Source organism: Ovis aries, chromosome 21 (genome assembly GCF_016772045.2).
Source record: "Ovis aries strain OAR_USU_Benz2616 breed Rambouillet chromosome 21, ARS-UI_Ramb_v3.0, whole genome shotgun sequence".
NCBI lineage: Eukaryota > Metazoa > Chordata > Mammalia > Artiodactyla > Bovidae > Ovis > Ovis aries.
The window spans coordinates 4,874,883-4,946,971 of NC_056074.1; the positions used below are offsets into that span (position 1 = coordinate 4,874,883).

Genomic DNA, 72,089 nt, shown 5'->3' on the forward strand with positions numbered 1-72,089 from the left:
ATATAGCCCACCAGGTTCCTCTGTCCATGGAATTCTCCAGGAAAGAATATTGGAGTGGGTTGCCATTCACTTCTCCAGGGGATCGTCCCAACTCAGGGACTGAATCCAGGTCTCCCACACTGCAGGCAGATTCTTTACCATCTGAGGGACAGTAGGGGAACCCCCAACACTAGCAGTGTAACCTTTTAAAGAAGAGTGTTCTTTCCCAGCTCTGTATCGGGGTGTCATGATGACTTGGTACTAATTTTGCATGTTGTTACCTAGACTATGAGCATCCCTGGTGGCTCAGTATCCACGTGCAATGTGGGAGACCTGGGTTTCAATCCCTGGATTGGGAAGATCCCTGGAGAAGGGAAAGACTACATACTCCAGTGTTCTTGCCTAGAGAATTCCATGGACAGAGGAGCCTGGTGGGCTACAGTCTATGGGATCCTAAAGAGTCGGACATGACTGGGGGACTAACACTTTCAAGAAGTTACATTGCTAGCATTAGAAAAGAGGGAAAAGGAATTTCTTTATGGTTGAGTGGACACCCGCATCTTTGAGGAGATCTGGTTAGAGTGGAATGCAGATGGACACTGCACACTAGGGAAGAAGGAAGGAGGCCTGAATGAACACGAAAGAGAACTTCATGTTTAAATTTTCTCATCATAACTAAAAATACAAATTTTATCATGAGCAATGTCTCATTTGTTTTTTACACTGCAGTGGTTTCAATTGGGGGTGATTTTTCCTTCCAGAGGACAATTGTTGATATGACTTATCCAACTAAAAAAACAAATTTTATCATGAGCAATGTCTCATTTGTTTTTTACACTGCAGTGGTTTCAATTGGGGGTGATTTTTTCTTCCAGAGGACAATTGTTGATATGATTTATCCAAAATTGTTGACAACTGACAATTGTTGATATGATTTATCCAAAATGTTAAGTTGTCACAACTGGATGTTACTATTATTTCATGAGTAGACACCATGGATTCTGTTAAGCAGCCTACAAGGCAGAGGAGAGTGCAACAAGAAAGAAATAATCAGTTCCAAAGGTCAGTTGTTCTGATTTTGGAAAATCCCTGAGCTAGAGAATCTTAACATGGATTAGTAATAAGATTTTTAATTAGCTAGTTCCTGAAGAGAACAGGCAATCAGCGAAGAGTCCTGAATAAATGGAAAGCTAAGACTTTAAAGATAATGTTTTTTTTTTTTTTTGCCCAAGATTTATGTGGAATTCCTTGAAATCACTCTGGATTATTAAATTCACATCTACTAGCTACAGTATTTTGACTTGAGATTTTGTCACTGTGATTTGAGACTGTCTTTCAGTCTGTAAATATATTTTCAATACTGTGAATACTGCATCTGAGTGCATTCTTGAGTTATTCTGTTGCTTACATATTAACATTTGTTTTAAGTACCAAGGGGTAGTTATGAACAACACAGACATCCTTCCTACCCTTATGAAGGTTATAGTCAGGGAGCAAGGAATTGAATAAAAGCTATAAGAATTGTAGTTACAATTTGGATCAGTGTAAGAAGGGGGAAAAAGGAGTGTACTAAAGGAATACATGATGAAGTCTAAAGTAAGGCAGTGGCATAAGGGAGTGGCATCTGGAGACAGACTTGAAGGATAAATAGGGTGGGGTGGGTGGATATCCTGAGGTGGGAAAGAGCTTTGATGCTTTTTAGTACATGGCTAAAAAGCCACTGAATCAAACAGAGCAAGAAAACAAAAGTATAATGAAGTAAATAGGGCTGAACTGGCTTCCTTGGTGGCTCAGTGGTAAAGAATCTGCCTGCCAATGAAGGAGACCTGGGTTTGATCTCCATGTCGGGAAAATACCTCGGAGAAGGAAATGGCAGCCCACTCCAGTATTCTTGCCTGGGAAATCCCAAGGACACAGGAGTCACAGCTACAGTCCACGGAGTTGCAAAAGAGTTGAACATGATAAAATATCACCAACAAAGGCCTAAATATTCAGAGTTTTGTTAGACTCAAAAAGTATTTTAATCTTGAATATGTATTCCTACTTCTTTGCTACTTTTGAAAAATAGGCTATTGGTATAACAGTTTTTCATTCTTATAAGATCCCCTACAGATATCATCTTACACACAATTTTCTTTTCAATACTATAATTTTGTTTCCTTCTCTTTCCCACTGCCATATTTATAGATTACGTCAGCTTGGACCTCCCAAGAGAATTGCATGGACGCAGTGATAGTAGCTGTGAGTAAGTGAAAATGCTGTGCTGTGTCTGACTCTTCGTGAACACCATGGACTGTAGCCTGGCAGGCTCCTCTGTCCATGGAATTCTCCAGGCAAGAATACTGGAGTGGGTTGCCATTTTCCCCTCCAGAGGATGTTCTTGACCTAGGGATCGAACTGACATCTCTTGCATCTCTTGGATTGGCAGGGGTATTTGATTCTTTACCACTAGTGCCACCTGGGGAGCTCAAACTCCTGAAAATGACAAGTTACTTCACTATCTCCATATTTTCTAGAATGTCTTACAGCTGGACTCATGAAATACATATTCTTTTCAGATTAGCTTCTTTTACTCAGTGATGTGTATTCAAGTATACTCCATGTCTCTTTCTAGCTTGATCTCTCATTTCTTTTTAGCACTGAATAATGTTCCATTATCTGTAGGTAGTGTAGTTCCTTTAAACAGTCACCTGTCTAAGACATGTTGGTTGCGTTCAAGTTTTGACAGCTATGAACAAAGCTGCTAAAACATCCCTGTGCAGGTTTTTTTTTTTTTTTTAATGAGGTTTTCAGGTTTTTAGCCAATTTGGTTAAATACAAAGAAACATGATTATGGAATAATATTAAGAGGATATTTAGTTTCATAAGAAAGTTCCCTATTATTGTTCAGAATACCTGCATCATTGTGCATTCCCATTAACAATGAATCAAAGTTTCTGTTTTTCCAAATTCTCTCCAGGATTTGGTAATGTCACTGTGTGGGATTTTGGACATTCCAGTACATGTATCATGGTATCGGTGGAGGTGATGGAATTCCAGTTGAGCTATTTCAAATCCTGGAAGATGATGCTGTGAAAGTGCTGCATTCAATATGCCAGGAAATTTGGAAAACTCAGCAGTGGCCACAGGACTGGAAAAGGTCAGTTTTCATTCCAATTCCAAAGAAAGGCAATGCCAAAGAATGCTCAAACTACCACACAATTGCACTCATCTCACATGCTAGTGAAGTAATGCTCAAAACTCTCCAAGCCAGGCTTCAGCAATACGTGAACCGTGAACTTCAGATGTTCAAGCTGGTTTTAGAAAAGGCAGAGGAACCAGAGATCAAATTGCCAACATCTGCTGGATCATGGAAAAAGCAAGAGAGTTCCAGAAAAACATCTCTTTCTGCTTTATTGATTATGCCAAAGCCTTTGACTGTGTGGATCACAAAAAAACTGTGGAAAATTCTGAAAGAGATGGGAATACAGACCACCTGACCTGCCTCTTGAGAAACCTATATGCAGGTCAGGAAGCAACAGTTAGAACTGGGCATGGAACAACAGACTGGTTCCAAATAGAAAAAGGAGTACGTCAAGGCTGTATATTGTCACCCTGCTTATTTAACTTGTATGCAGAGTACATCATGAGAAACGCTGGGCTCGAAGAAACACAAGCTGGAATCAAGATTGCCGGGAGAAATATCAATAACCTCAGATATGCAGATGACATCACCCTTATGGCAGAAAGCAAAGAGGAACTAAAAAGCCTCTTGATGAAAGTGAAAGAGGAGGGTGAAAAAGCTGGCTCAACATTCAGAAAGCAAAGATCATGGCATCCGGTCCCATCACTTCATGGGAAATAGATGGGGAAACAGTGGAAACAGTGTCAGACTTTATTTTGGGGGGCTCCAAAATCCCTGCAGATGGTGATTGCAGCCATGAAATTAAAAGACGCTTACTCCTTGGAAGGAAAGTTATGACCAACCTAGATAGCATATTCAAAAGCAGAGACATTACTTTGAAAACAAAGGTCCATCTAGTCAAGGCTGTGATTTTTCCAGTGGTCATGTATGGATGTGAGAGACAGACTGTAAAGAGAGCTGAGTGCAGAAGAATTGATGCTTTTGAACTGTCGTGTTGGATAAGACTCTTGAGAGTCCCTTGGACTGCAAGAAGATCCAACCAGTCCATTCTAAAGGAGATTGGTCCTGAGTGTTCATTGGAAGGACTGATGCTAAAGCTAAAACTCCAATACTTTGGCCACCTGATGCAAAGCGTTGACTCACTGGAAAAGACTACGATGCTGGGAGGGATTGGGGGCAGGAGAAGGGGACAACAGAGGATGAGACGGCTGGATGGCATCACCGACTCAATGGACATGAGTTTGAGTGAACTCCAGGAGTTGGTGATGGACAGGGAGGCCTGGTGTGCTGCGATTCATGGGGTTGCAAAGAGTTGGACATGACTGAGCAACTGAACTGACTGACTGACTGACCATGGTATCTCATTGGTATTTTAAAGTCCTTTCCTTTTCAGGAATTTTAATTTTTTAAATTTTGTTTCATTTTCACTTATTATTTGCCCCCTGAGGGGGCAACCAGTCTTTTGTTTTGTTTTGTTCATTTGTATGTAAAACACCCTGTGGTAAGACTGATTGGAATGCATGTTGGGAAAGCGCCTGAGCATTTTTAATTACACAAAAGAAGCTTCATAATGTTCAATAAGTGTCTCAACTCAGAGGTTGGGCCAGTTTTCATTTACATTCTTAAGGGTAAATGAAATGATAGAAAGGACATATCTCAAGTAGGGTATGCTTCTCTCATGTATCACATAGAAGAACTTTCCTTTTCTTTCTCCACAGAAACATGGAGTTGCACACTGCAAGACTTCAGAATTAACTCATCTGCTGAATCTTGAGAGTGACGAAGCTGAAGATTCTGCTGAAGTGTCTGAACTGCTGGGACCATTTAAGTGTCCCCAAAACCTAGAAATGGCAATGCCTAAAAGTCAAGATGACTGGTCCAAGGAAGACATTGTGCAGTTACTGGAAAGTATGGAGAAAAATATTCCATCCAATGAGAGGTACACGTTCAAAGCAACCCAGTCAGTGATGGACTGGGGCAAAGTAGCTTTTAAAGACTTTTCTGGGGAAATGTGCAAACTCAAATGGTTAGAGATTTCCTATAACTTGAGAAAGTTTCGCACTTTGAAAGAATTAGTCCTGGAAGCTAAGGAAAACGTTAATAATTTCAAAAGCAAAATACACAAGAAACATCCTGATTTACCCAAGAAGCCCCTGACAGCTTATCTCCGCTTTTTTAAAGAGATGAGACCTCAGTACCTCCAAAAACATCCCAAGATGAGCAACAAGGAGCTGACCAAAGTTCTGTCTGAGGAATACAGGAAGCTGCCAGAACAGCTCAGGCTGAAATACAGTCAAGATTTCCAGAAAGAGAAACAGGAGTTTCAGGAGAAAATGGCTCTGTTCAGAGAACAACACCCTGATCTAGTCCAGAACTCCAAGAAACCTGGTGTCCCCAAACGAAGTCAAAGCAAAGTGCCAAAGAAGTTTCAGGAAAATGTCCAAAAAGTGAAGTCTCCCCCAGAAAACCATTTACCCATGAAATCGAAATTCCACGGAGAGCCCGAGAAGCCCCCGATGAATGCCTATCACAAGTTCCACCAGGATCTCTGGTCGAGCAGGGAGCTGAAAGTGGTGCCCCCGAGGGAGCGCATGGTGGAGATCAGTAGACGCTGGCAGCGGGTCCCCCAGGACCAGAAGGAGCTTTATAAGAAGCAGGCGGAGGAACTGCAGACACAGTACAGGGTGGACCTTGATCTCTGGCTCAGGACTCTGTCTCCTGAAGAATATGCTGCCTACAGAGAGGCGACCTGTGCTAAGCGTAAGAACATGAGCATGACGGGGGGCCCGAACCCCAAGATTAGAAGGATGAGTCTGCAGTCCCCATCATCAGGGAATCTGCAAGGAAGGCTTAGGGAGGACCAGGGGCTTCAGGCTTCAGAGTCAGAATCATCAGACATGATTGGAGAACATTCTCTTCCCTCAGGGAGATCAGAAGAAAATGAGGAAGATGCAGAGGATGCCACTAACTCCTCAGGCCAGTGCAGAGAAGATGAAGACTGTGGATCTGAGCAGTGGGGATGAAGGTGAAGATTGTGATGTTGAGAGCACTGTCTGTAACTCACCTTCCTAAGGGGACTCCTCTGACTCAGACTCCAAATTAATTTTTTATTCCTTAAATGGTGGAACAGAGGACTTTCCAGCAAAACTCTAGGGAATCTGTGTCAAAGGGAGTGGAGTCTCACCGTTGCCAGTTTCCCTCCCTCTTTTCTTCTTTCTTGCTTTCCTTTCCCTTCCTCCTCCATATAAAGTAGGATAGGTTAGGAAGAAGGTAACTTGAGAAGTATGCACTGCATCAGGCCCATATACATGAGAGGGAGGGACCCTGCTAGGAGAATAACTGTAAATACGAACTAGTGTTGCTCCAACCTCCAATACCACCCATCCCTCCTCCTGAGAACCAGGATATATTTGAAAATCTGTTTAATGCCCTCTCATTATACTTTCTTTTTTTCCCCTAAGAGTTCCTGGCTTCTTTCATTTTTTTTTCATGAAAACTTGCATTTACTAAGTAGTTGCATCTTTTATATATGTAAAAATAGGTTTGAGTGTTAATTTTGTTGCTAGAAATCTTTTTTTAATTAAAAAAATTTTTTTTGTTGCTAGAAATCTTAGAGGTTTATTTTATTGTTCCTAACTGTATTTCTCAGTAAACAATTATAATACCAGAAATAATGATAATATTTATATTTGTTATACATGAAATTTATTTCACACAATGTCTTGCCATATGTCTAAAACGATGTTAAAAGTAAAGATACGTTATTGTCCTGATTGTGACTTTGAAGCTGATGCTTCAAAGCATTAAGGCAGGGTTTCCCCTGATGATGCCTGGAGGAAGTGTCATGGTACCTGGTACTCTTGGACTTCCAGGAGCACTTCCAGCCCTGTGCACGCACTGTTTGAAGGCCATGTTCTCCTTCAAGCTACCGCAACCCACTGAAGCCCTAACGCACCTGCAGCTCGGCTCCCTGCTGTGTCTTCACTCTGAGAACAGAGGGCAGGCAGGTAGCCACCTGGAGAGGGCAGGCTGACATCACAGCAAAACCCATTGTTTCAAAGATGCTAAATCGCAAGCGGCAAGGCTTTTGTCTGAATTTTGCTGTTAAGAGACTTCCATTGATTCAGGAAAGTAGCTGCTGTGAGAAGCAATCTAGATCTCAGAGCAGACGCTGTCCTGGCACTGCCGCTTCGTCTTCCAGCTTACACGACTGCGCACACTTGGGAAGGACTCCATGTTAGCCTGCAGCCTCCTGCGTGCGGGGCCGTGTTCACCTGGGTGGTGGGATCTGAGTACACATGGGTGCTGTTCCCACTCAGCAAGGGATGCGGCTGCTGTTGCAAGAAGTCCACCCACTGTTGACCCTCCATGGACGGATAGTAGAGGACCCGCAAGGGAACCCCACTCAGAAAGTCTCTGTGTATCTTCTTCCTGGTGCTCCAGGTAGGTGCTCCTGATGCCAGGCAGGTAAAGAGCATGAAGCAGCAACAGCAGTGCATCTAGACCATCTCCACACTGCGCTGGAGAGATCCTGCCGATCCTGCTGAGCCAGCAAACCCACTGACCTCTTCCACCCGTTACCCAAGGAGCACGCGTGCATACTTGTCAGATGGAAACTGTGATGCATTCCACACGAGCCAGCTACCGAGAGAAGGCACAGAAGCACACAGACTTGTCCTCATGGCTGGAGACGGTTAAAATGCTCAATTGCAGCCCATCCTGTCGTCCTTCCAAATAATCCTGCATGACTACACCAGCACGTGCAGGCTGGGCAGAAGATATGGGCCACTGGGCTGCAGGAGATCTCCCAAGTCTGTTGGCTGTGCCGGCAACGTGACCCCTGCCTTCCGACCCTCCTAGCCACTCAGCTCAGCTGTGTACCCTGCCGGGCCTGGCCTGTGTCTCTGCCAACGTCATGGACAGCGCTGAAGTCCAGTTCACCACAGCTTTGAGGCTCACCAATGACTGGGAACTGTGGGCCTTCATCGTCACCAACCTGGTGAGCGGGTATTTAAAGGAGGGAAACAGACACCCAGAAGGAACTGAACAGTTCGCTGGACAGGGTCCGTCCAGACAACAGCCTCGCTCTCAGCTCCTACTACCTCTGAGTGTGTGGCTTTTTTACCTGTGTGTGCTCTTCTCCTTCTTCCAGAGCCAGTACAAGGAGGTCAGACACGCTCCACATCATGTTTATCTCTCTATGTTTTAAGCCTTTCTTTGCTTCTAGGGCATTTTGTATGTAGAGCAGTTTAAATAAGAACCTCAACATTTAACATCTGTCTTGATATTAAAGTGCTTGTAGTGACCATTCTGTTATCTGTAGACATGTAAATTTAGGGATAAGCTCTTAAGTTTACAGTTAGAAATTCAGTGTGTTCCTATGTGCTCAGCCACCCAGTTGTGTCCAACTCTTTGTGACCCTCTGGACTGTAGCCTGCAAGGGTCCTTTGGAATTTTTCAGGAAGAATACTGGAGTGGGTTGCTATTTCCTCCTCCAGGTGATCTTCTTGATCCAGGGATTGAACCCATGTCTCCTGCATTGGGAAGTGGATTCTTTACCACTGAGCCACCTGGGACGCGCCCCCCCCCCCCCCCGCCGCCCCGAATTCAGTACTTGATATTTAATATTCCACTCTAGCTTCATGGAGGCCAACCCAAGTGTACATGCACGCGTGCATTTGTGTGAACTTTGAGCCTCCCCTTCACCTTTCAGTTATGTAAAGCTGTTGTAAATACCATCCCAATTCAGTGCCTTGCAGTTTTTTAATAATAAGAATTTAAAACAGACAGCAAGCAAGCCCCCAGGGAGCTATTACAGCTAGTCTCATACAGCTAGAGTGAAGGTGAAAAGTGCTCAGTCATGTCCGACTCTGCGATTGCATGAACTGTAGCCCACCAGGCTCCTTTACCCATTGAATTCTCCAGGCCAGGATACTGGAGTGGGTAGCCTTTCCCTTCACTAAGTGTTTAGGGAAAACAGATAATAAAACTCCAAAACTTTACAGGAATGTGAGGAAGCGGCATAAGGATTCCTGTGGGGAGGTGAATCATTGAAAGCTAGTTGGACCCTTTGTGTGCGCGTCCCACTTCTCCCCACTGGTTTGGGTGGCCCTCAGGGCCTGTGGTTCTTGGGGTGCTGGTCCAGGAGGTGTCACGCTCCATCACAGACCCAGAGCTGCCTCCCCCCCTTGTTGGGTCCTGACAGTCACCATGAATGAGGCCAAGGTCCCCCCCCTCTGGGGTCCGCACTCCTTGTCCAACTTACTGGGAATACAGGCAGGGAAATTGGAAAGGGCTGCCTGGCACAGTGGGTAAGTCTGTTCGCTGCACGGTTTTTGTCTCCTTAGAGGGTTTTTTAAAATAAGTATTGGGTTGACCAAAAAGTTCATCTGGGTTTTTCCACGACAGCTTATGGAAAAGCCTGAACAAATATTTTGGCCAACCCGATATGTTTGGCATTGTTGCTGTTCACTCACTGTGGTGTCTGACTCTTTGCGACCCTGCGGACTGCAGCACGCCAGGCTTCCCCGTCCTTCATTATCTCCTGGAGTCTGCTCAAACTCATGTCCATTGAGTCGTGTTTGGCAAGCTGTCTTTGAATGGGTTTGTAATGTCTCATGTTTTTAGCAGCCTGTATCTGCAGCTGGTGCTTTTTATTAGGAAAAAAAAAATTGTAAATACAAAACATTTTTTAAAAGACATAACCATAGAACACAACTTTTCACTTGTGGATTTTTTCCTGTGTATTCCAAGTAAGATAACTTCAAGCAGCCAAAAAATAAAGTGAAGTACTTTTTTCCCCCCCATCTAGATTCTTGTAGGTGCTTTTGGTATTGTGGTAAATATAAAAACACACTTTCATTCTCATGACTATGAGGAAATATCTGTACTTAAATGAATTCTAAATGGTTGAAATGCTGAATGTATTTGGAAAACCATGCTGCAAATTATATAATTTGCTTCTCTGCTCAATACGAAATTGTAAAATTAGCACCAAAGACAATGATTCTTTTTATTTCAAATAGCAGGTAATATAGGAGACTCTTGCTACTAAGATGTAGTAAGATTTATTGAAGTTGAAAAGTTAAAATTTTACCAGACCTCCCTCTCCTTCTGCCTCTGTAACTCAGCTTGCCCCTTGCAAAGTCTAGATCACATAGGTCACATGGTCTCAGAAAGTGGGGACTTCAATACTAGGAACTGGAGTTTATCCCACTCACCCTTGTCCTGCTCTTTGCAGTCTCCCAGCCCCTGCGATCCTGCTTAATCATGGCTGTCCAGGTCAGACATCCCCCTCGCCATGTTGACCATTGTTCCCGCGTGTGAAACCCCTTGTTTAAACCAGCCTATTAGCAGCTAGTGTTGCCCACTACAGTCTGTCTATAAAAACTCTGTAATCCCTTTGTTCAGGGCTCAGAGCTTGGAGTGTTAACTCCTCTGGGCCCACTGGCATAATAAACTTCCAATTAAAATAAATAAATTTATATAAAAAAAATCTGAGTTCTCCAGCTCTCTGAGTGTGGTGCTTGGTTTCTTGAGTGCTAGTTTTGGCAACATTTCAACATGAACTAGAGAGTAAGTTTAATGAACCAGTATTGAAAAACTTATCAATATATATTTAGAAAGTTTCTTTAGTGTTAGAAGTACAATGGTGAATATGTAATTCAGTATGGGGCAAAAATATTTAAATTAAAAGAAATGCTCTATTGTATGTTTGGAAAATGTGAAGAGACATGCTCCCTGCCATACCATCCCATCCTTCATGCCCAGGTGATAATCCTAAATTAAAATAATATAAAAGAGTAACATACCACCAGTGTGACTGCAATGCCCACAATCACCCCCACACTTATAATATATCGACGGTTAACCAAGCCTCCAACATACAAATACACTTAAGCTCAATGTGTGTAATCTAATTAGTTTTTGACATCCACTTTCAAATCTTGAAAACTTAAACTTTTAGACTCTAGTCCCTAACTTTTACTGCAAACCTCCTTTCCAACAAGGAGTATTTATTTATTAATTTCTTCAGGCAAAGATTTGTCCAGTGCCCCTCATGAAGCACTTTCTTTGTATTATTGTAGAAAAAAAGGACCTGCTAATTCTGGATTCTCTGAAAGAAATGCTTATCCCAGTCTCCAGGGTCAGTGGAGATTTCCCTGCAAATCGGTTTTCGCCCGGAGGGTGAATAGATGTGTAGGACAGAGTAGTTTTTGAGGGAGGAGGAGAAGGTTGGGGGCTGACCTGGATCTGGTTAGAGACCAGGTCTCTCCATGCTGTTTAAGCCCTGGGGGGCAGGAAATGGGAAGCACATGGTCATATTTTGTTGAGTCCAGCAAGCTCACAGCGCAGGTGAATAACCATTTCATATACTCCAGACAAACGGCTATAAGGGAAGATTTCACTGTCAAGATGATAGTAGAAACCAACAAAGGTTGGCAGTTGACACCTGCTTTATAATATAAAAAGGAGAGTCCATTAGAGTAGAATGAGCCTAAAGACAATGAAGTATTCTTTTGCAGCACTGGACAAGGGCCCCGCCAGAGAAGGAGTCCTGAGTATCCCATCTGGGCCGTGACTCAGATCCTCACCTGTGGCCCGTGCAGATGAAGGGCCTGACAGGGAAAGTGCACACGCCATCATCGTACTCCAAAGGAGGGAGTGCTTGGCAACATCCACAAAACTTACACTCCCACGGTCACAATCAAGGAACACCCCAGCCCTGCCCAGAGGTCTCTCTCTGTACAGAGGCGTGGCAGGGGTGGTGGTCCAGAGCTGGTAATGTTCATCCTGCTTCACACATACAAGGAGAAAGTTGTCCCTGTTGGACTCGTCCAGTATGCCATTGTCCTTCCTTATCCAGGAATCCTTACAGATGCCTACAGCCCAGTCCCAAGAGCTGTCCACGAGCATCTCCCAGTACTGTGTGCTGGAGGTGAAGCTCTGGGCTCCCCAAGCAGCAAAATACTTTGCTGTTCCACCATCCGAAGACGCAAGGAGGCTGTCGTGTTCATACTTCAGATTTCTTAGATCATCGAACAGCCTGATGTGCTGACTGCTTACTTCATTATTGAGTGAAAAAGTTACTGTGGAGAGATGAGAGAATATGCCAGTCAAAATTAGTATTAAAATAAAATGATCTATGAGAGAAGAGGGTTTATCTAGAGTCTCACTGGGTGAAAAGTCTTAAGGTTATTAGAAACATAGTTTTAACTGGAAAACATTGGATTGAAATGTTGCCAGGATATCTGCCAAGGAAATAGATTATTAGTCACCATGGAAAACCTGCTTAAAAACTCAGAGATTATAAACAATAGGGAGGTCATGTCTACTGGCTGGGTACTTTTTATTCCATCTAAAAGACTGGACAATAGGCATTGATCATCTCCAAGGCCATGGCAATATATCTTACCTCCACCTCCATTACTCTTGCTAAAGGGAAAAAAAAAAAAATACATAGTAGAATAGAGAATTGGTGATCATTCTTCCATTTCAGTTAGCAAATGGACATTGAAGAAACAAAACCTAAGGGTGGCTTCTTATAAGTGATTTCCTTGTAGGCTTTTTTCTGCTTTTGATCTGCGGTTCCAGCCTAAGGTCTAGTCTTCCACTTCCTGACAAGTCACCCTCTAGGCTGAGGTTTATCATGGAGCTCTGTGGGGTCCGTCCACCAACCATTTGCTTCCTTGTGGTTTCCATACTCTTTTTTGAGGCTTATATTCAGATTTATCAATGGGAAAACATATCATACATTCAATTGCTAAGAAACTTTCTCTATGTAACGGCACTTAAACTCTGAAACTGGAATACCCTGAATTAATAACCAGCTTTCAGTGAACAACCGACATGGTAGGTGATGATATTTTTAGGGATCCAGGATCTGTTTTGGAGTATGTCCTTTTCTTCATTATACAGATTATTCAAATTTATAAGCAATTGATGAGGCATGAATTGCATCAGTCCCTGCACCAGCCTGTGTGTATTCTGTAGAGGATTTTAGTGACTCTGTGACCGCACATGTCTGTATGTGCCTATTTGCAGGCTGTTCTGCACAAGCTGAGAGATGAAAAGGGAAAGACTGTCTACAGAAACCAACACTGAGGGACCCTGTAGGGCAGATACACTGGTGGGGTGACACTCACCCCAGAAGAGGCTGAGCCAGTCCATCAGCCCGGCCATGGGTCGTGCAGGGACTTCTGGGAGCAGAGGCTGAGGCACGTGCAGCTGTGCTGACTCACTCCTGTAAGAGGAAGATGCGGTTCATCCTTCTGCTGCCCAGGGCTTCTTAAACAAAGCCTTTAGGATAAGACAGCATCCTTCAGCTCAACATTCTTCATCTAAATACTTTTCCCACAAGCATGGAATAGGATCAGGCTATTCTTGGGAAATTTTTTTCTCATTTTTCTCGTGGTCTGTTTTCACCCCCATTTCCCAGGGGTACTTACCTTTCTCACCTAAAGCCTGGAAATACTAGTCCTTGAGCTTCAGCATGTTTATGATCTTGAAATTTAAATCAGTAAAAACTGGCCTTTTGGAAAAGTCTGCATTGGGCATGGCAACACATACCTCCCTCAGCCACAGGAGCGAAATATGCTATTAATTACTTCAATTCAAGTGTAACGGGAAATCCTATTCAACAAAACAGACACAGATATGTACGTGTTAAGTGAAGTGAAGTGAAATCACTCAGTCATGTTCGACTCTTTGTGACCCCGTGCGCATGTTAAGTTGCGTCCAATTCTGTGTGACCCTATGGACTGCAGCCTGCCAGGCTTGTCTGTCCATGGGAGTCTCCAGGCAAGAATACTGGAGTGGGTTGCCATGCCCTCTTCCAGGGGATCTCCCCAACTCAGGGTTTGAACCTGCATCTCTTGTGTCTTCTGCATTGGCAGGAGGGTTCTTTACCACTAGCAGCACCTGGGAAGCCCCATAGATCCATATACACACAAGCAATGCAGTATTGTCTGGCACATTACGTGTTCCCTTTGTTAAATGCAGCTTGATCTCTTATACAGCCCTCACAGTGCCATCAGCATTGCAAGATCAGACTTCCCATTTCAGTTTGTCTCCCAATTCCTGTCAAAAATAAAATAAGGAAACATAAGACTAGACTTCTTCATAAATAGCCAACCATTTGGGTTGGGGAAAACTTCAGAAAAATTCTTATCACCACCATGAGAAAACAGTCAGGACACCCATTGTTTACTTTCTCCCCAAAGGAAATTGGCACAACATGTTGAGAGAATCCAAGTTATTGATAAATTAAGAAATTTGGAGCGAGAAGAAGAGAGAGAAGTACAAGGGTAGTGATTGGACAACCCTCAGCTCTCTGTAAATTGATGTTTCCTAGGGCTTGTCCTAAAAGTTTAATATGCCCCAAACTAAAGGCAACTCAAACCTGGGATATTCCAACATGAGGTGAAAACTTATGACTGTGTCTAAAATTTCTCCCATTGCCCAACTGGAGATCAAAACATTGAATGGCAGTACAAAAGTTGTTCCTTTCTGGTTTTTACAGAATCAAATTACAAAAGGAGATTTTGAGAAGGGAGTATTCCCTGAAGAGTCTCCATCTTCACAATTCTGCAAAGCTTGCTCAATCATGATTTGCATGAGTTGTGCTTTCTCTATAGTATTTCCCACTAGGAGAGACTCCCACCTTATAATGCAAGAGATGAAAAAATAGACCCCTGGTACCATCTAATGGGCATCAAAGGTGTGAGCCTCAGTGCTGGGTCTTTACCTGGAGCAGCTCCACATTTGGTTTATAGGACATTTTCTTGAATTCTTTGTATATTATTTTGAGATCTATCTTCTTTCCACTCAGTTCCTTTTGTTTCTTTCTGATTGACTTACAAATCTTTTAGCCTTCTTTTGTAATAAACCGTTTGTAGCAATTTTCTCCCTCCTGAAGAATTGGAGTTACCAACTGGTAAGTTTTCCTAATCATGTCTCCGTATCCATTCATGTAAAACTGTTGGGAGAGGGATTTCAATAGCATTTAGTTTGCTCATTCTGTCTCCCAAGAAGCTACACCCATCTTAAATTCATATCTTCCTTCTTCTCAGAAGTCAAACATTTCTCTTTTCTTCACTTATTTTTCATGGTTTTTGACTAGGTCTAGAGTCAAACCCATCCTTTTCTCAAATAACTTCCATCAATTTCATACATGTTTCTGAAACATCTGGAGAATATCTTTTCATGGGCCATTTCTTTCATATGCCTCCTATCAAATCTTTAAGACCCATGTAAGCAATTGAAATCTATGGGTAATTCATGCATCATGTGCAGGATCCTGATTTCAATGTTAAGAAGTAAACTGATGCCTCATCTCAAACCTCCCAAACTCCATAGCCTGACTTCTCTCTGAGCAGCTATGTTCCATTTTATCCTCAGGGTGGGTATCCTAAAGACCGATCTTCAGATTTTCATCTACTGCCCTCAAACAGATGATCATCCTCCCAGTCATTTCTTTCATTCCTTTTCTCTACAAACAGGTTCTGTAAGGTCACAGGCTCCTACCCGCAATGTTTAGAAGGTCATTCATCCTCATTCCACTTCATATTCCTTCCGAGTATTGATGAATTCACTCTCTCACTCTGTTTCTCTTTATTCCTTTCCCTCCTGAGGATTTTCTTTAACATGTCACATTTTCTGCTTACTCTCTTGATAGTGAACTGTCACTCTTCACCACGAAACTCACACCCCTTAAATTGCTGTTCAATTTCCTCTGTATACACCTGAGCTCAGGTACTAATCAGATTGAAAACACCTGTGTTTCTCAATAATATGTCCCTTACTTTCTAGAATGTATGACTTATACAGACATCTGTGCCTGAAATAACCCCTGAATTTTTAAATGCCCCCTTGATCTTCAGAATGAGAACTGGTCTTAAACCTGGGAAGTTTCCCCTGAGATCCTGAATCCCTGGTGCGGAGTCATCCTCGTCCCATCCTGTGCCTCCATCACTCTTCTCGTGGATCTTCTGCTGTAGTTCCTGATCCATTAGATTCCAAAAAGCCCAGGAGGCTTGGAAATGTAGGTTGAAATGGTACATAGAATATTATTCTAAATAGTGTTCCACCCATTCTCTGAAATTTTTAGCACATGATTATTTCACCTCAAACTATTAAGGGACAATTTTCTAGCATGTCTGCCTTGATCTTTTTCAAACAGAAATGCATTCTCCTATTTACCATCCAAGCATCAGTTCTTTCGCCATATTTTTTGAGGTTTCTTTCAACATCGTGTATCTTTTCCCATGAAGATCTCATTTGGTTTGCCAGCTTCTCCTGTAAAATAATTGAATTTTAGCGCCAGAAAAGATTGAGGTTTCAGATCCCAAATGAGGGAGTGTGCTAGGGAATGTCAGATACAGGAACTGGAGGAAGACCAGCAAGGCCATAACAGATCACCTCATTTCCCTGTTCTTCCTCACTAATGATCAATTTCAAGAAATTCCACATGACAGAACCACACCCAGGGAATCATCCTTTTAGGGAAAGGAACAAGGTTTTGTTGAAGATAGCTAATTTTCAGATACTGTGGCATCTTGTATCAGAGTTTGATTCTAGTGATGCTTGTCCCCTGTTAATTTCAACGTGCTGTATCTTCCTTCTTTGCCCAGGGTTAGGAGACCAGGATCCAATGGCAAAGACTTTTTACACTTGTAGATTTTGGAGTCAAAGACTTTTCTCAAAATGAAGGCTTTACAGAGTGTTGAGCATAATAATGTGTCATCCAAATAATCACGGGGGCTTCCTGGTTTCTCAGCAGTAAGGAATCCAAATGCCAATGCAGGAGATGTGGGTTCACCCCTGGGTCAGGAAGATCCCCTGGAGAAGGAAATGGCAACCCACTCCAGTGTTCTTGCCTGGGAAATGCCATGGACTGACTCTGATGCTGGGAGGGATTGGGGGCAGGAAGAGAAGGGGACGACCGAGGATGAGATGGCTGGATGGCATCACAGACTCGACGGACATGAGTCTGAGTGAACTCCGGGAGGTGGTGATGGACAGGGAGGCCTGGCATGCTGTGATTCATGGGGTTGCAAAGAGTCGGACACGACTGAGCGACTGAACTGAACTGAACTGAGGAACCTGGTGGGCTACAGTCCATGAGGTCACAAAGAGTCAGACATGACTTTACAACAAATTGACTTCATAAGCAAGCCAGTGGATACAAGTTCCTTAAAGGCAGGTGTGCTATGGCATTTTCTCCACAACTGTATCACTGCTAACTAGATTTGTCCTGGCACTCAGTAAAGAGAAGTTTCAGTCAGCATCAGATCATCATATCCTTTTAGTCTCTTAGGTGTACCATCCCCAAGCTTCCTAAGTGCTCTCAGGGGCATCGCTCACTCAGGATTCCTCAGCAGCCTCTTCAGCAGGACAATGTCTGTGAGTCTTGTGCTCCCGACCTTGAGAGCAAACCAAACAGAGCAAGCTCTTGTTGGCTTCACAGAAGATCATCTTTGTCTGCTTCTGGGTCCCACACAGATGTTCCTCATACTTCAGGAATTGCCTGAGATTGGCTCTTCTGACAGTGGACACCAGAGTCTTCAGAAGAACACTGGTTTTGAGGTTTGTCTGTTCTGATCGTTGTCCACACCGGGACAGTTGGCAGGGACTTCGGCTTGTTCCCAGAAAAGACAAAGACAGGACCTACAGAAGCTGTGCCCACAGCCTGTGGTGAATTGGTCTAGAAGGAAATTCAGGCAGATGAGGCAGGTGAGCTCCTTCTGGAAGGCTTCTGGGGTTTCTGAGTCCATTTTCCTGAGGGAAGAACATCAGGAGTTTATTCCTCTTTCCCCAAGACACAAAGGAACAAGCAAATTAGACTTGGGGGATGACTCAACTGTGGAATGTATTGGGAACAGAAGAGACTGGTTTGCTTTGACACAAATGGAAAACTGAGACACAAAGAGAGCTCTCAAGAGCTGCAGGAAATTTTCTCGACTGCCAAACAAACAGTATCTACTTCCTGTCCCCTTTTCCACTACCTAGAGAAGAACTTCAATTTTGTTGAGGTCTTATTTTCCTCTAAGTAGCACGAGCTTCAGGAGTTTGACCTAATATATAGCTCTTTGTTGTGGGTCTTGATTGCCCTACACAATCAATCACAATACTCCATGCCAGTCATTGATTTAGCACAAGATATTTGACTAAGCTTGTATTTTATTATTTACTGTGATTGTCAGTATTCCTGTGATTGGATGTCCTTTGTTTTATCTCAATCTAAATTCACATCTACAATCACTTTTTTCTCTCCAAAACACTTTTTGAATACATTCAGTGTTAATGAAGATGAAACTAAATTTTGTCAAATAGGATCCTATGTAACAGAAACTACAGGCAGTCTCCTGCATTGTAGGCAGATTCTTTACCTCTGAGCCACCAGGGAAGCCCTTCATGAATTGTAATATACTAATTCCATATACTGATTGGTTGCCTTTGCCTTCCTGTTTAATCTGTATCATGCTCATTAATCAAACCAAAACTGAAACCATAGGGTTATATCTTTCAAGTCTTTAAAACTATTATCAGACACCCCTTTCATCTTGTGGTAATATGCAGTTTGTATGTAATGGTGATAATCATCACCAAAAAAACAAATCATACTCTTTAAAATTGACTTTGCTAAAATATTGGATCCTTGTGTCTGTACTAGTTAATTACAGAAATTCCTCAGACATCTCAAGTGTCACTTTTCTACGTGCTGAATTATTTCTTAGTTTCATTAAAATTTCAGCCATAAAAACTCACATTTCTGAAGAGAAAACAGTTACTTCACTTTAAAATAATATTTTTCTCAAATTATTGCATTCCTTACCTAGTTCAATAGAATACAATAGTGGACAATATTATCTCTCCTGTGTATAAAGGCACACTCCATTTTTAAAATAGACCATTTTAGGTATTACATGTGGAGATAAATAGCTCTAAAAATTATTTTTAGGATCTATACCACTTTCTGAGTCCTCATAATGCATAGGAATAACTAGGAGATGAATGAAATTAGAGAACTAAAATTCAGTTCAGTTCAGTCTCTCAGTCGTGTCCGACTCTTTGCAACCCCATGAATCACAGCATGCCAGGCCTCCCTGTCCATCACCAACTCCCGGAGTTCACTCAGACTCACATCCATCGAGTCAGTGATGCCATCCAGTGATGCCATCTCATCCTCTGTCATCCCCTTCTCCTCCTGCTCCCAAGCCCTCCCAGCATCAGTCTTTTCCAATGAGTCAACTCTTCGCATGAGGTGGCCAAAGTACTGGAGCTTCAGCTTTAGCCTCATTCCTTCCAGAGAAATCCCAGGGTTGATCTCCATCAGAATAGACTGGTTGGATCTCCTTGCAGTCCAAGGGATTCTCAAGAGTCTTCTCCAACACCACAGTTCAAAAGCATCAATTCTGATTACAGTTTCAATTTCCATGCTTGTGATGGGTCTGTTAAGATTTTCTATTTCTTTCTGGTTCAGAAGGAACATACCTCAACATAATAAAAGCTATATATGACAAACCCACAGCAAACATTATCCTCAATGGTGAAAAATTGAAACCATTTCCCTAAAGTCAGGAACAAGACAAGGATGTCCACTTTCACTGCTACTATTCAACATAGTTCTGGAAGTTTTGGCCACAGCAATCAGAGCAGAAAAAGAAATAAAAGGAATCCAAATTGGAAAAGAAGTAAAATGCTCAGTTTGAAGATGACATGATCCTCTACATGGAAAACCCTAAAGACTCCACCAGAAAATTACTAGAGCTAATCAATGAATATAGTAAAGTTGCAGGATATAAAATCAACACACAGAAATCCCTTGCATTCCTATACACTAATAATGAGAAAGTAGAAAAAGAAATTAAGGAAACAATTCCATTCACCATTGCAATGAAAAGAATAAAATACTTAGGAATATACCTACCTAAAGAAACCAAAGACCTTTATATAGAAAACTATAACACACTGATGAAAGAAATCAAAGAGGACACTAATAGATGGAGAAATATACCATGTTCATGGATCAGAAGAATCAATACAGTGAAAATGAGTATACTACCCAAAGCAATTTACAAATTCAATGCAATCCCTATAAAGCTACCAGCCATATTTTTCACAGAACTAGAACAAATAATTTTAAGATTTGTATGGAAATACAAAAAACCTCGAATTGCCAAAGCAATCTTGAGAAAGAAGAATGGAACGGAAGGAATCAACTTGCCTGACTTCAGGCTCTACTACAAAGCCACAGTCATCAAAATAGCATGGTACTGGCACAAAGACAGACATATAGATCAGCGGAACAAAATAGAAAGCCCAGAGATAAATCCACACACATATGGACACCTTATCTTTGACAAAGGAGGCAAGAATATACAATGGAGTAAAGACAATCTCTTTAACAAGTGGTGCTGGGAAAACTGGTCAACCACTTGTAAAAGAATGAAACTAGATCACTTTCTAACACCGCACACAAAAATAAACTCAAAATGGATTAAATATCTAACTGTAAGACCAGAAACTATAAAACTCCTAGAGGAGAACATAGGCAAAACACTCTCAGACATAAATCACAGCAGGATCCTCTATGATCCACCCCCCAGAATTCTGGAAATAAAAGCAAAAATAAACAAATGGGATCTAATTAAAATTAAAAGCTTCTGCACAACAAAGGAAAATATAAGCAAGGTGAAAAGACAGCCTTCTGAATGGGAGAAAATAATAGCAAATGAAGCAACTGACAAACAACTAATCTCAAAAATATACAAGCAACTTATGCAGCTCAACTCCAGAAAAATAAACGACCCAATCAAAAAATGGGCCACAGAACTAAATAGACATTTCTCCAAAGAAGACATACAGATGGCTAACAAACACATGAAAAGATGCTCAACATCACTCATTATTAGAGAAATGCAAATCAAAACCACAATGAGGTACCACTTCACACCAGTCAGAATGGCTGCGATCCAAAAATCTGCAAGCAATAAATGCTGGAGAGGGTGTGGAGAAAAGGGAACCCTCCTACACTGTTGGTGGGAATGCAAACTAGTACAGCCACTATGGAGAACATTATGAAGATTCTTTTAAAAACTGGAAATAGAACTGCCATATGACCCAGCAATCCCACTGCTGGGCATACACACCGAGGAAACCAGAATTGAAAGAGACACATGTACCCCAATGTTCATCGCAGCACTGTTTATAATAGCCAGGACATGGAAACAACCTAGATGTCCATCAGCAGATGAATGGATAAGAAAGCTGTGGTACATATACACAGTGGAGTATTACTCAGCCACTAAAAAGAATTCATTTGAATCAGTTCTGATGAGATGGATGAAACTGGAGCTGATTATACAGAGTGAAGTAAGCCAGAAAGAAAAACACCAATACAGTATACTAACACATATATATGGAATTTAGAAAGATGGCAATGACGACCCTGTATGCAAGACAGGAAAAAAGACACTGATGTATATAACGGACTTTTGGACTCAGAGGGAGAGGGAGAGGGTGGGATGATGGGAGAATGGCATTCTAACATGTAAGCTATCATATAAGAATTGAATTGCCAGTCTATGTCTGATGCAGGATACAGCATGCTTGGGGCTGGTGCCTGGGGATGACCCAGAGAGATGTTACGGGGAGGGAGGTGGGAGGGGGGTTCATGTTTGGGAATGCCTGTAAGAATTAAAGATTTTAAAATTAAAAAAATAAAAACTAAAAACTAAAAATAAAAATAAAAAACAAAAAAAAACCCACAAAAAACAAAAAACAAATGCATCAATTCTTTGGCTCTCAGCCTTCTTCACAGTCCAACTCTCACATCCATACATGACCACTGGAAAAACCATAGCCTTGACTAGACGGACCTTAGTCTGCAAAGTAATGTCTCTGCTTTTGAATATACTATCTAGGTTGGTCATAACTTTTCTTACAAGGAGTAACCGTCTTTTAATTTTGTGGCTGCAGTCACCATCTGCAGTGATTTTGGAGCCCCCCAAAATAAAGTCTGACACTGTTTCTACTGTTTCCCCATCTATTTCCCATGAAGTGATGGGACCAGATGCCATGATCTAAGTTTTCTGAATGTTGAGCTTTAAGCCAACTTTTTCACTCTCCTCTTTCACTTTCATCAGGAGGCTTTTAGCTCCTCTTCACTTTCTGCCATAAGGGTGGTGTCATCTGCATATCTGAGGTTATTGATATTTCTCCCAGCAATCTTGATTCCAGCTTGTGTTTCTTCCAGTCCAGTGTTTCTCATGATGTGCTCTGCATATAAGTTAAATAAGCAGGGTGACAATATAGAGCCTTGAAGTACTCCTCTTCCTATTTGGAACCAGTCTGTTGTTCCATGTCCAGTTCTAAATGTTGCCTCCTTACCTGCATACAGATTTCTCAAGAGGCAGGCTAGGTGGTCTAGTATTTCCATCTCTTTGAGAATTTTCCACAGTTTATTGTGATCCACAGAGTCAAAGGCTTTGGCATAGTCAATAAAGCAGAAACAGATGTTTTTCTGGAACTCTCTTGCTTTTTCCATGATCCAGCGGATGTTGGCAATTTGATCTCTGGTTCCTCTACCTTTTCTAAAACCAGCTTGAACATCAGGGAGTTTACAGTTCACATATTGCTGAAGCCTGGCTTGGAGAATTTTGAGCATTACTTTACTAGCGTGTGAGATGAGTGCAATTGTGCGGTAGTTTGAGCATTCTTTGGCATTGCCTTTCTTTGGGATTGGAATGAAAACTGACCTTTTCCAGTCCTGTGGCCGCTGCTGAGTTTTCCAAATTTGCTGGCAAATAGCTGTGAAAAGAAGAGAGGTGAAAAGCAACGGAGAAAAGGAAAGATATCAGCATCTGAATACAGAGTTCCGAAGAATAGCAAGAAAAGATAAGAAAGCCTTCTTCAGTGATCAATGCAAAGAAATAGAGGAAAACAACAGAATGGGAAAGACTAGAGATCTCTTCAAGAAAATTAGAGATACCAAGGGAATATTTCATGCAAAGATGGGGTCGATAAAGGACAGAAATGGTATGGACCTAACAGAAGCAGAAGATATTAAGAAGAGGTGGCAAGAATACACAGGAGAACTGTACAAAAAGATCTTCATGACCCAGATAATCATGATGATGTGATCACTAATCTAGAGCCAGACATCTTGGAATGTGAAGTCAAGTGGGCCTTAGAAAGCATCACTATGAACAAAGCTAGTGGAGGTGATGGAATTCCAGTGGAGCTGTTTCAAATCCTAAAAGATGATGCTGTGATAGTGCTGCACTCAATATGCCAGCAAATTTGCTAGTTCAGGAAGACAATTTTTCCTGGAGTGAGTTCAGATAATCAGAGTGTGTCATATTTTGAAACGGTGAATGTTCTCACTATAACAATGTAAAAAAGAATCAAATTTTTAATAAAGAAAGTGAAAGTGAAAGTGAAGTCGCTCAGTTGTTTTCAACTCTATGTGATCCCATGGACTGTAGCTTACTAGGCTCCTCTGTCCATGGGATTTTCCAGGCAACAATACTGGAATGGGTTTCCATTTCCTTCTCCAGGAGATCTTCCCAGCCCAGGGATTGAACCCTGGTTTCCTGAATTATAGGTGGACACTTTACCATCTGAACCACCAGGGAGGTTCCAGTTTGACTATACATTGTTTACTAAGACCATAGAAATAAGTTTGAATATACACAAGGATTTCCACTCTACACTGGAAATTTCAAATATCTAGTTAATGGAAGCAACATCAGATTTTTTGTTTTTTTGATGTTTCCACTTCTTTGGAGTCCCTATTGGTTGATTGGATCTATTTTGAACACTTATCACTTATGGACTGCAAAGTAAGGTCTTGAAAATGATAGCAAATGTGACTTTCAAGAAGGTTTTCTGATTAATTTAACCATTTAACTCATATTCATCTGTGTAAAGACTATGAAATATATTCATTATGTTGAACATTTTAGGAGTACCATGTGTTTTATAAATACTTATGTATTTATAAATATGTGCATCAAATGAGGAGATAGCTGATGAACAGGGAGAAAGTATAAAGAAGCCATGTGTAGAGTGGGCTAGAAACTGACCAAGAATTCTTTATGAATAAGATCACTTTTATGCTAATGACACTGGGAATCACCATAGCATTAAAACAATAGAAGAACTAAATGGGCTTCCACAGTGGCTCCGGGATAAAAAATTAGCTTGCCATTAGATTAACTCCTTTTATATGGATTAACTCTTTTAATCTTCTAAACAATATTTACTGATTTTCTATTTTTACCCACATTTTATAAGGAAATTACTTGACATCGTATGGATAAAAGATATTACTTGTTTGCAAATCCCAGAGGGAATAAATGCTTGATGCATTGCATACATACAGATATTACTGATAGAAAAAAAAAACAAACAACAAATTGCATTTCTGTCCATAATCACCATTAAGGTTTCATTCCTAAGTGAACATAGCAGAATTTCATTGACTTTGATTAGAACTCACCACTGGGTACAGTTGATGAAATATTCTACTCCTATGCTGTAAGTAACTCTGCACAATTCAGTTCAGCTTTAGGGGTTCACCTCCGCCTGGCAGAGACTTCCCAAAGTCTCCACAATGCAGCCAACTCTAGTCCTGACAGCTCTGGACTCTGGAGAAAAGTGAGTGTGGGTCTTCAAGAGAAGCTTTATGTAGTCTTTGAAGACCACGTCCACCTCTTCCAAGTGATAGTGTTATCAGCCCTGTGAAAAGGTATAGGTGCACATGATTAGATTTTCCCAGAGTTGAAAACATTTTCAGATGCCAATGACTGAAGTCCTTTGAAACCTACTTAATCCAAGTGTCACAATCCAATCTCTGCTAAAAAGTCACATTTTGAGTTTATAGTTGTAATCCATGAAGTTGCTGTTTGGACAAGAAATAAACTCCCCAGATGTGAATATCTCCATTTAATGAACTGCATCATAGTCCTAATTTCAGATGACCAGTATATCTATTACTTTGGGCAAGAATCCCTTAGAAGAAATGGAGTAGCTCTCATGGTCAACAAGAGTCTGAAATGCAGTTCAGTTCAGTGGCTCAGTCATGTCTAACTCTTTGTTAGTCCACCCCATGGACGGCAGCATGCCATTCTTCCTGTCCATCACCAACTCTGGGAACTTGCTCAAACTCATGTCCATTGAGTCAGCGATGCCATCCAAATGTCTCATTCTCTGTACTCCCCTTCTCTTCTTGCCTTCAATCTTTCCCAGCATCAGAGTCTTTTCCAATGAGTCATTTCTTCGCATCAGGTGGCCAAAGTATTGGAGTTTCAGTTTCAGCCTCATTCCTTCCAGTGAATATTCAGGACTGATTTCCTTTAGGATGAACTGGTTGGATCTTCTTGCAGCCCAAGGGGCTCTCAAGAATCTTCTGCAACACCATAGTTCAAAAGCATCAATTCTTTGGCACTCAGCTTTCTTTATGGTCCAACTCTCACATCCATACACGACTACTGGAAATCCATAGTTTTGACTAGACAGATCTTTGTCGGCAAAGTAATGTCTCTGCTTTGTAATATGCTGTCTAGGTTGGCCATAACTTTTCTTCCAAGGAGCAAGTGTCTTTTAGTTTCATGGCTGCAGTCACCATCTGCAGTGATTTTGGAGCCCTGCAAAATAAAGTCTGTCACTGTTTCCATTGTTCCCCCATCTATCTGCCATTTAAGTGATGGGACCAGATGCCATGATCTTAGTTTTTTGCATGTTGAGTTTTAAGCCAGGTTTTTCACTCTCCTCTTTCACTTTCATGAGGAGGCTCCTAAGGTTCCTTTAGTACTTGGGTGCAATCACAAAAATGAAAAAAAAAAATGATTTCAGTTTGTTTCCAAGGCAAACGATTCAACCCTGCAGAAATCCAAGTCTGTGGTCCAGCCACTAATGTGGAAGAAACTGAAGTTGACCAATTCTATGAAGACCTACAGTACCTTCTAGAACTAACATTAAAAGAAAGATGTCTTTTTAATCATAAGATATTGGATTGCAAACTTATGAAGTCAAGAGAAACCTGGACTATCAGTCAAGTTTGGCCTTGCAGTATGAAATGAAGCAGGGCAAAGGCTAACAGAGTTTTGTCAGGAGACTAAACTGGTCATAGCAAACACCCTTGCCAAAGACTCAAGAGATGACCCTATGCATGGACATCACCATGCGTAGAGTGTATTTTGATCAATACCAAAATCAGATTGATTATGTGTTTTTTTTTTTGCAGCCAAAGGTGGAGAATCTCTGTACAGTCAGTAAAAACAAGACCTGGAGTTGACTGTGGCTCAGATTGTGAGTTCTTATTGCAAAATTCAGGCTTAAATTGAAGAAATTAGGGAAAACCTCTAGGACCTTCAGGTGTGAGCTAAATCAAATCCCTTATGATCATACACTGAAAGTCGTGAGTAGACTCAATGTATTAGATTTGACAGATGGGATGCCTGAAGAACCATGGAGGAAAGTTAGTAACATAGTACAGGAGGCAGTGGCCAAAACCATCCCAAAGGAAAAGTAAATGCCAGAAAGCAAAGTGGTTGTCTGAGGAGGTTTAACAAATAGCTGAGGAAAGAAGAAAAATCAAAGCAAGGGTGAAAAGGAAAGATATGTTCAATTGAACACAGAGTTCCAGAGACTAGCAAGGAGAAATAAGACATCCTTCTTAAATGAACAATGCCAAAAATAGAGGTAAACAACGGAATGGAAAGACTAGAAATCTCTTCCAAAAATTGGAGATATCAAGGACTGTTTCATGCAAGGGTAGCAATGATAAACAACAGAAACATTAAGGACTGAACAGAAACAGAAGGGATTAAGAAGACATGGCAAGAATACACAGAAGAACTATACAAGAAGGTTCTTAATGACCCAGATCACCACGATGGTGTGGTCACTAACCTAGAGCCAAACATCCTGCAATATGAAGTAAAGTTGGTCTTAGAATGTATTACAACAAATAAAGCTAGTGGAGGTGATGGAATTCCAGCTAAGCTATTTAATTCCTAAAAGATGACACCATTTAACTGTTGCACTCCATATTTCATCAAATTTGGAAAGCTCAGTAGTGGCCACAGGACTGGGAAAGGTCACTTTTCATTCCAATGAAGGGCAATGGTAAAGAAGGTTCAAACTATCCTATAATTGCCCTCATTTTACATGCTAGCAAGTTTATGCTCAAAATCCTTCATGCTAGATTTCAGCAGTACATGGATCAAGAACTTTCAGATGTACAAGCTAGATTTCAAAGAGGCAGAGGAACCCGATATCCAATTGCCAACATTTGTTGGATCATGGAGAAAGCAAAGAAATTCTAGGAAAACATCCACTTGTGCTTCACTGACTACACTAAAGCTTTGAGTGTGTGGATCACAACAAATGGTGGACAATTCTTAATGAACCTGGAGTATGAGACCACCTTACTTGTCTCCTGAAACACCTGCTATGCAAATCAAGAAGGAAGAGTTAGAACCAGACATGGAACAGCAGACCAGTTCCACATTGGGAAGGGAGTACAGTTATTTAACTTGTATGCAGTAAATGTGTGTGCGTGCTCAGTTGCTTCAGTCGTGTCTGACTCTTTACCACCTTCTGGACTGCAGTCCACCAGGCTCTTCTGTTCATTGGATTCTCTGCCCGCCATAGGTGTGACGACCCTTAGGTGTGAGATCCCAGGAGTCTGTGACTCCCCGTTTCTCTGTGAGTGATCTCGTCCCTCAGGACTCCTGCAGTGAACTGCGGAGGGGAAGATATGATTGACTGGATGTAGAGAAGTCTCCTTTAGCAACACTGTCAAGCTTCTGACGTCTTTTTCCCTTCTCTCTGAAGTGAGGACTTGGCCCTTCCTTATCTTTGAAATGGAGATGGGCATGTGGGCAGTAACAATTCTATATGTATTTTCGTACTTTTAGCTGTCAATGAGATTTTCTTATCTCAATCATTAGAAATTAAAAATTTAAAACTCCTTGATCTGCATTAGTTTTTCCTTAAAACCAGCCTTTTGTGACTCAGTGGCACTAAAGATATTAAAATTTAAAAATAAAAACTAAAAAAAAAATAAATAAATTTCTCTGGTTTCTGTTCCAACCCATTCCTTATGCTCCTGGTTGTAAGGGAATCATGCTTTTTGTCATACATTTGATTTATTTGTACTATGCTATGCATCTGTCCATGATCTGGGTAAGTATCTTAGTGCAGAGATTACTAAACTATTTGGGGATTCATGTACCATTGTGGGACTGCTTTTGTAATTTTAGTTTATTTTAAAATGTGTTTAAAGCTAGCGCCATCTCATTAAACTTTTCTAAATATCCTTGGCTAGCTTCATTTTTGGTTCTCATGGAAAATTAGTATCACACAAGTGCATGAGTGCATGCTGAGTCCTGTCTGAGTCTTTGTGACCCCATGGACTACAGCTTGTCTGGCTCTTCTGTCCACGGGATTTTCCAGGCAAGAGTACAGTAGGTTGCCATTTCCTCCTCCAGGGGATCTTCCCAGTCCAGGGATCAAACCTGGGGTATCCTGCATTGGCAGGCAGTTTCTTTACCACATGAAGTTGTGTTAATATATATGGAAAGTGTAGAATTTCCAGGGTTCATCTTACTCCTTGATGCCTTAGTGAAATACTTTATTCTTTATAAATATACAGGTTGGGCACCTACTATATAGCACATGGAACTCTGCTCAATTGTTATGTGGCTGACTGAATGGGAGGGAGGTTTGGAGGAGAATGGATGCATATATATGCATGGCTGAGTCCTTTTGCTTTTCACCTGAAACTATCACAGCGTTTTTATTTTTCCTAAAGGTTTATTTATTTTGGCTTCATTGCTGTGAACCTGCTTTCTCTAGTTGCAATGAATGGGGGCTACTCTTTGTTGTGGTGCTTGGGCTTCTCACTACAGTGACTCCTCTTATTTCAGCGCACAGGCTCTGGAGTGCTGGCTCAGTAGTTGTGGCACATGAGCTTAGTTGCTCCGAGGCATGTGGGATATTCCCAGAGCAGGAATGGAACCCTGTCCCCTGCATTGGCAGGGCGATTATTAACCACCAGACCATCAAGGAACTACTGTACATTGTTTACTACATTGTACATTTACTCCAAAATTGTAAATTGGCTGTTCAGTTCAGTTCAGTCACTCAGTCGTGTCTGACTCTTTGAGACCCCATGAACCCCAGCATGCCAGGCCTCCCTGTCCATCACCACCTCCCGGAGTCCACTCAAACCCATGTCCATTGAGTTGATGATGCCACTCAACCATCTCATCCTCTGTTGTCCCCTTCTCCTCCTGCCCTCCATCTTTCCCAGCACCAGGGTCTTTTCAAATGAGTCAGTTCTTTGCATCAGGTGGCCAGAGTACTGGAGTTTCAGCTTCAACATCAGTCCTTCCAATGAACACCCAGGACTGATCTCCCTTAGGATGGACTTGTACTACAGTAGAAAATGAAAAGTTTCTTTTAAAAAAAAAATACTAAATGAATATAGGCTTAAATTCTGAATTTTCTAATGGAAGAAGATGGCATTGGTTAAAATAATAAATCTATATTTATTGCCTCACCTATCCATTCATGAACTGGGAATAAAACTCTATTAGTTTAAGATCTAATTTAAGATTAGATTTAGTGTTTCTAAAGTGACTGACTCACAGTTCATTCACACCCACAAAGTGTTAAGTGTCTTTCTTTCCTGCTGGCAAGTCTAAACATATCTTTTGATTGAAAAAACTTGGAGGGAGGGGGGTTCAGGATGGGGAACACGTGTATACCTGTGGTGGATTCATGTTGATATTATGGCAAAACCAATACAATATTGTAAAGTAATTATCCTCCAATTAAAATAAATAAATTTATATTAAAAAAAAAAACTCATGGAGAAGAGTGCGAGGTACTGCTCACACTGCCAGACAGCTTTGTCCTTTTGCCCTAGAAATAGAACTGAATCCAAGGATCTAGCAACTCAGCCCCAGAGGTATTTCTGCCTCTTTGGCTGCGAGACCCAGCTGCTCCACGTCATTAGACCTTCCTTCTCAGAACCTGCCCAGCCTGTACTCTGACCCCTTCACTGTGGAAGGACAGGTGCGGGGCAGCAGTAGGAGGAAAGCAGGGGTCAGGGACTGACCTTGTCTGCAGCTTCGCTTTCAATGAAGGGCAGGAGTTCTTGAACTCAGTCCTGGAGCCCTTCCTAGTTCTTCTGCCTCCTCTCTCCAGGAGTGGAGCTCCCCGGTTCCCCTGGGGGTGCAGGCCCTGGAGGTGAGGGCCGCAGACTGTGTAAACAGCAGCTCTGGGATCGCTGCAGCCCCCTGGCCCCTCCTGCACATCCTCTAGGGAAGACTCTGGTCTGAGCAGAGCCTCACCCTTGCTTTCCCAGATGTGCCAGGTACACGAGCTGGTCTGGGGCCTCAGGGAAAAGCTCCTTCTCTGGACAAAACCACATTGGGCTGTCAGAGATTCAGTGTCCACAGAGGCAGGGATGAGAACACAGAGCCCAGTGTCGCCTTCTCAAAGGTCTGCAGGGTCCCTTCCTGCCCTGAAGGAAGGTCACTGAGGGCAGCGACCTCTTGAGTCCAGGGCCAAGTCTACGGGGGACCCGCACCACTGTGGGCAGATTGGCCTTGGGCGGACAGGAGATCACCTCCCTCCTGGGTCCAGTCCCTTCAGAAGCTTCCAGGATTCCTTGGTACCACAGGGATTTCTCCACCCTGGGGATATTTGTGAACTCCTGGAGAACCACAATTTTTAATGCCTAAACTTCCTCCTGGTCCCTGGGCCTTGGCTACTCCTGGGGATTTTCCAGAGCTAATGGAGCAGAAGGCTTTTCCTCAGACCCCCTTGAGATCCAGTCCTTGGGGAAAGGGAAGCCTCTCCTGCCACCAGGCCCTGGAAGCAGGTGTCTGAGACCCTGCGGCTGAAAGAGCTGCATCCCCAGTCCTCTGGCTCCCCTTACTTGTTACCGTGTTCTGTCCAGGGGCCTTCAGAGAAGTGGGCGTCTCCATGCTTTGCTTCAGGAGAGGTGATGTTCCTCATTACCGCTGAGCCTAGAGCTGGAATTGTTGGAACCAGCGTCTCTCAGGTATCTGGCTGGAGGACCAGGAACGGTGCCTACCTTTCTGTTGAACTTGATCTTCACCTGCCCAGGATCTACATGATGACACTTAACCTTGAGTCACTCAATGTCTTTCCATAGATGGACTTAAACATGTAGCTACATATTTTCTGAAGAAAATAGAAAGGTAAATGAAACAAAATGTTTTGTATTTTAAAATATAACAAATAAACACTGTGATATATATTTATATATCCAGTGATATATTTTTGTTCGTTATTTCTTTCTTTAAACAACAACCCTTGCATTGGATGCAGAAATGAACTCATGTTAGCAACCAAATGTCAATTTTCTCATAGGTAAATTCAAATCCATCTTGAGGGAGTTAAATTTTTATGCCAAGTAAAAGCTAAAGTGTTAACATTCATTATGTATCTAGAAAAAATGGTTAGCTTTACCAGCTGAGCCACAAGGGAAGCCCGAGAATGCTGGAGTGGGTAGCCTATCCCTTCTCAAGCCAATCTTCCTGACCCAGGAATTGAACTGGGGTCTCTTGCATTGCAGGTGGGTTCTTTACCAACTGAGCTATGTGAGAAGCCCAACTTTATTCTACAAGGCCTAAATAATAATAATAGAACAGTACAGATTACCATCCTTTTTAGTTGATAATTTACATAGTATCTGCAAATGCTGCTGACAGCCATGCTGACTCCAGTCATCCTCCCAGCAGCTTTTCAATAAATCCCATGTACTCTGACTTCCGGTTTGGGCTGCGGGGTCCTTAGATACCAGACAAATGGCAGATGACAAGGCTGAGAGTTCCAACTACTAGATAGTCACAAGAATTTTCCGTGGCTCCCTTGGCCTAAGAAGCATAAACTCTGCAGATTCACAGACCACATGGTTCCATGATTCTGGTGCAACCAGGAGAAGAATCCACAAGTGTGATCTGTGTGTGTGTGTGTGTGTGTGTGTATCTGGTGAGACCAGGAATACTGGGAAAGACTGATTGGAATCACTGCCCTTCCTGTCATGCCCACCACACCCAGGGCTCTGACTCCTTTTCTAAAGCTGCTCCCAGTATTTCCCCCACATTTCAGTTGACATTCTACCTAATTTCTGGCTATGCCTCACTGTGCAAACATGCTGAACCTCTGGTCCTGTAATTCCATTCTCCATGCCCACTCCCTGCACTCCTGATTCAAGGGATGGGATAGGACACAGGACCAGAGGGGTCTGAGACCACTCCAGCCAGGGAAGGACCATCACCCTCTGTGACTGCACTGCCCTGTGCTGCCTATCAGAATCTTATATTCGCAAAAATAAGCCAGCAATAACATCCTAAAGTATTTCACATAGAATTTCTCAAGAAAATGATATACAGAAAGAGATTTATTTAGTAGCATGGCTTTTAATTGCATTGTTCCCTGTTTTATTCCTCAAAGTCTGTGTCCAGTTTAAAAATAAGGCCTGACACAGAAACTGGATGACTAAGCTGAGTATAAGGGGACACTTGGCAACACTGAAGAAGGTAAAACCTCTACCTTCAGTATCAAGGAACACACCAATCCTACCCAGAAGTTTCTCTGTGTAAGGAGAAAACACGTGAAGGATGGTTCAAAGAATATGAAGAATGCCATCCTTGACACTGTAAGGAACTGAATGTCTGTGTGCCACACCTGGACCTCAGTCCCAGGAACCCACTACGTTCTGCACCCGGTAATGTTTTCTAGACAGCTTTCCCCTTGGTCGCTCCCGCAGCAAACTAGTTAGACCTTTCAGATGCGAAGATGCATCTTGATGGTCATGTCTACACCTTCAACTTCTCACATTGTCTAACAGCCTGTGATCGGAGTTGGTGAGTTTGTTATTTTAGGAAACTTAGCACTGTGAAAACAAGAGAAGAATCCAGTAAAACTCAATTTCAAAGTGGCAGTTGTCTTTGACATAATAGAGTGACTCCCTGTAGAATTTTCCTAGATTTAAAAAAAACAAACACACACTAAAAACCAAAAAAAAAAAAAAAAAAAAAAACCAACAAAAACAGACAAAGACTTCCTGGACAGTTCTGATTGGAAAAAATATCAGATTCAGGCACTACCAGCATATCTGCTGAAGAAATGGTATCTAACCCCACTGGACAATTCCTAAAAGCTCTGAGATTATAAAGGGGAAGGGGGATCATGGCTACTTCTCTCTGGTTGCTTTTCAGGCCACAAGGAAGTTCATGACCTGTGCATCGCTGCAAGTCCTTAGTAACATGAGTCACCTCCACTGCGTCTTTGGGTTGGGGGAGAAAGTGACTATTCCTAGACTGAAATACCTGGTCATCACATTGTGAGGATTATTATGAGATGGTAGTTGAGAAAACTTACCCTGAAAAGAAAAACTTAAATGCATCTCCTTAGGAGAGATTCCCTACGAGTGATTTTCTGCCTTTCACTCCCTGTCACGTAGGAGGTCTGGTTTTCCCCTCTCTTCCAGTTGTCCTCCAGGTCTGGCTTTACATAGTTTTCCTTCAGTCACCAACTTGTATTATTTTCTTGTTCACAAAAATTGCTATGCATACTTAGTTATTTTTATTCGTATATCAACTGTAGTGTTCATTGTAACAAATTTAATTACTGAGAAATGTTTAGGGGAAATATTTTTAAATGTGAAATACCTTATCCGAGTTACTGTTTGCTGTGCTAAGTCGATCAGTTGTGTCCCACTCTTTGAGACTCCATCGGACTGTAGCCCTCCAGGCTCCTCTGTCCATGTGGATTCTCCAGGCAAGAATAGTGGAGTGGGTGCCATGCCCTCCTCCAGGGGATCTTCCCAACCCAGGGATTGAACCCCGGTCTCCAGAATTGCAGGCAGACTCTTTACCATTTGAGCTACCAGTGAAGCGTATCAGAGTGACTGAACTGAACTGAACACAGTGGTTAAGATTGCCAATGCAAACCCATGTTCGAAGGACAGGGATGTGTGGTTCCGCCAATGGGCTACATTATCTTGGAAGTGGTTGAGTCTGTCCCTCAGTCCAGTGATGGCTCCTGGATTGAATTCTGGGTTCACAGACTGGTACACGGAGAGCAGTGCTGACTCATTCCTGCAGAGATTCCTCAGGATTGGAAACAGATGTGCACTCACAGCTGATTCATGTCAATGTATGGCAAAAACTACTACAATATTGTAAAGTAATTAGCCTCCAATTATAATAAATGCAAAAATTTAAAAAAGAGCTCCCCTTTATGTTTCATCATAGTGTTTATGAATGTCATACATATTCATCTGAAAATGTTTCATCAAACCTTTTTCTCATGCACAAACACCAGATAAATTTTCATCATTCTTAGAGTATCTTTCTAATTTTTCTCTTGTCTGCTTCCACTGACCTGAGTCTCAGAGGTACTTGCCTCTCTCACCTGCTACTGAAACAGAGCAGGACCCTATGATCCTTTCTCCTGCCTCCAATGTCCTTAGCCCACCTTTTGTCTCTAGAAAAACTTTAATCAAAATATAAATTTAATCAAAGAAATGAGAAAATCCAGAAACAAAGGAAAAACAATGAAACAAGATAAAACAATAATAGTTTAGTCATTAAGCAAAGTCAAGGACCTCTTCAAAGACTACAAATAATATTCTGAGCCATATGCTTTGAGTGATTTTGTAGAAACTAAAATTCCCACTTGACAGAAGAAGTTAACTGCCTGATTACCAGACTGTCCATGACATGTTGTTGTTGTTCATTCACTAAGTTGTGTCGAATTCTTGGCAACCCCATGGACTGTAGCACACCAGGCTCCTCTGTCCTCCACTTCCTCCCAGAGTGTGCTCAAATTCATGTCCATTGAGTAGGTGATGCTATCTAACCATCTCATCCTCTGCTGCTTCTTTCCCCTTTGCTTTCAATCTTTCCCAGCATCAGAGTCTTTTCCAAAGAGTTGGCTTTTTGCATCAGATGGCCGAAGTACTGGAGCATCAACTTCAGCATCAGTTCAGTTCAGTCACTCATTGGTGTCCAACTCTTTTCAACCCCATGGACTGCAGTACACTAGGCCTCCCTGTCCATCACAAATTACTGATGTTTACTTAAACAGATGTCCATTGATTTGGTGATGCCATCCAACCATCTCATCCTCTGTCATCCCCTTCTCCTCCTGCCTTCAATCTTTCCCAGCATCAGGGTCTTTTCCAATGAGTCAGTTCTTCACATCAGGTGGCCAAAGTATTGGAGTTTCAACTTCAACATCAGTCCTTCCAATGAATATTCAGGACTGATTTCCTTTAGGATGGACTGCTTGGATCTCCTTACAGTCCAAGGGACTCTCAAGAATCTTCTCCAGCACCACAATTTGAAATCATTAACTTTTCAGCACTCAGCCTGCTTTATGGCCCAACTCTCACATTTGTGGGGCTTCCCAGGTGGCACTAGTGGGAAACAACCTGCCTGCCAATGCAGGAGGCGTAAGGGATGCAAGTTCAATCCCTAGGTTGGGAAGATCCCCTGGAGGAGGAAATGACAACTTACTCCAGTATTCTTACCTGGAGAATCCCATGGACAGAGGACCCTGGCGGGCTACACAGTCCATAGGGTACCAAAGAGTCGGATACAACTGAAGCAAGTTAGCATGCACGCCTTCTTACATTTGTACATAACTACTGGGAAAACCATCACTTTGACTACATGGACCTTTGTTGGCCAAGTGATGTCTCTGCTTTTTAATACTCTATCTAGGTTTGTCATAGCTGTTCTTCCTAGGAGAAAGCATCTTTTAATTTCATAGCTGCAGTCACTGTCCACAGTGATGTCGGAGCCCAAGAAAATAAAATCTGTCACTGTTATCCACTTTTCCCCCTTCTATTTGCCATGAAGTGATGGGACCAGATGCCATGACCTTTCTTTTTTGAATGTTGAGTTTTAAGCCAGCTTTTTCACTCTCCTCTTTCACCCTCTTAGTTCCTCTTAGAAATCTTAAGAGGCTCTTAGTTCTTCTTCACTCTCTGCCTTTAGAGTGGTCTGTGTGCTGTTTCTGCATGGAGTCCCCTCCTTTCTCCTATATACCCCATGGAACTCCCCATTTAAAAGTTCTTGCTTACAGACTGTCAGCAGGGAATGGGCCTTTGGACATACAGGATTACTCCAGCAGTTGCTGGTCTCCAAAGTAAAGCAATCTTTCCTTTCAACTAGCCTTGCCTCTGGAGTATTGCCTTTCAAGTGGTGAGCAGCCAGACCTGCCTTTCATTTAATGCTATCTGGGGAAAATTAGCCTGTGCACTAGAGTAAATTTATCCATTTGAATCTTATCTTTTTAATAATTTTATTAATTTATTTATTTAGGGGTGCACTGGGTCTTTGTTGCTGAGCAGGCTTTTCTCTAGATACATCGAGCAGGGGCGACTTTAGTTTCTGTGCTCAGACTGCTCATTGCTGTGGCTTCTCTGAGTGTGGATCCCAGGCTCTAGGATGTTCCGGCTTCAGTAGCTGTGATGTGTGGGCTCAGTAGTTGCAGCTTCTAGGCTCCAGACCACAGACTCAATAGCTGTGGTGCTCAGGTTTAGCTCCTCCAGGGCATGTGAGATCTTCCTGGATCAGGGATCAAACACGTGTCTCCTGCATTGGCAGGTAGATTATTTTTACCACTGAGCCCCACCAGGGAAGCCCTGAACTGGAATCTTAAAAACATAGGTAGCAATTTATTACCCATTGACTCCTTCAAGACAGACTTCTGCGACACAGGAGGAGAGGAAAAATCCCAGACTAATTTCTGGTAAAGGGACATGGGGAATCAAATTCACTACAATGAACACTGCAGTACGTGTTATCTTTTTCCAGCTGGTCTTTTTGTTTTCTTCAAAAAATAGAGGTGGATTTGCTGGATCATGTAGTGTTTATGAATTATATAAATCATATTGTAGTAATGTACTATTATATTGAAACTTTTAAGATTTTATCAACTTAAAATTTTTTTAAAATACAATTCTCTTTTTATTCTGTATTTTTTATTTTACACTGCAAAAAGTTTTACAGTCTATTCTGGTAAGTGAACTTTCAAGATTCCTGTGTCTTGAGGTCTCTCCATTAAAATTTCTGAAATTTCCAAGGTATCCCATCTTATTTTCTTTGTCCATGTCATTCTGTTAATATATATATGTGTTAACATTTAACTGTCTGTGATAGAGAATTTCTTTATCTTATGAATTTTAAAGGTAACTGGTTTCACTTTTTTTCCATCTGCTATTGGCTACATGTAATAAGAAGCAGAAGATATTAAGAAGAAATGGCAAGAATACGCAGAAGAACTGTACAAAAAAAAAAAAAAAAAAAACTTCATGTCCCAGACAATCACCATGGTGTAATCACTCACACTCACCTAGAGCCAGACATCCTAGAATGTGAAGTCAAGTGGGCCTTAGGAAGCATCACTATGAACAAAGCTAGTGGAGGTGATGGAATTCCAGTGGAGCTATTTCAAATCCTAGAAGATGATGCTGTGAAAGTGCTGCACTCAATACGCCAGCAAATTTGGAAAGCTCAGCAGTACCCACAGGACTGGAAAAGGTTAGTTTTCATCCCAATCCCAAAGAAAGGCAAAGAATGCTCAAACTACCACACAATTGCACTCATCTCACACGCTAGTAAAGTAATGCTCAAAATTCTTCAAGCCAGGCTTCAGCAATACATGAACCATGAACTTCTGAATGTTCAAGCTGGTTTTAGAAAAAGCAGAGATCAAATTACTAACATCCATTGGATCATCGAAAAAGCAAGAGAGTTCCAGAAAAACATTTATTTCTGCTTTATTGACTATGCCAAAGCCTTTGACTGTGTGGATCACAATAAATGGTGGAAAATTCTGAAGGAGATGGGAATACCAGACCACCTGACCTGCCTCTTGAGAACCTGTATGCAGGTCAGGAAGCAACAGCTAGAACTGGACCTGGAACAACAGACTGGTTCCAAATAAGAAAAGGAGTACGTCAAGCCTGTATATTGTCACCCTCCTTATTAAACTTATATGCAGGGTACATCATGAGAAATTCGGGGCTGGATGAAGAACAAGCTGGAATCAAGATTGCTGGGAGAAACCTCAATAACCTCAGATATGCAGATGACACCACCCTTGTGGCAGAAAGTGAAGAATAACTAAAAAGCCTCTTGTTGAAAGTGAAAGAGGAGAGTGAAAAAGTTGGCTTAAAGCTCAACATTCAGAAAACTAAGATCATGGCATTTGGTCCCATCACTTCATGGGAAATAGATGGGGAAACAGTGGAAACAGTGGCTGACTTTATTTTGAGGGGCTCCAAAATCACTGCAGATGGTGATTGCATCCATGAAATTAAAAGACACTTGCTCCTTGGAAGGGAAGTTATAACCAACCTAGACAGCATATTTAAAAGCAGAGACATTACTTTGTCAACAAAGGTCCATCTAGTCAAGGCTATGGTTTTTCCAGTGGTCATGTATGGCTGTGAGAGTTGGACTATAAAGAAAGCTCAGTGCCAAAGAACTAATGCTTTTGAACTGTTGTGTTGGAGAAGATTATTGAGAGTCCCTTGGACTGCAAGGACATCCAACCCATCCATCCTAAAGGAAATCAGTCTTGGGTGTTCATTGGAAGGACTGATGCTGAAGCTGAAACTCTAATACTTTGGCCACCTGATGCAAAGAGCTGACTCATTGGAAAAGACACTGGTCTGGGAAAGATTGAGGGCAGGAGGAGAAGGGGATGACAGAGGATAAGATGGTTGGATGGCATCACTGACTCAATGGACATGGGTTTGGGTAGACTCCGGCAGTTGGTGATGGATAGGGAGGCCTGTCATGTTGTGGTTCATGGGGTCACAAAGAGTCAGACACGACTGAGAGACTGAACTGAACATATAATAAGCCACTTTAATATTGGTGAAACATCTTTTTGTTATGAGTTTGTACACCTATTAACTTGTTAAAGCAGATTTATTTCAAACAGGTAGGTTTATATTACTTATTTGGGATTTATCTGTACATGTTTCAGACACAAACCTTCTAATAGAGGGGAAACTAGATGGGATGAGCAATACTAAGTTGTAAATTTTACAAAGAAATATGTAAGATGCTGAGTCAACCCCAAAAGATGCTGTCATCTAGTTCAGAAGCTTTACAAATAACATCATGAGAAAGAGATTTTAAAACTGAGACTTTAAAACTGATGAAGTAATATGTACAGCAGGGAAATGAGAACTCCAATTCTGCCTTATCCCACTAAGCTGGGTAAACAGAGCAAGGTGATTTTTGACATCCAGTTACCTCAGAAATCAAAGGAGCAGACAAGATGTAGAATAATGAGCATACAGTATTCCAAGATACATCATTTTTATTTAAAAATTTATACAAATTTATACAGTTAACATATCAAACCTTTAAAAATAAATCAATATATTTCATAAAGGAAGGTGAAATTACAGATATCATTTTTATTTAAAAATTTATACAAATTTATACAGTTAACATATCAAGCCTTTAAAAATAAATCAATATATTTCATAAAGGAAGGTGAAATTACAGAAAATCATACAGAGACAAATTAGTGATGCCCATTATTGACATTTCTGATGCCTGTTTTCAAATCTCTAAAGTGCCCTTGATCATGGGTATCCAGAGCACAGAAAAGGTTTGAGAGGGGAAGAGAAGGAGCAGGAGAGGAAACTACAAATGAGGGCACTTCTGGCCACATTCACAAAGCTCAGGACACCACCATCATAATCCAGAAACACCCCCACATGGCCTAGAGTCTTTCTGACATATTGAGGTGACAGTGGGGAGGCGGTAAAGAAACTGCACTGATTGTTCTCTCTGATACAAAGAAGTAGAAAAATTCCCTCTGAGTCAAGGACCATGTCACTGTCTCTCATCCAAGAATCATTACAAAGTCCAATGGCCCAGTTGCAACAGCCCGCCACATCCACCTCCCAGTAGTGCTGACCGGAAGTGAATGACTCAGCTCCCCAGGCAAGAAAATACTTAGATCTTGGTGGAGTGTAGTCGACCCCAGGACAATCAGGACCAGCCTGAACGCGTCTCAGATCTTCAAACACAGGGACATGACGAGTGACTCTTTCATTATCCAGCGCAATGTACACTGCAGGAAGAAGGAAGTTGCATTAGCAACTAGTGTTATAAATTCCTGATGGACATGAGCTCTGTAGAGTGTCTGAGTTTCCTAACATATGACCAGAAATTGGAGGCAGAACAGCAAGAGAACTTGAGGAATCCTTTGCAATCCAAGATCTATAGGTCTGTCTTCATGAGAAGAAGAATTGAGCCAGACCAAATGGGAGCAGTCATAATTTCTGTTTATGAGACCTATTGCTATGTTTTGGTTATTATTTTCCCTGGAACATTTGAAATTGGCAATTAATTAAAACTTCACTGTCAGAAGCAAAAGTAGCTTGCGATCTTCACAGAAAATACACACTAATAAAAATAATAGTAATTAAACTCTGATCACTTTTCCGGACAACAAGAAATTTCCACTAGAGCATCAAAAATTAAATTGAAACAAAAAACTTGTATTTTTTGAAGTGGTTTCTTTGTGAGAATTTTCTGCCAGCATACCTTGAAAAGAAAAGGGAAAAATCTTTTGACAAAAGAAGTGGTCAGCTTACTTTGCCAATGTTATGTATAAACTGTGTATAAAATTTCCTTTTATGTTGATAATAAACTTGACCATTCAGTTCAGTTCAGTTCAGTTCAGTCGCTCAGTCGTGTCCGACTCTTTTCTACCCCATGAATCGCAGCACTCCAGGTCTCCCTGTTCATCACCATCTCCCGGAGCTCACTCAGACTCATGTCCGTCGAGTCCGTGATGCCATCCAGCCATCTCATCCTAGATCGTCCCTTTCTCCTCCTGCCCCCAATCCCTCCCAGCATCAGAGTCTTTTCCAATGAGTCAACTCTTCTCATGAGGTGGCCAAAGTACTGGAGTTTCAGTTTTAGCATCATTCCTTCCAAAGAAATCCCAGGGTTGGATTTTTGTGTGATGTGAGTGAAGTATGCTTTGTATTTATTACAAAGAGTTTTATAATCCAGCTTAAAACTCTCTAAGCATCTCACAACCAACGATAACCTCCCTTACCTACAACCTGGGAGGTACTGAATGTACTTGCAGAGTTACGTGCTTCATGTGAGCAGTCAACACTATCCCTCAGTCTGCTGCAAGTGTCAATTATCTTTTCCTGTTGTTTACCCCCCAGATAGCTTACCATGTTGTGCTTAGTTCCTCAGTCGTGTCTTACTCTTTGCAACCCCATGGACTGTAGCATGCCAGCTCCTCTGTCCATGGGGATTCTCCAGGCAAGAACCCTGGAGTGGGTTGCCATTCCCTCCTCCAGGGCATCTTCCCAACCCAGGGATCAAACCTAGGTTTTCTTCATTGCAGGCAGACTCTTTCTGTCTGAACCACCATGGAAGATAGCTTACTGTCTCTCATTATAAATGTCTTTTTTTCCAGATGCCATTTAGTTTTATTCCATATACAATATTCTCCTATAAGGGTAAGTGTGGATATTAAAATTTCCAGCATAGTCCACAGATTGGACAATGGGGAAAGGTAATCCATAGGACAGTAACAGAGGCCAGTGTATACCACCCCCACCAGAAGGCTGCCTATTACCTTGGAATTGGTTGAGCCAGTCTATAAGTCCAGGGATGGGCCACGAACTGAGCTGTGGGACTACAGGCTGGGGCATGTGCAGCTGCACTGACTCACCTCTGCAAGAAAGGACACTTTGTTTCTCTTTTGGAGCTCATATTTTCATCACAATAATTATATCTACACACTTCTGTGGATTTCCATTAAATCTCCATAGTTAGATTCCAGGGCCATAAAAGTAATCCCCCAATCTACATAATGTGACCAGTGGCAATTTATTTTATGAAAATCAAATAAAATTCTACCCCATTTGCTAACACTGCAATCCTAGCATCCAATTCAAATCAGTCATGACCAAATCTGATTCCTTGCAGCCAATCTCAGGGCTACATAAAATGACTTGAAATGAAGGACGTTCAAGAGGGGCACTCTGACTTTTAATTCACTCTAGTCACCACAAAAATGCTCAGTGTCTATACAACCACAGCTAGTGGTTGAGGAGCTTAGCTTGGGTAGCAATCCCAATTCCTGGGACCCAGTTTTCCTGAAGGCATCATCGAGTCTTTCATTTTCACCTCCCCATGCGCTGCACATGGAAGCCCTGCACCCGGATGATCCTCTATTGGCCCATTCTCTCCCTGATTCCACATTAGTTTTCTATAAAATCCTTATTTCTTGCACATTATTCTGTCATACTTTGGGTACATTCCCTCTGTGTTTTTCTTTTTCTAAAAATTAAAATCAGCAATGGTAGTTGTTGTCATGAGATCTTTGCACAAAATCCTGCAATTGATTCCCCTGCCCAGCTCCACCACGGGTAAAGCAACATGCAAAACTCTACCTTTGGAGAAAGGGGAATCTAAATACATCCAGAAAGAGGTTTTAGTGTCCTGATAACTCATGCTCCCATTTTAGCATCAACTGACTGATCACAGTTACAATTATCAAAACTTGAAAATGAGGGCAACTTACCTTTTGGACATGTTTTCATAATGCTGTACAGAGAGAAACAAAAAATATAACATGTTAATAAGCTTCACAAGATTCACAGTGAAGATTTAGCTTCTCATTTCCAAGGATGGGTTAACTCAAATTTCAGTAAATTGTATCATGTACACAGAAACAGGAAGGGAAACGAGTTACAGGAATTCCCAAATTTCTCATTATTGCCAGGTCCAGGTACCAATCCATACATCTTTAAACATCTTTCTGTGGCAGTTGTTCAGTAATCAAATGTGTATTAGGAGAATTTAAGAAGAATTGTTCTTGGGGATTTCTTTGCCTACTTCTCCATGAAGCTTTGCCGTTCTTGTGTTTGGCAAGAAGGGCTCTTGGTCATTAGCATTACTTGGACAGATAAAACTCCTATCGTAGCAACAGAAAACATGATTTCAAACACTAGATGGAAGGCAAAGAAGAGGTGGGTATTATCCAATCCTCCATCCTTACCTGGATTAGCTCCATGTCTGGTTTATGGCACAAATCCTTGAGCTCCTCATATATCTGCCTTAAAAGTTTCTGCTTCAGGTCCATATTGTATTGACTTTCTTTGAGTTGTTGAAAAATCTCTTTGCTTTCCTCTTCTGTTTTCTCTAAATGATGCTTCTCTTCATGGTCGACTAAGTGAAACACCTTCCGATATTCAGTCTGTTTCATCTTCTTCCATGTACTCACGTAACTCTGGGGTGACAATGAATTAATCAGGTCACATCCATGACTGTTACCCACTATTTATCTTCTAACATTTAGAAATTTTGCTATGTTCATTAAAAAAAAAATCTGGGAATACATTTTTGTTTTGTTCTAGTTGCTTTTTTAAGCAGGGGTGTATGTGTGTGGGGGCACTTTCCAGGTGGCTCTAAAGAAGCTGCCTGCCATGCAGGAGATGTAAGAGATACGGGTTTGATCCCTGGGTGGGGAAGGTCCCCTGGAGGAGGGCATGGCAACTCCCTCCAGTATTCTTGATGAGAGAATCCCAAAGGACAGAGGAGCCTGGCAGGCCACACAGTCCATAGGATGGCACAAAGTCAAACACGACTGAAAGTACTTAACACACAGTTGCTTTTTATTTCATTGAACCTGAAATCAACATTTTGACTCTAAACACTGCCACAAATATTCACACTTCTTAAAAACGTGAATATGTGATTTAATAATTGTTTTATATAATATATGGGGTACACTAATGACTAAAACTACTGAGCCTATCTTATCCTCACGTATTTACCTATAGACTGAATCTTTGCTATAAAGAAATAATAGCAAATATTCACAGAATTAGATAATATATTTCTTCTAGTCTTAATTCCCATCTTCTCCCCCACTCCCCACCTTTTTTTTTTCCACTTTCTATTTTTCTTCTTTCTTTTAAACTTTAAAAATGATTCACACTTAAGAAAAACAAGACATACACCATTGACCAAAGTTTTCACTGGCTTCTCTCTTGTATTATTTTTACTTTCAGTGAGGAGATTTTTTGATCATGAGTGTATGTTCTTCACAGTACTCATTTTTGATACTCCATCTTTCATCAAAGCAGCAAAGTCTCTTCAATTTCCAGGACTTCTTTAATGAAGCCACATTCCTCTTATCAGGAACCTCCTTTGCTGAGTCCACATAGTTTTTACTCTGCATGTTTCTAAGAATATCCTGTTACCCCAATTCTTCCTTTGTTAAACCTATACACCTTGGGCTTCAAAAAACCCCCTTTTCTTGTTTCCTTCTATCAGTCTACTTTAACCAGTTCTTTCCTTGATTGACCCATTAGTACAGAGATTCCTCCAGTTATCTTCTGATGTAAAAATGTTTTTCTTTTCATCCTTAAAACACTACTGTGATATCCATCTCATGCCTAGAATATACAGAACACTGTGAAATGTTCCTGTCCAGACCAAGTCTTTCATGCAAGGTCCATCCTCATTCACCCAGTTGCATACTAGCTATTTGTGTTAGAATATCTGTCAGAAATGCCAAGGTTCACATTCTCAAACTCTAATATTTTTTTAACACAAAATCGCACATCCTCCTTTGTTTCTATCCTCAATGATGCCCCACGTTCAGAGCAGAATCTAGGTCTCAGTTTTAAAATTTTATCCTGGGGGCTGGTCCTAAGATGGTGGAGGAATAGGACAAGGAGACCACTTTCTCCCTCACAAATTCCTCAAAAGAACATTTCAGCGTTGAGTAAATTCCACAAAACAACTTCTGAATGCTGGCAGAGGACATCAGGCACCCAGAAAAGCACATCATTGTCTTCAAAAACAGGTAGGAAAAAATATAAAAGATGAAAAATGAGACAAAGGAGGTAGGGAGGGAGCTCCGTCCTGGGAAGGGAATCTTAAGAAGAGAGGTTTCCAAACACCAGGAAACACTCTCGCTGCCGAGTCTGTGGTGAGCCTTGGAAGCACAGAGGCAACATAACAGGAAGGAAAAATAAATAAATAATTAAAACCAACAGATTACGAGTCCAACAGTAACTCCCTCAGTGGAGAAGCAGCGCAGATGCCTGCATCCACCACTAGGAAGTGGGGGCTGGGCATTGAGGCCCGGGAGGTGCGGGCTGCAGTGCTTTGTAAGATTCGGGCTGGAACACCCCGCGCGTAACCAGAGTGAACTAACCTGGGCTGGCAAACAAGACTGTGGGATAGCTACCACGCGAAAAGCTCGAACATAAGACACCACCAGGACCGTGCACAGAACAAAGGATGGAACAGAAATAGCTGGTGGCAGATCATCCCCCTCCGGTGACAGGCAGCCAGAGCTGTAAGGGCTGGAAGGGGGCAATCGCAGCCCAAGAGAGACATTACCTTGCATTTGGCTTCTTTGCTAACTAAAAATTCTAGGGGTTCTGGACAGTCATCAGCCACCAGAAAAGGGACACCAGCGATACACCCAGAAAACTGAGCAGCAGAGACGGGAAAGGTGATAAGTGGCAGTGACTGTGCTCGCCAAACACCTGAGCTACTCGGATCTGGGAAGGGCACAAAACGCAGGCCCAACCAAATCTGTGCCTCTGAGGGCTACCTGAGTGCCAAGCCTGAGCAGCTTAGACCGGGGAGGTGCATGCAGCCTAGGGCCGGCCTCAGACGGTTCCCAGCGGGGCAACATAGAGCCTGAGTGGTGTGCGCCGCTAGCAGGGGCAGGCCCAGCAGGGCTGAGACACTGCAAGCACATGCCAGTGGTACTTGTTTGCAGCATCCCTCCCTCCCTACAGCGAGACTGAACAAGTGAGCCTAAAAAAAAAAAAAAAAAAAGTATCCACTACCACCCACCTCTGTGACAGGGCAGAAATCAGACACTGGAGAGACTAGCAAACAGAAGACGTTAAACAGAGGGAACTGCCTTGGACGTGACCCTACACTGCCCACAACACCAGAGAAAGGGCCAGATAAATCTTTACTATTTTTATGGTCATTCTTTTTTGTTGTTGTTGTTGCTTTTGTTGTGTGATTGTTTTTTCTTTTCTTTTTCCTCTTCTTTTTTTAACCTTTACAAAATTTTTAAGTCCTCTATTTCTCCTTTAATTTTTATTTTTATAACCTACTATTACTTAAAAAAAAAAGACCCTATTTTTAAAGCAAATGCCTTATATACTATTTTTGTGGTTGTTGTTGTTTTTTCTTTTTTTAAATAATTCTTGTGGCTCTTTTTTTCTTTCTTCTTCTTCTTTTCTTTAATATTGTAGTTTTGAAAATCCAAACTCTACTCTAGATTTTTAATCTTTGCTTTTTGGTGTTTGTTGTTAATTTTGTACATTTAAAAACCCAATCTTCAGTACCCAATTTTACCGGAGACTGAGATTACTGGCTTGACCACTCTCTTCTCCTTTGGACTCTCCTTTTTCTCTACCAGGTGGCCTCTGTCTCTTCCCTCCCCCTTCTCTTCTCTACCTAACTTTGTGAATCTCTGTGTTCCAGATGATGGAGAACACTTAGGGAACTGGTTACTGGCTGGATCTGTCTCTTTGCTTTTCATTTCCCTCTTTTATCCTCCTGGCCACCTCTGTCTACTTCCTCCCTCTCTTCTTCCCTGTATAACTCTGTGAACACCTCTGAGCAGTCCAGACTGAGGAGTGCACATAAGGAAGTGATAACTGGCTAGCTTGCTCTTTCCTCTTCTGATTCCATGTCATCTCATTCCAGTCACCTCTAACTACCACCTTCCTCTTCTCTTCTCCATGTAACTCAGTGAACCTCTCGGGGTGTCCCTCAATGTGGAGAAACTTTTCATCTTTAACCTAGATGTTTTATCATCAGTGCTGTATAGATGGAGAAGTCTTGAGGCTACTGTAAAAATAAAACTGTAAACCAGAAGCAGGAGGCTTAAGTCCAAATCCTGAGAACATCAGAGAACTCCTGAATTCAAGGAACATTAATTGATAGGAACTCATCAAATGGCTCCATACCTACACTGAAACCAAGCACCACCCAAGGGCCAATAAGTTCCGGACCAAGACATACCACGCAAATTCTCCAGCAATACAGGAATACACCCCTGAGCTTCAAAATACAGGCAGCTCAAACTTACTCTAAAACCACTGACGTCTCATAACCCATCACTGGTCACTTCATTGCACTCCAGAGAGAAGAAATGCAGCTCCAGCCACCAGAACTCCAACACAAGCCTCCTTAACCAAGAAACCTTGACAAGCCACTGATACAACCCCACCCACAGTGAGGAAACTCCATAATAAAGAGAACTCCACAAATTCCCAGAATATAGAAAGGCCACACCAAACACAGCAATATAACCGAGATGAAGAGACAGAGGAATACCCAGCAGGTAAAGGAACAGGAGAAATGCCCACCAAACCAAACAAAAGAGGAAGAGATAGGGAATCTACCTGAAAAAGAATTCCAAATATTGGTAGTGAAAATGATCCAAAATCTTGAAATCAAAATGGAATCACAGATAAATAGCCTAGAGACAAGGATTGAGAAGATGCAAGAAAGGTTTAACAAGGACCTAGAAGAAATAAAAAAGAGTCAATATATAATGAATAATGCAATAAATGAGATCAGAAACACTCTGGAGGCAACAAATAGTAGAATAATGGAGGCAGAAGATAGGATTAGTGAAATAGAAGATAGAATGGTAGAAATAAATGAATCAGAGAGAAAAAAGGAAAAACGAATTAAAAGAAATGAGGACAATCTCAGAGACCTCCAGGACAATATGAAATACTCCAACATTCGAATTATAGGAGTCCCAGAAGGAGAAGATAAAAAGAAAGACCATGAGAAAATACTTGAGGAGATAATAGTTGAAAACTTTTCTAAAATGGGGAAGGAAATAATCACTGAAGTCCAAGAAACCCAGAGAGTCCCAAACAGGATAAACCCAAGGCGAAACACTCCAAGACACATATTAATCAAATTAACAAAGATCAAACACAAAGAACAAATATTAAAAGCAGCAAGGGAAAAACAACAAATAACACACAAGGGGATTCCCATAAGGATAACTGCAGATCTTTCAATAGAAACTCTTTAGGAGGGAATGGCAAGACATACTTAAAGTGATGAAAGAAAATAAACTACAGCCCAGATTACTGTACCCAGCAAGAATATCATTCAAATATGAAGGAGAAATCAGAAGCTTTACAGACAAACAAAAGCTGAGAGAATTCAGCACCACCAAACCAGGTCTCCAACAAATGCTAAAGGATATTCTCTAGAAAGGAAGGGCGTATAAACCCAAACCCAAAACAGTAAAGTAAATGGCAACGGGATCATACTTATCAATAATTACCTTAAACATAAATGGATTGAATGCCCCAACCAAAAGGCAAAGACTGGCTGAATGGATACAAAAACAAGACCCCTCTATATACTGCCTACAAGAGACCCACCTCAAAACAAGGGACACATACAGATGGAAAGTGAAGGGCTGGAAAAAGATATTCCACGCAAATAGAGACCAAAAGAAAGCAGGCATAGCAATACTCATATCCGATAAAATAGACTTTAAAACAAAGGCTGTGAAAAGAGACAAAGAAGGCCACTACATAATGATCAAAGGATCAATCCAAGAAGAAGATATAACAATTATAAATATATATGCACCCAACATAGGAGCACCACAATATGTAAGACAAATGCTAATAAGCATGAAAGCGGAAATTAACAGTAACACAATAAGAGTGGGAGACTTTAATACCCCACTTACACCTATGGACAGATCAACTAAACAGAAAATTAACAAAGAAACGCAAACTTTAAATGATACAATAGACCAGTTAGACCTAATTGATATCTATAGGACATTTCACCCCAAAACAATGAATTTCACCTTTTTCTCAATTGTGCACAGAACCTTCTCCAGGATAGATCACATCCTGGGCCATAAATCTAACCTTGATAAATTCAAAAAAATTGAAATCATTCCAAGCATCTTTTCTGACCATAATGCATTAAGATTAGATCTCAATTACAGGAGAAAAACTATTAAAAATTCCAACATGTGGAGGCTGAACAACACGCTTCTGAATAACCAACAAATCACAGAAGAAATCAAAAAAGAAATCAAAATATGCATAGAAACGAATGAAAATGAAAACACAACAACCCAAAACCTGTGGGGCACTATAAATGCAGTGCTAAGAGGAAAGTTCATAGCAATACAGGCATACCTCAAGAAACAAGAAAAAAGTAAAATAAATAACCTAACTCTACACCTAAAGCAATTATAAAAGAAAGAAATGGACAACCCCAGAGTTAGTAGAAGAAAAGAAATCGTAAAAATTAGGGCAGAAATAAATGCAAAAGAAACAAAATAGACCATAGCAGAAATCAACAAAGCCAAAAGCTTGTTCTTTGAAAGGATAAATAAAATTGACAAACCATTAGCCAGACTCATCAAGAAACAAAGGGAGAAAAAACAAATCAATAAAATTAGAAATGAAAATAGAGAGATCACAAAAGACAACACAGAAATACAAAGGATCATAAGAGACTACTATCAGCAATTATATGCCAATAAAATGGACAATCTGGAAGAAATGCACAAATTCTTAGAAAAGTACAAAACAGGAAGAAATAGAAAATCTTAACAGACCCATCACAAGCACGGAAATTGAAACTGTAATCAGAAATCTTCCAGCAAACAAAAGCCCAGGTCCAGATGGCTTCACAGCTGAATTATTCCAAAAATTTAGAGAAGAGCTAATACCTATCCTACTCAAATTCTTCCAGAAAATTGCAGAGGAAGGTAAACTTCCAAACTCATTCTATGAGGCCACCATCACCCTAATACCAAAACCTGACAAAGATGCCACACACACAAAAAAGAGAAAATTATAGGCCAATATCACTGATGAACATAGATGCAAAAATCCACAGCAAAATTCTAGCAATCAGAATCCAACAACACATTAAAAAGATCATACACCATGACCAAGTGGGCTTTATCCCAGGGATGCAAGGATTCTTCAATATCCGCAAATCAATCAATGTAATTCACCACATTAACAAATTGAAAAATAAAAACCATATGATTATCTCAATAGATGCAGAGAAGGCCTTTGACAAAATTCAACATCCATTTATGATAAAAACTCTCCAGAAAGCAGGAACAGAAGGAACATACCTCAACATAATAAAAGCTATATATGACAAACCCACAGCAAACATTATCCTCAATGGTGAAAAATTGAAAGCATTTCCCCTAAAGTCAGGAACAAGACAAGGGTGCCCACTTTCACTGCTACTATTCAACATAGTTCTGGAAGTTTTGGCCACAGCAACCAGAGCAGAAAAAGAAATAAAAGGAATCCAAATTGGAAAAGAAGAAGTAAAACTCTCACTGTTTGCAGATGACATGATCCTCTACATGGAAAACCCTAAAGACTCCACCAGAAAATTACTAGAGCTAATCAATGAATATAGTAAAGTTGCAGGATATAAAATCAACACACAGAAATCCCTTGCATTCCTATACAGTAATAGTGAGAAAGTAGAAAAAGAAATTAAGGAAACAATTCCATTCACCATTGCAATGAAAAGAATAAAATACTTGGGAATATATCTATCTAAAGAAACTAAAGACCTATATATAGAAAACTATAAAACACTGATGAAAGAAATAAAAAAGGACACTAATAGATGGAAAAATATACAATGTTCATGGGTCAGAAGAATCAATACAGTGAAAATGAGTATACTACCCAAACCAATCTACAGATTCAATGCAATCCCTATCAAGCTACCAGCGGTATTTTTCACAGAGATAGAACAAACAATTTCAAGATTTGTATGGAAATACAAAAAACCTAGAATAGCCAAAACAATCTTGAGAAAGAAGCATGGAACTGGAGGAATCAACTTGCCTGACTTCAGGCTCTACTACAAAGCCACAGTCATCAAGACAGTATGGTACTGGCACAAAGACAGACATATAGATCAATGGAACAAAATAGAAAGCCCAGAGACAAATCCACACACATATGGACACCTTATCTTCGACAAAGGAGGCAAGAATATACAATGGAGAAAAGACAATGTCTTTAACAAGTGGTGCTGGGAAAACTGGGCAACCACTTGTAAAAGAATGAAACTAGATCACTTTCTAACACCACACACAGAAATAAACTCAAAATGGATTAAAGATCTAAATGTAAGACCAGAAACTGTAAAACTCCTAGAGGAGAACATAGGCAAAACACTCTCAGACATACCTCACAGCAGAATCCTCTATGATCCACCTCCCAGAATATTGGAAATAAAAGCAAAAATAAACAAATGGGATCTAATTAAAATTAAAAGCTTCTGCACAACAAAGGAAACTATAAGCAAGGTGAAAAGACAGCTTTCTGAATGGGAGAAAATAATAGCAAATGAAGCAACTGACAAACAACTAATCTCAAAAATATACAAGCAACTTATGCAGCTCAATTCCAGAAAAATAAACGGCCCGATCAAAAAATAGGCCAAAGTACTAAACAGACATTTCTCCAAAGAAGACATACAGATGGCTAACAAACACATGAAAAGATGCTCAACATCACTCATTATCAGAGAAATGCAAATCAAAACCACAATGAAGTACCATTTCACACCAGTCAGAATGGCTGTGATCCAAAAGTCTGCAAGCAATAAATACTGGAGAGGGTATGGAGAAAAGGGAACCCTTTTACACTGTTGATGGGAATGCAAACTAGTACAGCCACTATGGAGAACATTATGAAGATTCTTTTAAAAACTGGAAATAGAACTGCCATATGACCCAGCAATGCCACTGCTGGGCATACACACTGAGGAAACCAGAATTGAAAGAGACACATGTACCCCAATGTTCATCGCAGCACTGTTTATAATAGCCAGGACATGGAAACAACCTAGATGTCCATCAGCAGATGAATGGATAAGAAAGCTGTGGTACATATACACAATAGAGTATTACTCAGCCATTAAAAATAATAGATTTAAATTAGTTCTAATGAGATGGATGAAACTGGAGCCGATTAAACAGAGTGAAGTAAGCCAGAAAGAAAAACACCAATACAGTATACTAACACGTATATTCAAAAGCAGAGACATTACTTTGCCGACTAAGGTCCGTCTAGTCAAGGCTATGTTTTTTCCTGTGGTCATGTATGGATGTGAGAGTTGGACTGTGAAGACGGCTGAGCGCCGAAGAATTGATGCTTTGGAACTGTTGTGTTGGAGAAGACTCTTGAGAGTCCCTTGGACTGCAAGGAGATCCAACCAGTCCTTTCTGATGGAGATCCACCCCGGGATTTCTTTGGAAAGAATGATACTAAAGCTGAAACTCCAGTACTTTGGCCACCTCATGCGAAGTATTGACTCATTGGAAAAGACTCTGATGCTGGGAGGGATTGGGGGCAGGAGGAGAAGGCGATGACCGAAGATGAGATGGCTGGATGGCATCATGGACTCAATGGATGTGAGTCTGAGTGAACTCTGGGAGATGGTGATGGACAAGGAGGCCTGGCGGACACGACTGAGCGACTGAACTGAACTGAACACATATATATGGAATTTAGAAAGATGGTAATGATAACCCTGTATGCAAGGTAGCAAAAGAGACACAGATATATAGAACGCACTTTTGGACTCTGAGGGAGAGGGAGTGGGTGAGGGTGGCATGATTTGGGAGAATGGCACTGAAACATGTATACTATCATACAAGAAATGAATTGCCAGTCTATGTTCGATACAGGATACAGGATGCCTGGGGCTGGTGCACGGGATCCAGAGAGATGATATGGGCTGGGAGTTGGGCAGGGGGTTCAGGATTGGGAACTCAGGTACACCCATGGCGGATTCATGTAAAAAATGGCAAAAGCAATACAGTATTGTAAAGTAAAATAAAGAAAAAATAAAAATTAAAAAAAATAAAATTTTATCCTCTTAGCATTATACATCAAGTGCTTCCTGTTTTTTGATATTGCTCTACCATCAAGAATATCTCTTGAATTCTATCATTTCCCATTATCTGTGGGTAATTATTTCCTAAACTTTCCTTTAAGAATTTCTCAACTTTCAGATCTGGCTTCCAATTTTTCTATGCTCTCTCACTTCCCTTTATATCAAGGTTGACACAATAGCGTAAACAATGGCAATTGTGCTGTGGGAAAATAATGTTTAGTCTGAGATGTGTTAATTTAGTTATCTCTCCCTAAAAAACCTCTTTCCACAGAAAGCCCCCTTCCCTGACTTCTACCCTCAAGCAAATCTCTGCCCAAACATAACCCTGTTTAGTAAATCTTTTCTGATCATATGTAAAATTCAATTTTGTCAAAATTACTTTTTTGTAAGAAAACTACAAAATTTTATTACTTGGCTTTATTGTTATTCTTAAAAGCACTTACCACAATGGATTGTGCCACAAATGTTATGTATAGAATTGTTAACTGACTCTCTTCATTACTCCATTTGATCTGTGAGTACAAGGAAATCCGTTCCTTTCATCTATTTCTACACTGGGTTAGAACAGTTATCATGTCATATCTGCCACTCAACATTTCAAAGGACAAACAGTGTAAACTATAACCTTAGGTATATCATCTTTGAATAACTGAGATCATTTTGTTATATCTCCTTGTCATTCACAGAGCCCCATTTAAATTTCTTTACGGTGGTGAGAAGTGTCTTTTAATACTGCTCATTTAGGTGTTTCACATCATTAAATGTTTGCTTACTCAAGAATCTAGATATGCTGCCCTTTCACCACTTTTATGTAGGGTGCTCAATTCACATTTTTGAATCAACAAATGATAGACCCAAATTTCTCTGCCATGAATTTAGGTCACGTTTGAAACTCATCTACCCTCCATTTCCAGCCATCTCTCTCGCTCTGCGTCTCTAATGAAATACATGTGTCAACCTACATGGACTATGTCGAATCTCAATATTCAGATGATCCCTCTAGTTTCTAGTCTTCAGGTCTCACATGTTTACCTGCCTGGCACCCGCATATATTTCCAACTTCAATTTGTCCTTTTCTATCCAAATAGTTAGAGCTGTCTTTCTAAAGTTTCAAAAATTTTCCCTGTGAGAAGCCCTGGGTTTATCTCATTGACAAATTATGACTGCAATTTTTTCTATAACTGTTGGTATGTTACAGTGTTAGCTAGGAAGTAAGATCTTTCAGCTTGATATTTTGATTTTAGAAAGAAATCCTACAAAGGGATGGACTTCATTCCACATGATTACAGGAAAGCCTTTTATAATTGGTTTGTCACCCATATTGAAACATAAACATTAGAATATTTTGTTCAAACATAGGTTTAGAATAAACATCATGTGTCCCAACATTGTGCTGAATGAAATAGAATTTCTTGCTTACATCCCATGTTCTGATTTTGTTGGTTTCTCTGTTCAGATTTCTTTTATTTTCTTGTATCTTTTCCCACACAGACCTCATTATGTTCAGAAGCTTTTGCTGCAAAAGAACCAACAGTTTGATTATCAGAGAAGTTGGTAGCAAAATTTTTCAGATCCCAGGGTAAGAAGGATAGCAGAGAATATCAGATGATCGCTGTAGAACGGACAGTGTCCATTTTGTTTCACTTTTAAGCCCAAGTGTCTACTGCATGGGCTTCCCTGGTGGCTCAGTGGTAAAGGATCCATCTGACACTGCAGGGGATGCAGGTTTGAGCCCTGGGTAGAGAAGATCCCCTGGAGAAGGAAACAATTCATTCCCATACTCGTGTATGGGAAATACCATAGACAGAGGGGCCTGGCAAGCTCAGTCAAGAGAGTTGCAAAAGAGTCAGACATGACTGAGTGACTAAAAAAACAAGGCTACTGTGTGGAATGTTTATAAATAGAGAAGAGAGAAAACGTTGAAAAGGGTGCTTCTCTGTAGAGAAAGCTGGCTCTTGAACTTTATTTCACCTCACCAATTTTTATCATGCAAATTCAATCTCAGATTTTAGTTGTCCTGCTGCTAGTCCTCATCTCCTACTACTCTATTCTTTTAGCTAAAAGGCAGTGTTTCTGATTAGAGTCTATTAGATTAGACTATTGCCTCACATGGACTTAGCACAAATCCAAACACAGTTAACTTCATCCTCACCATCAGCTTGAGTTGTCAGAACTTAAAATATAAAACCTTAAGTGCTTAAGATTGAGGAAGTCCTTTCTTAAATAGTTTATCCTAGGACCTGGCTCACAATGCTAGTTAGTGTCTGCTTTATTTTTGACATGAATGAAGAATAGTTATGTTCATTTTCTTTGGTATTCACTCTCAGACAGAAAGTCCCCCAGATTCAAACTTCCCTCTTAGCCCTTGATTACCCGGTATTCCTCAGCCGTCCACTGAATGGAACCATGCTTGGGAGCGCCCTGCTGCTCAGACATACAGCACAGTAAACAACGCACATCCTTGGTGACTTTACAGAAGAAATTCTTGGTATATCTGTGTATCTCACATATCTCTTCTGCAGGATTTGGTAAGTCATAGAGTCCTTTCTGTCTGGCAAGAAGTACCAGTTTTCTCAAATCAGTGTTGGTTTTCAGGTTCAGTTGATGGTTTGTTTCCCTGCACACAGGGCAGCGAGGAGGCCATTGGCCTTCCTCCCAGTAGAGACAGAGACACGGCATGCAGAAGCTGTGTCCACAGCCCAGCGTGACCGGGTCTATGAAATACTTCACACACAGGGAACAGGTGACTTCATTCAGGAAGCTTTTGGAACTCATGTTTCTAAAGAGAGAAAAGAAAAAAGAAAGAACATTATGATGCCGTGAGCTTTACAAGAAGTACCCTTTAAAAACCACAAACAGTATCAAGGGGCATGAAACTTCCTTCCGCTCATAGCAACACGTTAGTGTATAGAGCAGGACAGGTGATATATTGCATGCAATGGAAAGAGGATGCTGGGTAATCGAGTGCCCTCATGACAGTCAGGATACTGTCACACAAAGCTTTTCCATCAGGGATTCAGCTCTCATGCAATTCTGACACAATCCTCTGCCACTGAATCTTGTTCATATTCCACCTAAACCAATCCTCTTTATCCTTCTGCCAATGATAGCAGTTAATGGATATGTATCCACTTAATCTTATTTGACACATGAAGCTTGAAAAAAATATTATTATAAGTGTTTTGTCAATTTTCTGTTTCTTTTTGCTCATTAAAACAAACAACAGAATCAACAGTTTGGGGTTAGTCTGAACAGTACAGTTTGGGGTTAGTCTGAACAGTTTTTGAAGGTGATGAATGGGGCTGTTTTTGTGACCACAAAGTGAATTTGCTTGAAGATCAAAGCATATATCCTGAAGGGAACAGAGAAATGGGAGACCTGGGCTTCTAACAAGGTCATGGAGACAATAAATTAGCCAACTCTGGTGAAGATAATCAATAAATATAAGAAGAATCAAGAAGACAGCAAAACATTTCACAACCATCAGAATTATGAATATAGTCAGGGAAAAATCATCAACAAATTTGAAACCATTTGAAAAAAAAATAGTATAAGCTCAAAAATTATTTTCTAAGATCCTCATTTTATAGGCTTCCCTGGTGGCTCAAATGGTAAAGAATCTGCGTGCAATGTGGGAGACCTAGGTTCGATCCCTGGGTCAGGAAGATCCCCTGGAAAAGAGAATGGCAACCCATTTCAGTATTCTTGTTTAGAGAATTCCATGGACAGAGGAGTCTGATGGGGTACAGTCTATGGGGTCACAAAGAGTAGGACTTTGTGTGATTAACACTTGAGTGACTAACATTTTTACTTTTTTTATTTTATCATCATGTCCTATTAAATTGCTTATTTAAATTAGGTATACTTTCAGTTATCATACACTGTGACTAAATATTTAGTTTAAACGTATGACTACTATTATCTTTCCTGTGTATGAGAATTTGAATTGGAGAGGCTACTTATTTACAAGGCTGATAATTTCTTTTTGATTCAAAATAGATGAGAAATAAACAATTGCTGAACTGAACAGTTATAAAACAACTTTAAATGTCTTTTGAAAAGTGAGTAGCAATGAAGTGATGGTGTGTAGATACATTTATACAAATAAAAATTGTTGAGATGGATTTTATGGACTTTTGACTGAGGACCACAAAAGCTTCTACTAGCATAGATCATAAAGCTATTAAATCAAACATGCCTTAAATTAGGAGATCGTTTGAAGAACAGGGAGAAAGTATAGATGAGCTTTGCATAGAACTTGCTAGAAATGGGCCAAGGACTCATTATGAATATATTCATTTCTATATTGATAAGCCTAATGATAACTCTGTGGTGTTGGAGTAGACTCTTGAGAATCCCTTGGACTTCAAGGAGATCCAACCAGTCCATTGTAAAGGAGATCAGTCCTGGGTGTTCTTTGGAAGGACTGATGCTGAAGCTGAAACTCCAGTACTTTGGCCACCTCATGCGAAGAGTTGACTCATTAGAAAAGACTCTGATGATGGGAGGGATTGAGGGCAGGAGGAGAAGGGGATGACAGAGGATGAGATGGCTGGATGGCATCACAGACTCGATGGACATGAGTTTGAGTGAACTCCAGGAGTTGGTGATGGACAGGGAGGCCTGGTGTTCTGCAATTCATGGGGTCGCAGAGTCGGACACAACTGAGCGACTGAACTGAACTGAATGATGATGATAATAGGAGAGGCTCATATCTTTATTAATTCTTGGCATTGGATCCACTTTTTTTCTATGGATTACCTATTTTAATTTTCACAACAATATTATTAACTAATTTTCTATCTTAACAGACATCTTAAAAAGAGGGCACTTGACATAGTGTGGGTGAAATAAATTACTTGTCTACAAACCACACACTGAATAAATGATTGATCTAGTACTCACATATAGATACTACCAACAGGGGAAAAAAAAGCCAAAACTTAGCTTTAGATTCATTTTTAAATGTACATAGCAGAAATTCATTGCACATTTATCATCATAACTCACTTTGGGTACTGTTAATGCAATGTTCTACTCTTGTTCAGTAAGTAACTCTGTTAAATGTAGTTCAAGGATTAAGTGCTTACTGCCTTGCAGCAGTAACTTCTAAAAGTCTCCATAGCCTAGCCAACTCCAAACACAACAGCCGAGGGCTCTGGAGAAGAATGATCTTGGCTTTTTGTCGGATGCTTTATCTATTCTCCAATGACCATGCCCATTTCCTCCCAGTGATAGGGTTATCAAATCTGTGAAAAGATATAGGTTAGATACTTGGTTATATTTTTATAGAAAATGCAAAGCATAATTAGATTTTTACAGAGTTGAAACATACCTTAATGCCAATGATTGAAATGAAACCTTTGAAACCTACTTAATCCAAGTGACACAATCCGATTTCTAGTGACATAGTTATCCCTTAAGTTCATATTTTTAATCCCTTGAATTAGTGTTTTTAAAATAAATGAACTTCCAAAGTAGGAATTTTATATATGTATTCAATGAACTGTGTTGTTGCTCAGTCACTAAGTTACGTCCTACTCTTGGGAGGTTATGGAGTATAGCACACCAGGCTCTTCTGTCGTCCACTGTCTTGCAGAGTTTACTCATCTTCATGCCCATTGGGTCAGTGATGATGCGTGACATCTTCAGAAGTAGGAATCATTCGAATCCTGTTTTTCAACTTAGTTCAGTCAAACTCCCTAGTACTACCACTTACAGCACTGGCAGAAATAGCCCCCTACTATTTGATGAATCTTATTGACCTCATCTGAACTGAAATTCTCTGAAATTTTATGCTGCTTTTTGAGTTCTCCATGAATTTCTTCCCTCTGAGACTGTTTTTGTTGTTTTTGGTAGCACACTAGTGCTTTTTTTTTTTTTTTTTCTTTCCATCTATAACTGCACACACAATAACAATTGGTGGTTCTTCTCTAAGACTCCATCTCTTGCCCTAGTACCCTGGTTATTATCTCATGCCTTCTCATTCTATTATTCAATATATGCATAACTGAAATATCGATGCTATGTTGTAGGTTTAATGATCATGTTACAGTTGTATATCACACGATTGACTAAAAATATCAATAAACATTTTTTTTTCTGAAAGAAATATGGGTTTGTCTGCTAAGTTTCAGACACTATCTCCAAAAGTTTTCTTTATCTTGTCTTGGTTTGCATCCTATTCATGCTCCATTAGACATTTTCCTGCGTAATCAATGATTGACCATGGTGTTTTACTCAGGGAGGATACCTGACAGGAAAATTCAAAATGCTGTCTTTCTGCTACATGAAATGATCAGTCATCACCAACCTGCTCTTATCACATAAAGCTGTGGCTAAAAAAGTGGAACATATTCTTGAGATGTTAAAGTTTTAACCTTTATCTATCTGTTTATGGCTGTGCTTGGTCTTTTTCTAGTTGAGTGAGAGGGCTACACTTTGCTGTGGAGAGGGGGCTATTCTTTATGGCAGTGCTCAGGATTCTTATTGTGGTGGCTTCTCTTGTTTCAGAGGATGGGCTGTAGGTACACAGGTTTCAGTAGTTGCAGCACACAGGCTCACTAGTTGTGGTACATGGGCTTAGTTGCTCCGAGGAATCTGGGATCTTGCTGGATCAGGAATCAATTCCATGTCTCCTGAACTGGCAGGGGGATTCTTCACCACTGAGCCACTAGGGAAGTCCCCATTTGAATCTTTAATAATATCTTCTTTTGGAAATTAAAGATCGAAAAGAATTTTACCCCTGACATTGCTTCTTTATTTTGTGTACCTTTGCACATATAACAATAAAGTTACAATTTCTACCTAGATGTGAGATTTTTGTGGAAAAGATCATAGTGTATTACCAATCTTGCAATTCCTGCATAAGATATCCTCAGATTCCTAGTGGGATATGAAATTCTGTTCATTGTCCAACTTCCCAACCACTTCCGTCCACAAAAAAACCACCTCAATTTGAGAAATATCCTGAGTAGAGGGAGTGTCTCAATTCAGTTCTGTTGCTCACTTGTGTCTCACTCTTTGAGACCAAATAAAACGCAGCATGCCAGGCCTCCCTGTCCATCATCAACTCCCGGAGTACAACTAAACCCATGTTGTCCATTGTTTTGGTGATGCCATCCAACCATCTCATCCTCTGTCATACCCTTCTCCTCCTGCCCTCAATCTTTCCTAGCACCAGGGGATTTTCAAATGAGTCAGTTCTCCGCATCAGGTGGCCAAAGTATTGGAATTTCAGCTTCAACATCAGTCCCTCCAGTGAACACCCAGGATTGATCTCCTTACAGTCCAAGGGACTCTCAAGAGTCTTCTCCAACATCACAGTTCAAAAGCATCAATTCTTTGGTGCTCAGCTTTCTTTATAATCCAACTGTCACATCCATACATGACTACTGGGAAAACCATAGATTTGACTAGATGGACTTTCTTGGCAAAGTAATATCTCTGCTTTTTAATATCCTGTCTAGGTTGGTCATAACTTTCCTTCCAAAGAGTAAGCGTCTTTTAATTTCATGGCTACAGTCACCATCTGCAGTGATTTTGGAGCCCAGAAAAATAATATCAGCCACTATTTCCCTGTCCATTGGCCGTGAAGTGATGGGACTGGATGTCATGATCTTAGTTTTCTGAATGTTGAGCTTTAAGCCAACTTTTTCACTCTCCTCTATCACTTTCATCAAGAGGCTCTTTAATTCTTCTTCAAATTCTGCCACAAAAGTGGTGTCATCTACATATCTGAGGTTATTGATATTTCTCCCAGCAATCTTGATTCCAGCTTGTTCTTCATCCAGCCCAGCATTTCTCATGATGTACTCTGCATAGAAGTTAAATAAGCAGGTGACAGTATACAGCCTTGAAGTACTCCTTTTCCTATTTGGAACCAGTCTGTTGTTTCATGTCCAGTTCTAGCTGTTGCTTCCTGACCTGCATACAGGTTTATCAAGAGGCCGATCAGGTGGTCTGGTGTTTCAATTTCTTTTAGAATTTTCCAGTTTATTGTGATCCCCAGAGTCAAAAAATTTGGCATAGTCAATAAAGCAGAAATAGATTTTTTTTTTTTGGAACTCTCTAGCTTTTTTCCATGATCCAGAGGCTATTGGTAATTTGATCTCTGGTTCCTCTGTGTTTTCTTCTTCTTCTTTTTTCTTTTTTGTCTTTTAAAAATTTTACTATTTATTATTATTATTATTTTTTACTTTACAATATTGTATTGGTTTTGCCACACATCAACATGAATCCGCCACAGGTGTACACATGTTCCCAATCCCGAACCCCATTCCCACCTCCCCCCACACACCATCACTATCTTTTTTGACCATAATGCAGTAAGATTAGATCTCAATTACAGAAGAAAAACTATTAAAAATTCCAACATATGGAGGCCGAACAACACGCTTCTGAATAACCAACAAATCACAGAAGAAATAAAAAAAAAAAAAGAAATCAAAATGTGCATAGAAATGAATGAAAATAAAAACACAACAACCTCTGTGTTTTCTAAAATCAGCTTGAACATCTGGAACTTCATGGTTCATGTATTGCTGAAACCTGGCTTGAAGAATTTTAAGCATTACTTTATTAGCCTGTGAGATGAGAGCAATTGTGCAGTCATTTGAGCATTCTTTGGCATTGCATTTCTTAGGGATTGGAATGAAAACTGACCATTTCCAGTCCTGTGACCACTGCTGAGTTTTCCAAATTTGCTGACATATTGAGTGCAGCACTTTCACAGCATCATCTTTTAGGATTTGAAACAGCTCAACTGGAATTCCATCACCTCCACTAGCTTTGTTTGTAGTGATGCTTCCTAATGCCCACCTGACTTCACATTCGAGGATGTCCGGCTCTAGGTGAGTGTGAGTGATCACACCTTCATGATTATCTGGGTCGTGAAGCCCTTTTTTGTGCAGTTCTTCTGTGTATTCTTGCCACTTCTTCTTAAGACCTGCTTCTGTTAGGTCCATACAATTTCTGTCCTTTTTTGAATGCATCTTTGCATGAAATGTTCCCTTGGTATCTCTAATTTTCTTGAAGAGATCTCTAGTCTTTCCCATTCTATTGTTTTCCTCTATTTCCTTGCACTGGTCACCGAGGAAGGCTTTCTTGTCTCTCCTTGCTATTGTTTTGGAACTCTGCATTCAAGTGGGTATATGTTTCCTTTTCTCCTTTGCCTTTCACCTTTCACAGCTATTTGCAAGGCCCCCTCAGACAGCCATTTTGTTTTTTTGTGTGTTTATTTTTCTTGGGGATGTTCTTGCTCCCTGTCTCCTGTACAATGTCATGAACCTCTGTCTATTGTTCATCAGGCACTCTATCAGATAGAGTCCCTTAAATATATTTCTCACTTCCAGTGTATAGTCATAACGGATTTGACTTAGGTCATACCTGAGTGGTCTAGTGGTTTTTCCCACTTTCTTCAATTTAAGTTTGAATTTAGCAATAAGAGTTCTGATCTGAGCCACAGTCAGCTCCCGGTCTTGTTTTCTCTGACTGTATAGAGTTTCTTCATCGTTGGCTGCAAAGATACAATCAATCTGATTTCAGTGTTGACCATCTAGTGATGTCTATGTGTAGAGTCTTCTCTTGTGTTTTTGGAAGAGGGTGCTTGCTATGACCAGGGCATTATCTTGGTGGAACTCTGTTAGCCTTTGCGCTGCTTCATTCTGTACTCCAAGGCCAAATTTACCTGTCACTCCAGGTGTTTATTGACTTCCTACTTTTGCATTCCAATCCCTTATAATGAAAGGGACATCTTTTTTGAGTGTTAGTTCTAGAAGGTCTTGTAGATCTTCATAGAACCGTTCAACTTCAGCTTCTTCAGTATTACTGGTTGGGGTATAGACTTGGATTACCATGATATTGGATGGTTTGCCTTGGCAATGAACAGAGATCATTCTGTATTTTTTGAGATTGCATCCAAGTCCTGCATTTCAGACTCTTTTGTTGACTGTGATGGCTACTTCATTTCTTCTAATGGATTCCTGCCCACAGTATTAGATATAATGGTCATCTGAGTTAAATTCACTCATTCTTGTCCATCTTATTTCGCTGATTCCTAGAATGTTAATGTTCTCTTGCCATCTCCTATTTGGCCACTTCCAATTTGCCTTGATTCATGGACCTTACATTCCAGGTTCTTATGAAATATTGTTCTTTACAATATTGAACCTTACTTCTATTACCAGAGGGAGTGCCTACTTTGTAAAAATCTCATTTGACCTCTCCAAGGGCTTCAGCCATCTTAGCTCCAGTTACTCTACTTCTCTCATTTCTTTAGCTTCTCTCATTTTGGTTCACAAATCAGAATCCACCATAATTTGGGGAAGAATTTAATTTTAAGAGTAGAGTGGCAAATATGCTCACCCTGGACTTTGTTACCAACATAATTACTTATATGAGCTGAAGGAAATCCTTGGAAGATGTCTTAAGAGCAGTGGAAACAGGAAAACTTGAACACACCATGCAGTTTGAATAAACTGTCTATAGAAGAATTTTGTATGAGACTTTCCTGTATGTTCACCTACTTGGTGAACTGGAAACTTACTTATAGAGTCTAACAATAAGATCTATAAATATTTTGTTATAAATTAATTAGGTGGGAGAAATAAAGGAAATAAATGGAAACAGCACAGTAGTCTTTTCCTCTGTACTCTTCTCCATTAAACATCAAAATAAAAAAATCAACAACTGGGATTTATTATTATTTTATATACTTTCTATCTAGGCATTTGTGTGTGTGTGTTCATGTGTATTTATGTATGTGTGTGTGTGTGTGTGTGTGTGTGTGTGTGTGAGAGAGAGAGAGAGAGAGAGAGAGAGAGAGAGAGAGAGAGAGAGAAATAAATAGAGAAAAACAGAGCAGAGAGTACATTGAGTCTGTGAATTATTTAATGTAGAAGCCAAATAGCTGAAGGGAAGTCTATGCTTGCTCTTAAGCCCAGTTTCCTGGAAAGAATAACATTTAAATGGAATTCCCAGGAAAAGCTGAAAAATAAGTCACGATTGAAGTCAATATATTTTTATGGGGTATTTCTTTCCCTTTTAGAGGATATCACCCTGTGTTCCTCAGTTTTGTCCAAAGGTGACAAAATTAGGAGATTAAAAATTCATCTGGATTCCTATTTCCATCCAATATGAATAAACCGGTATATCCTATTTAAATAGCTCAAAATCAGAGATTGAGAAAAACATATGTATGAAAGACTCCTTTTGGTTAACTCCAAATCTTTTAAAATATGAGAAGTTTGTTCATTTGCTGCAGTGGACAGCCTGACCTTCCCCTACTTTAGAAACCTCCAGTGACCACAAGTGAAGGCTATATTCTGCATGTGATGATTTCCTGTTTTTATACATTGTAATTGAGGTAGGAGGTAGATGGATCCTTAGCAGAGCAGCTGGAAGTTTTCAGGAAGAGTAAAGGTGAATTTTGTTTTCCCTAGATGCGCCAAGGACAAAGTTAATCACAGGAGATGAGCTCATTTTGAGTAAAGAGCATGAGGTGACCACTCCTGAGGTCAATGAAAGCTCCCAAGTTGTACAAGCACAGAAAGATTCACAGGAGTAAAAAAGGAGTGGGAACCACCCCATAATAGTTGATGTCAAGCTCCCACAAGCCTCTGTACTGAATATATCCTGGAAAAAACGTGCACATATATTGGGAACTGTTCTAGAACAGGTCAGGTGTGGGGAAAGAAGTGCAACAATTGGCCAAAGGTAAGAAAAGTTATGACCAATCTAGATAGCATATTCAAAAGCAGAGACATTACTTTGCCAACCAAGGTCTGTCTAGTCAAGGCTATGGTTTTTCCAGTAGTCATGTATGGATGTGAGAGTCGGACTGTGAAAAAGGCTAAGCACAGAAGAATTGATGTCTTTGAACTGCGGTGATGGAGAAGACTCTTGAGAGTCCCTTGCACTGCAAGGAGGTCCAACCAGTCCATTCTGAAGGAGAAGAACCCTGGGATTACTTTGGAAGGAATGATGCTAAAGCTGAAACTCCAGTACTTTAGCCACCTCATGCGAAGTATTGACTCATTGGAAAAGACTGATGCTGGGAGGGATTGGGAGCAGGAGGAGAAGGGGGCGACTGAGGATGAGATGGCTGGATGGCATCACTGACTCGATGGCCATGAGTCTGAGTGGACTCCGGGAGTTGTTGATGGGCAGGGAGGCCTGGTGTGCTGCGATTCATGGGGTTGCAAAGAGTCGGACACGACTGAGCGACTGAACTGAACTGAAGAATCTTTCACTTTCACTTTCTTTCACAACAAGAATAAAAAAAAATATATCTCCTTCAGTGAGTGCAAGACAGTTGGCTGAGATGGGAACAGATACCTAACCCAACAGAGGATATGGGGTTCAACTCTATTTCCTGTTCATGTTGCTTACCATACCAGCATGTGAATCTCTCTCCAGGGATAAAAATAATTCCATGCCAGATGTCACTGGGAGCATTACAGTCAACAGTGTTGGTTAATATGTCAGATGTTTCTCTCATCCTGACCACTGATCAAAGTAGAATTTTACCTTTTAAAATAATACTTATACATTTCCAATTTTATTGATTTGACTCTTCTCCCTTTCTTTCTTGATGAATCTGGCTGACAGTTTGTCAATTTTGTTTATCTCCTCAAAGAATCAGCTTTTATTAATAGTTTTATTGATCTTTGCTATTGTCTTCATTTCATTTTCATTTATTTCAGCTCTGAACTTTATGATTTCTTTCCTTCTGCTAACTTTGGGGTTTCTTTGTTCTTTTTCTAGTTGCTTTAGGTGTAAGGTTAGATGGTTAATTTATGTTTCTCTTGTATCCTTGGAAGGAAAGTTATGACCAACCTAGATAGCATATTCAAAAGCAGAGACATTACTTTGTTAACAAAGGTCTGTCTAGTCAAGGCTATGGTCATATATGGATGAGAGAGTTGGACTGTGAAGAAAGATGAGTTGCAAAGAATTGATGCTTTTGAACTGTGGTGTTGGAGAAGACTCTTGAGAGTCCCTTGGACTGCAAGGAGATCCAACCAGTCCATTCTAAAGGAGATCAGACCTGGGTGTTCTTTGGAAGGACTGATGCTAAAGCTGAAACTTCAATACTTTGGCTACCTCATGCAAAGAATTGACTCATTGGAAAAGACTCTGATGCCGGGAGGGATTGGGGGCAGGAGAAGAAGGGGATGACAGAGGATGAGATGGCTGGAGGCATCACCGACTCGATGGACATGAGTTTGGGTGAACTGTGGGAGCTGGTGATGGACAGGGAGGCCTGGCATGCTGCAATTCATGGGGTCGCAAAGAGTCAGACACGACTGAGTGACTGAACTGAACTGAACTGTATTCTTGAGTTAAGGCTTGTATTGCTATAAACTTCCCTCTTCAGCTCAGTCACTCAGCCATGTCCAATTCTTTGTGACCCCATGGACTGCAGCATGCCAGGCTTCACTGTCCATCACCAACTCCTAGAGCTTGCTCAAACTCATGTCCATCGAGTGGGTGATTCCATTGACTTTTACTCCGTTCCACAGGGTTTGAGTGGTTGTATTTTCATTGTCATTCGCTTTTTTTAAAAAAAATTTTCTCCTTGATTTCTTTAGTGATCTCTTGGTTACTCAGAAGCGTATTATTTCATCTCCATGTGTTCGTGGGTTCTTTTTTTAAAACTTTTTTCCCGTAGTTGATATCATTGCAGTCAGCAAAGATGCTTGAAATGTTTTCAGGCTTTTCTTAAATTTACCAAGCCTTGATTGTGACCCAAGATGTGATCTATCTCATTCTTGAGGGAAAAAGTGAAATCTATTGTTTTTGGGTGAAATGCCCTATAGATATTAATTAGGTCAAACTGGTCCAATGTATCAATTAAGCCTTGTGCTGCCTTCTGCTTCCTTATGAATTTTCTGTCTGGATGATCCATCCATTGGTGTGAGTGGAATGTTAAAGTCTCCCACTACTATTGTGTTACTGTCAATTTCCCCTTTAATAGTTGTTAGCATTTGCCTTATGTATTGATGTGTTCCTATGTTGGGTGCATATATATTCATAATTGCTTTTTCTTCTTCTTAGATTGATCCCTTGATCATTATGTGGTGTCCTTCCTTGTCTCTTGTGATAGTCTTTATTTTAAAGTCTGTTTTATCTGATATGAGTATTGCTATGCTTACTTTATTTTCATTTTCATTTCCATTTGCATGGAATATCTTATTTCAGCCACTCACTTTCAGTCTGAATGTGTCCCTAGGCCTAAGATGGGTCTCTTGTAGACAGAATATATAGGGGTCTTATTTTTGTATCCGACTTCCCTGGTGGCTCAGACAGTAAAGCGTCTGTCTTCAGTGCGGAAGACCCGTGTTCAAGCCCTGGGTTGGGAAGATCCCCTGGAGAAATAAATGGCAATCAACTCCAGTACTATTGCCTGGAAAATCCCATGCACAGAGGAGCCTGGTATCCTGCAGTCTATGGGGTTGCAAAGAATCAGACACGACTGAGTGACTTCACTTCACTTATTTTTGTATCCATTCAGCCAGCCCTTGTCTTTTGGTTGGGGCATTCAACCCATCTTGCATTTGCTTCCATTTAGACAATCTTTGCCTTTTGGTTGAAGCATTTAGTTCAAAGTGACTCAGTTATACACATATATACATTCTTTTTATATGTATTCTTTCTAAATACTTAAATACAAAGTTCCCTTTTCTATGCATTAGGACCTTGTTGTTTATCCATTCTAAATGTAATTGTTTGCATCTACCAAACCTGAACTCCCAGTCCTTTCCTCTCTCTCTCCCTTTTCCTGTGGCAACCATAAGCCTAATATCCATGTCTATGAGTCTTTTAGTGTTTTGTAGATAGGTTCACTTGTGCAATATTGTACGTTCTATATTTAAGTGATATCATATAGTACTTGTCCTTTTATGACTTATTTCTCTTAGTATAATAACATAAACTTTAATTGGTTCCATGTTGCTAAAAATGGCACTATTGCATTCTTTTTAATGACCGAGTAGTATTCCATTGTATATATGGACCACATCTTCATCCATTCAGTTGTCAATGGACATTTAGGTTGCTTCAATATTTGGACTATTGTGAATAGTGCTGCTATGAATGCATGGTTGCATGTATCTTTTCAAATGATAATTTTGTCTGGGTATATTCCCAAGAGTGAGATTTCTGGATCATATGGTAATTCTATGTTTAGTTTTCTGAGGAACCTCCATACTGCTTTCCATGGTGGCTGTACCAACTTAAATTCCCACCATGAGAGTCGGAACATCACACTGTATAATAAGCAATATTCATTGCAGAAAAAAGAAAAAAATGCATAAAAGTAGAATCTGAAGAAATGAAGTAGAAAATTATAAACAAATAAAAAGATAAACTTAAAAACTAATTTTAAAAGATCAGTAATGTAGATTATGATCTCAATTAAGCAAAACAGGAAGTAAATACATATTAGGATAAAAATGGAGATATAGTCCAGAAACAGATTAGATTTAAATAATTACAAGTGAATACTCTAACTTTCTAAAATTCTAGATTATGTGGATATTTTCCTAGCAAAAAGATAAATTAGCAATACTGACATAAATAAATGGAAAATTAGGATACTAATTATTGTAAAATAGGTTGGAAAAGTGATTTAAAATATGTTACTAAAGAAAGAACTGTGATCAGAGAGTTTCAAAGATGAACATTATCCAATATTTAGAAAAGAGATAGATTTAGCTTAAATTACAGACCATAAGAAAATGGGAGAAGGCTCCTAAACTCATTATAGAAAGACAATACAATATTAATAACAAAACATGACTAGTGTACAAAGAAGGAAAACATAGTTCAATGATGGTTTGATTTATGAATGCAAATAAAATATTATTAATTGGAATTTAGCAGTGAGATCTTCAGGTAGGATTCCAGGAATATGAGAGTACAAAATCAAGAACTTTAGCACATTTTATGACACCATGGTGTTAATGGAGAGTGCCAAATGAGTACAGCCATAGATGCTTAAAGTTACTTGATGAAATTTAGCAGATATTCTTAATAAACCCGGATTAAAATAAGAAACAAAAGAAACTTTCTTAGGATGCCCTGTCTTAGGATAGAATAGTTTTCACTTGTGAGCAATGAGAAGCCCATTTTGACTATTAACTTTAAACAATACATTCTAGCAAATACAATAAGAAAAGAACAGTAAATAATCAATACTATCAATGGAAAAGAGCGAAATTATCCATATTTTTTGATAAAAATGGAAACCTAAGAAATCTAAGTCTGCTGGTCCTCTTAGGGGAAATGTTCAAAGTGGCTGTGTACATTATAAATACACAAAATTAATTGATTTTTCTTTGTTTTATATAACCAGCTATAAATGAAAATAAAGTTAACCTATTCAAAATGGCAACAAAAACTATAAAATAATTAGAAATAATTTTAACAAGACTGGAATAATATCTATATCAAGAGATCCATGAAGTATTTCTAAAAGAAACTGATCGATATGATGACTAAAGGAAAGATTTACCATGTTCTTGGTAACAAGATAGCAAAAAAGTGACAGTGCTTCTTAAGTTAATATATGAATTGCAAGAAATTTTAGTAGAAGGCCTAATATTAAAGTGATTTACAATTATTTTGAAAGAAAAATATCCAAGAAGATAATATTGGCTTAGCATGTATAAATTGGTAAAACAGAAAATAAAGTAATAGACTGCAGAACACATTAGTGAGTATATGTGCATATGTATGTGCATGTATGTATAAGGTAAAGATAGTATCTCTGTTCACTGCGAAATGATGATTATTTTTTGGTTTATATCAATAGTGCTGTTAAAATTGTCTTTCCTCCTCAAAGAAAAGAGAATTGGATATCCCTCCTAACGTTATACACAAATACACGCACACATATGCCCACAAAGATAAATAAATAAATAAATAAAATTATTATAAGTGAATTACAGGAAAGTCATCATAATCATAGGAAAGATGTTAGCAGAATATTTGAATATTCTATGAGTCTGAAGACTCATAATAATATCTAGAATCCAAGGAGGAAATGTACATATTTAAGTCTGATTAAAGAAAAATTGAAAATCATTTCAATAAAGATCTCATGAGTGATGCCAAGTATATATTTGGGAGACAATTTCAGGGCACATAAAAGATATAGCATTAATACTTATACTATGTATTCAGCTCTTGTATTTCATAGCGTGCAGATGAATAACCATAAAAATAGGCAAGGAGTTGTTTAGAATAGCCAAATGACAGAAGAACAAATTCAAATGAACAGTACCCAAACAAAATTTTTCTTAGACTTACTTATAGGAAAATGAAAATAATAATGAAATATCTCCTTTTACCAATCATAATGGAAACAAAATCACTTTGAGACTGGACAGCAGTTGGCTCCTTTTTCAAATGAAGCCGTGGCATTTTCTCTATCGACCAGTCAGGCCACAGAACCATGTTGCTCTCTTAAGTGCTAACAGTGCACTTGTACATCCCAAAACGGCTAGCAAGTTTCTCACACACAAAATTGAGTATCCAGGAATGATTAGATAGCTGAGTTCAAGTGTCTTTATTGTTCATTATCTATATACTACCTTTCCAGTTCCTATAGAGAGTGAATACATTAATCTGCAGATATGAATAATCTTGTGCATTAACTCGCAGTACAAATGTACAAAGTATCATCTGTTTTCTTCTGTATTTTTTTAACGTAAGTTTCTTCAGGTTGAATTAGTAGAAATCTGTCCATCAAATATCAGTCTTTATAATAACCTTTTTCTTTTTTTCCCCTCCAGTTTTCTTGAGCTATAATTGACACACATCGCTATATAAGTTTAAGGTGTATTTGACTAAGGTGTAAATGATTGTACTACATACATAGTGAAATGACTACCATAATAAAGTTTAGTGAACATCTCCTATCTCATATGATGCAAGATTAAAGAAATAGAAAACAATTCTTTGCGATAAGAACTTAGGTTTACTGTATTAACAGTTGTTATATATAACATACAGTAGTATTAATTATTTTTGTCATGTTGTACATCATACCACTAGTTCTTCTCTATCTTATAACTGGAAGTTTGTACATTTTAACAACCTTCATCCAATTTCCCCTCTCTCGTTCGATCCTCCTACACCTTTTGAAACCATAAATCTGAACTCTTTTCTATGAGACTCTGTCTTTTTTTTGTCTTTTTTTTAAAATATAAATTTATTTATTTTAATTGGAGGCTAATTACTTTACAATATTGTATTGGTTTCACCATACATCAAGATGAATCCACCACAGGTGTACACGTGTTCCCCATCCTGAACCCCCCTCCCACCTCCCTCCCCATACCATTCCTCTGGGTCATCCCAGTGCACCAGCCCTGAGCATCCTGTATCAGGCATAGAACCTGGACTGGTGACTCATTTCACATATGATATTATACATATTTCAATGCCACTCTTTGGTTTTGTAGGATAATTAACCTTCAGTTCACTTCAGTTCACCTCAGTTCAGCTGCTCAGTCATGTCCGACTCTTTGTTACCCCATGGACTGCAGCATGCCAGGCCTCCCTGTCCATCACCAACTCCCGGAGTTCACTCAAACTCAAGTGCATTGAGTCAGTGATGCAATCCAACCATTTCATCCTCTGTTGTCCTCTTCTTCTCCTGCCTTCCATCTTTCCCAAGATCAGGTTCATTTCAAATGAGTCAGTTCTTCACATCATGTGGCCAAAGTATGGGAGTTTCAGCTTCAACATCAGTTCTCCAAATGAACACTCAGGACTGATCTCCTTTAGGAGGGACTGGTTGCATCTCCTTGCTATCTAATGGACTCTCCAGAGTCTTCTCCAACACCACAGTTCAAAAGCATCAATTCTTCGGTGCTCAGCTTTGTTTATACTCCAACTCTCACATCCATACA

General features: G+C 40.2%; 2 protein-coding genes and 1 pseudogene across 2 annotated transcripts; 2 read left to right on the top strand and 1 right to left on the bottom strand.

Moving 5' to 3' along the window:
* Window positions 1–4,938: 4,938 nt before the first annotated feature.
* On the top strand, window positions 4,939–10,598 carry LOC101109050 (upstream-binding factor 1-like protein 1). The gene has a single exon (XM_004019754.6). The coding sequence runs from the start codon at window positions 4,951–4,953 to the stop codon at window positions 6,124–6,126; it is 1,176 nt and encodes a 391-aa protein (XP_004019803.2). The 5' UTR covers window positions 4,939–4,950; the 3' UTR covers window positions 6,127–10,598.
* Window positions 6,948–8,211, top strand: LOC114110153 (MAU2 chromatid cohesion factor homolog; annotated as a pseudogene).
* A 986-nt stretch (window positions 10,599–11,584) lies between the features above and the next one.
* On the bottom strand, window positions 11,585–55,944 carry LOC105604164 (tripartite motif-containing protein 43-like). The gene is made up of 5 exons (XM_027960059.1): window positions 55,543–55,944; window positions 43,232–43,462; window positions 42,755–42,777; window positions 12,519–12,538; window positions 11,585–12,192 (listed from the first exon to the last, which is right to left on the bottom strand). The coding sequence occupies exons 1-5, from the start codon at window positions 55,942–55,944 to the stop codon at window positions 11,585–11,587; spliced, it is 1,284 nt and encodes a 427-aa protein (XP_027815860.1).
* Between the last annotated feature and the right edge of the window lie 16,145 nt (window positions 55,945–72,089).

Excerpts from the sequence above, each read along its gene's own strand:
- LOC105604164 (XM_027960059.1), bottom strand. The coding sequence starts at position 55,944 with ATGAGTTCCAAAAGCTTCCTGAATGAAGTCACCTGTTCCCTGTGTGTG. Across the intron at positions 42,778-43,231 it reads CAGACATGGAGCTAATCCAG|CATTATGAAAACATGTCCAA; the intron begins GTAAGGATGGAG and ends CTCTCTGTACAG. Across the intron at positions 12,539-42,754 it reads TATGAAAACATGTCCAAAAG|CAAGAGTAATGGAGGTGGAG; the intron begins GTAAGTTGCCCT and ends TTTTCCCTTTAG.
- LOC101109050 (XM_004019754.6), top strand. The coding sequence starts at position 4,951 with ATGGCAATGCCTAAAAGTCAAGATGACTGGTCCAAGGAAGACATTGTG.